The sequence below is a fragment of the Pungitius pungitius genome, chromosome 4, assembly GCF_949316345.1.
Source record: "Pungitius pungitius chromosome 4, fPunPun2.1, whole genome shotgun sequence".
In the NCBI taxonomy this organism is placed as follows: domain Eukaryota; kingdom Metazoa; phylum Chordata; class Actinopteri; order Perciformes; family Gasterosteidae; genus Pungitius; species Pungitius pungitius.
The window spans coordinates 24,092,740-24,160,484 of NC_084903.1; the positions used below are offsets into that span (position 1 = coordinate 24,092,740).

A 67,745-nucleotide genomic window follows, 5' to 3' on the forward strand; every position below is an offset into this window, starting at 1 on the left:
ACCGAACCGGTCTTAGTTTAGTCCTGATCCTTGTGAGACCTCCATTAGTAAACCACCAGCGACGAACTGCAGGCCCCCCGCCCTGACCTGAGTCATGAAGTCCTTTGAACGGCTAGTCCTGTCCCACCTAAAAACCCTCACAGACTCCCTCCTGGACCCCTACAGTTCGCCTACAGAATCCATAGACGCTGTCAACATGACTTTCCACTTCGTCCTCCAGCATCTGGACTCCCCAGGAACCTTCGCCAGGATCCTGTTTGTGGACTTCAGCTCTGTCTTCAACACCATCATCCCGTCTCTGCTGCAGGATGAGGTCCATCAGGACCAAGACCATATATTGTTCATTCTATATCCTCCTAGCCCATAGCCTTTTATTTTATACCTTGTCAAATTATTAATTTGTAAATGAAACATGCCATTTTCTTGCACTATGTTGTCTTGTTGTCCATTGTCTGATGTAATGCACCAACCGCCAAGTCAAATTCCTTGTATGTTGAACATATATTGGTAATAAATGTTTCCTGATTCCGGATTCCTGGTTCTGGATCCCTGAGAAAAGATGCACTATTTCTATAGTTCTTCTTAATGAGTCATCATTACCATTAGTGTGGATCTGGTGAAACCAGACGACATCATGCAGGTTCACTAGAGTCTCCTTCAGCTCAGACTCCAGCAGAGACCAGTCCACTGTGGACGGACCCAGATCCTCCAGCAGGACCAGTCCACTGTGGAGGTGACGGAGAACGAGCTCCTCAGACAGACACCTGTCTGAGGAGACAGGTGCCAAACCCTCTCTTGCATCATATTTGAGTGGCGAGAATCGATAAGAATGGGAGACTCCATTGGGTTCATTTGGTTGCAGAAATAAACATTTACTATTTCATTCAGAAAAGATAATTCACCTCATACCGTGATTATGAGTATAAACATAAATCATAAGATATCACGATGAAGAGAAAAGATAAGATAAGATGAGGTGCTGTAATCTCCTCATGACGTGGATGCTTAAGACTTATTGAAGAATGTTTCCAGTTGCTGGACATTCAAAGGAAAACGCACAAAAATGAATCAAATTACTCAAGTTTACGTTGAATATGGAGTTATGCTAAAAGTCCTAAATATGATGCTAAGCTGTGTCTCAGAATCAAGGTTTCTCGGTCCATTGTAATTTTCCAGTTGATTCCATAATCATGAACCTTTGATGATTGTAAAGCCTGGGATGGACGAGTTGTAACTAGTCCCTCTGATTGCGTATTTTACTCCTCGGAGGAGCGATCTGTCTCTGTCCTCCGACACGCCGATGCTCTGTTGGCTTTCTCCTCTGGTTCTTATTTTACTCTGCCGGCTGCATGCCGACAAACGGAGCCAGATAAGAGACGGGAACGCCAGCAGTCTGTTTCAGAATGATCCGAAGCCTGCGGGCGGATCCCCGGGCTCCTCTGAGTCCAATTACAGAGTGTGTTGAGTGAGCAGACAGACTGAGCAGCCGATCCAGTCTTCAGATCCAACCACCTCCTCTCATCCTCGCCCTGACGCACACACACACACAAACACACACACAGGGAAGATGAATCGTACGAGGGTAACGAGGCCTGCTGAGCCGCCGCATTGTTGTTCACTGTCGTTTTCTCTCGTATGGTTAGTGAACGAGGAAGAATGTATTTAAGGGAGAAAAATCACCTCTGTCTGCCTCTGCAGACTTTTTAGTTTGATTTGACGATGGCTGCAGGGTCTTCCGTTTGAGAGCCTGAATCAATTAACTCCCTCAAATTGAATGCCAAACTACATGCCGGAACGACCCACTTTCCGATCTGACGCCTTCTCGAGCTGTTACAAATCACTGCTGCTGAGAAAGAGGCTTCGTATCCCTCCGCCAGCCAGTCCCTGCAAGTTTAATTACACAGCACATTTTAAAAACCCAGTTCGCTAATTATTTGACAGAGATAAAATATCGTAAAGATCACCACTGAGGCTCAATAAAGCCTGATTAATAGATTAGAATGAATCCTGTTGCATTTGAAGTAAAATAAAACAGAGACGGGACAGACACCGGAGAACTGTGCAGAGGAATTCCTCCACGTGTCAAACTGAAGGGGGGTGAGTGGCATTCAGACCACTCCAAACACCGCTATGCTAAGCTAGCTGCTATGCTAAGCTAGCTGCTAGGCTACTTCCATCTCAACATCTAACGTTGCGCGGCACACAGCCGGCAGAGGAGCACCGCTGGGTCCCTAAAAGACGGGTGGGTGGCGGGGGATTCTCTATCTCTAAAATAACGCCTAGAGAAGTGTTGGTATTAACCTTCTCGAAGAGGAAGACAACAATTTTTGTCGAAAGCACAGTCAGCTCTGACCTTGGATATTGCTGTTTTATCTGCCGCAAGCAATGAGCTCTATTTCATTCGATGGTGAGAAGAGATAATGTGTCAACATGGAGTCACATGTTTGAACCTTTTGTTTCCTTCTCTTCAGCAACCTTCTCAGATGCCCTTCCATCCAGCAGGAGTCAGGACGTCCGTTACTAATCGCACACCCACGACCATAGAAGATGACAACAATTGCAACCCCATAAACTGATAATAATAATAATGATCTAACACCACTGCAAAACACTTCTCATGTGAAAGGTCTCTCTCTCTCTCTCCTCTATACTTCCGTCTCCATCGATCTCCTTCCTCCATCATCTTGCAGCTCAGCTGCCCATGTGTCTTTTCTGGTCCCTTGTGAAGCCGATCCCATTCGCACCCTGCAAGACAGAAACACCTCTCCAAAGTGTGCGTGCGGGTGTGAGACGGAGAAAAGTGAGTCAGGCGACGATCAGAACACGAGGGGCTCAAAGACACTGGTTGAAGGAAGTTTAGAGACAATCTTCTAAAGAGCAGCTGGTTTCCAGCAGAAAGATGGACTCCACTCACTGATATTCACCGGACCAAAACATGAAAGATTTCCCTTTCCTCAGCAAAGCTCCGTTCAAGATGAATCATGATTCAAAGGACGAGCTGAACACATAAAGAGTGGAGGTGATTTCCAGTGTTGGGAAAGTTCACTTTCTACATGAACTAGTTCAAAGTTCAGTTCACAAATTTTAAAATGTACTAGTTCAGTTCATAGTTCAAACTTCAAAATATCTGGCACCCCATTGAACAACATTAACCTGAAAGAACGCGCCGTTCACAGACACCAGAATGAACGAGTTTGCAGTAACGTTCATCGGGCATTAATACAGTACGTTCAGTTCACGTTCGCCCAAAATATGAACGAGTTCATGAACTATCGATCAATGAACGCGTTCAGGCACAACACTGGTGATGTCACACTTTGGTTTGTTGACTTCTGTTTGGAAACCTGGACTTTGTCTCTAAACGTCCCCTTTCTAGGGTTAACAAAGGATTCACTTCTGACCTTTTCTCTCAATATCCTCAATTAACTGTTCCTTAAGCAGAAGAAAGAAAAGTCAGATTGGGCGAAAAGGAAACGGAACAAGCAACCTATTAGCCAAAGTCAAAAGCGTCTTCAATGTACCTGCAGGGTTGCTGGCTCTCTTTTCAGACTCAGATGATCCTATTCTGTGATTTCCAATGCTCCTTTGAATATTAATGATACTCCTGCTGTGGTGCAGTAATGATGCAGCTTTTACAGTTGACATTACATTTCTTTTGATGTCCACTGCATGAGCCATTTCCAAAGAACCATATGTGAGATTTGGCCAGAATGTTATTCTGGAGCATTGAAAACATCTAAAACTTCCGTGACTAGGCGACCAGTCCTCTACTTGGACTAGTACCTCTACTCGTGATATGAGTCAATGTAACATGCATCCCCCCTACTGACCAGCAGGGGGCGACTCCTCTGCTCCCATAGACGTCTATGAGGAAATGACTCTACTTCTCTCTTGATTTATTCCCTCAGTAAACATTGTAAACATGAGTTTATGGTCTCAGTCTCTAGTTTCAAGTCTTCTTCAATGCAGCATGATGTTCATTTAGTGAATGATGGTCCATTTAGAGTCAAACAGACCATGAAGCAGGGGATGCTTAAGGGTTATAAAGACTGGTGTTAATCATCGTGATGTCAGTTACTCTAAGTTCTTAAAATATTTTGGCATTAATAATCATTAATAGATTTGTTTTAAACATTACTAGACCAAAGAGACATTGGAATCAGCTTTCACAGGTCCTGAAATCGTCTGTGGCTCCCATCAGAAAAACATCAGGTAGCTGGAACAGAAAAAGCTTTTGTCTGCTGTCCGGGGGCTACGGCTACAAAATACCCCATTAGTGCTGAGTCCTGACATGAATGAGTGTGTGTGTGTGTGTGTGTGTGTGTGTTGGTGCAGAGGATCAGTAGTTTGGTACATCATCCACCTTCACCGACGCATTCTCCCCTCTCCTCCTTTCTTTAACGTGCTGTTGCTAAGATACGAGCGGCTCATCTTTACTCCTCCACACACAACCAGCCCTCGTGTGTGTGTGTGTGTGTGTGTGTGTGTACGAAAGATGTTTCTCCCAACCTCCTGATTATCCTTGACACACACACACACATCTGTATACATCATACCTTCACAGTCACCTTAAATATTAGTTTGAAAGGAGTAGAGTGTTTTTCTGCTCGCCTGCCTCCCACTCGCCTGCAGACACATTCATGAAGACAAATTAAAGAAGAGCGTCAAAACTGACCTGAGAGCAGCTGAGACGCTTCAAACAAACAACATTTGCATCCCACGACTCTTGCCGTCTTACCCCAGGGTGCCATTAAAAATATTTTCTTTTGTGTGTGTGTGTGTTCTTGTGTGTTTGTAATGTTATACACAGGAGTAAGAACTCACCCGAGGCTTTGACAACGCGCTGGTGTTAAAGGCCTCATGGGACGAGGTGTGCTTATGAGTGACGAGGAGCATCACAAGGAGCACAGAGGTAATGTAACTTTGTATATTTGGTAAGGTACTGACGTATTACTCCGAGGTACTAAGACTTCAGTATTTAATTCTCTGCCGCAATCCACTATTCTCCGAGGTGAATAATGTACTTTTTCACCACTCAAAGACTGAGGTTTATTTTGAAAAGACACAAACTATGAAGTGAATTCTATGTGTCCAGCAGGGGGCGACTCCTATGCTCCCATAGACGTCTATGAGGAAATGACTCTACTTCTGTGTAGTGACCAACAGGGGGCGACTCCTCTGCTCCCATAGACGTCTATGAGGAAATGACTCTACTTCTGTGTAGTGACCAGCAGGGGGCGACTCCTCTGCTCCCATAGACGTCTATGAGGAAATGACTCTACTTCTCTCTTGATTTATTCCCTCAGTAAACATTGTAAACATGAGTTTATGGTCTCAGTCTCTAGTTTCAAGTCTTCTTCAATGCAGCATGATGTTCATTTAGTGAATGATGGTCCATTTAGAGTCAAACAGACCATAAAGAGGGGATGCTTAAGGGCGGGCTTACTTTTTTTTGTCTTTCAACTTGAAGCCCTTCACAGTGATTTCAAGAAAGTTCATTTTAATAATTTTAGTTGCCTCCTCTCAGCTCATAGCTCCACCCTTTAGAGTCACTTTACAAAAAACACGAAAGCAATGAATAAAATACTGAACTCGAGCCTTGAAAAGAACACTTCTTTCTATCAGAGCTACAGAGTACCTAAAGTGACCAATAATCAACAAACTGAACAAACCCTCTTACAGAGAACGCAGTGTGTTGTAATCAAAATTAATATAATGATAATAATAATAATAAGTTGGCCCAACTCTTTCGGATTCGAATAATCAATTAATGTTGCTCCATTGATCACAAGATCTCATTCTTCATTTAATATTCGTCAAGAGACTACAGTCTGTATATAGTCTATGTGAACCAGTCTCAGCTTAGTCCTGATCCTCTATGTGAACCAGCTGACCTGTGGACCTCCACATTGAAGAACTGATAAAGAGAGGAGACCATCATCTGGAACTCGGTGTACTGATGGATGGGCACTGCCTCCTTTTGGTTAAAGTACAAAATCACATCTGCTCATAAATAAGTCAGTGTCTCTTGGGTTAGTTTCAGGACGACTTACTTTACTTTTAACTCCTAAAGGTTTATTTTTGGTGTGTTGCAATTTTCACGAAAGCTAAAATGTGTGTTCAACCTCCGATAGTTGGTGCTATCTGTGCTTTTTTTACTGCAATCCGAAGAAGCCATTTACGGTTTTAATTGTTTTTTTCAATACATTAAATATCTTTATGGTTTTGTCCAGAAACATGAACAATCATCTCGTCTTGGTCTCTTGATTCTCTGTGAGCTTATTCAAGGAAACTAATAAAACCAGGAGGTGAGCAAATGATTTCAGTCAAACTACAATTAAGGAAAAGAAAGTGATTGTCTGACAAAAAGCCAATTCATATATTTTTATTTATGAATTATTTTGGATAATTGCAGGATAAAATGAAACAGGTAATGCTAAGTGGGAAGTAGAAAGCTAACGCTATAAAGTAACTCCACCAAGGTCACATGACTTCACGACTATAAGACTATAAAGGAACAGATGCATTTTTAAACAGAAAAGTTAAGCTTGTGTTAATCAGAATATATTTTAGACACTGAGAACTGAAGAGAATCTGAGACCAGGAACAGGAAGTGATGAACCGTTGACTCAGTCGTTGCTTCAGGACTCCGGAGGCCGACCCTAAACATCTGGTGGAGGAGCAGAACAGAAAAACGAGTTTGTGACCAGCACCCGACGTGTACTATGTCTGCCCCTTTGTTCAGTGTGGGCAGTAAGTCCTTCATGTGTAAACCAGGGACTCACTGCATTGGTAAAGGGCGTTGACGCGAGCGATGTCGTTTCTGCTCATCGCGCTGGCGCTTCCGAACTCCATGTCGGGGTCGGCCTTGGAGACGATGGTCGGCTCCCCGTTGCGAGAGAAGGCGTATCTTCGGGAGGACACGAACACAGTGTGTGAGACACAACCGCGCAACAGACTTTGTTGAGTGACAAACGAGGCGTTTGCGTCAGTAAAGGACGCGAGCGCCACTCGGCTCTTACTTGCTGTAGTGCATGACGGACTCAAAGTCGTAGGGAGTTCCCAAGTTGTTGGTCGGCTGCTTCTCAAAGTTCCGTTCTGTTCCTGCGCCGAGAAAAGTGTTGTTATTTAAACGCAGCTTTAGATCTTTGGTGAGAGTGGACTGAAATCCTTCTCCTGTGGTTGCACCAGGTTCTTGCGGAACCTGCGGATCCAGAGGGTTTTTGCCCGTGAATTCTAAAGTGATCTGAAGATGTTTTCAATCAGAGCAGGCGGCAGCGGACCTGGACGGATGTTTTCCTGCAGGATGGAGACGAAGTTGTCCCGGTCGGAGCGGACTTGCTCGTGGTGGAAGCCCAGAGCGTGGAGCACCTCGTGCTGCACCGTGTCCGTGAACAAACAACCGTTCCTCCTCAGCGAGATCTGCTGCCCTTGACTCTGACGGCCCAGGTAGGACCAACACCTGTGTGAAATAGTGTGAAATGAAATCATTGACATCAATAAAGCCAATGAACAAAGGGACCACCAACCGATTGGATGTAACGTGTTGGTGTCTCTTATGTTAGTGCAGCTGTGTGTGTGTGTGTGTGAGTGTGTGTTCCCACCCTGATCCAGAGAAGAAGCTGAGGTACTGTTGCTGAGTGCGCCTCCAGACAAAGCGGATGCAGGTGGTCCTGTGGAAGGTCAGCAGGCTTTGGATGATGATGTTTTGCTCGTTTCTGGCTGTGGAGACGAGCGGAGAAGCTGCTGAGAGGAGATCTCCCCCTGAGCACCACAGACTCCGGATCAGTTCACTCACTGTACTCGTTGGAGATGATGACGGGCACGTAGACGTAGCTTCCGCTCTTGGGCCACTTGCAGCCCGAGCTCACGCAGGGGTCCGCGTTCCTCTGCAGGTTGGGCACGATGTCGCCGTGCTCGAGGCGCGTGTCTGCAGAGCAACGAGTACACAAACACTCCTCAGAACATTCAACAGCAGGAAGTCCTGTTTTCTGCTTGACAGCCACGGAGCAAAGAGCTAAGGCTTCAGAGAACTGGTTCATTATCATCATAGTGCCATTACTATCTAATGAAGTACTTAAGTGGGGTAAATAAACGTTTAACATTGATGAATGAGGAAGTCATTCATCTTTGGTGAATGACTAGTTGTTGATCTTCATAACAATTTCTCATTGTGTTTCTGCATCAGGTTTTTCAAGCAGGATCTCACCGATGCCATCGTTGGCTCTGGCGATGGTTTCAGACACATCCATCTTTTCTATAAAACACACAGAGAAACAACCCATGACACCAGAAACCAGCTTTAGCTTCAAAAGTAGACACGAGACACCAACTTTTGGGTCAACCTGTGGGACGTTCTCCATTAGTGGACTCACCTATTGGGGCGTCGTCATCAGTGGCTCCCTGCAACACAAAGGCATTACAAATGACAACCAGGGCAAAATCACATCCAGCACGTTTACTGATTTCCCAGTGTGGACGGAGTGGTACGTACCGAAGGGGTCAACGAGAGGAAGAAGAGGAAAAGGAAGGCCGGAGTCATGATGCTGGTCTTCTCCATTTTAAACTCAGTCTGAAAATCAAGTGAAATAAAGAGCAGAGATTGGTGGTTAAAGGTGAAGTTTGGCGCGTAAAGGAGGATGAAGGACGTGCTTACCTGTTGATGCTCGATGCTGCGGGATCTCCGCTCCTCGCTCTTTATAGGCCGCTCGTGTGGGCGTGTTCCACCTTCCGAGCTGTCAATCCAATAGTTTGTGGTCCTGTTGAAGCAAACAAAATGTCCCGAACCCACAGGAATGTGGCCCGGCTGCATATTGAGCGCACATACCTACATAGGTGTGTACCTGGACACAATGTCTGGACACAATTCTTATTCAATTGTTTTTCTCTATTTTATTAGATATTTCTAAATTTATATTGAAAACATTGAAACTACCAACAGCAACATGGAATTATGTGGTAAACAAAAGTGTTGTTACGTGAGCTTTGGACTCCTTTCACTCAGCTTCCTGAGGTTGTCACCTGGAAAGGTTTTTAACTAAAAGGTGGGCCTTGTCAAGAGTTTATTTGTTGTATTTCTTAATGTGTTTGTGACATCAGTGGTGTTGTGCGGTGGTTGGTGCACAGTTCTATTTCTCCAGTTCTCCAGATTAAGGCAAGAAACACTGTACTAAGTAAAGGGAAAGGACTCATGACCCCCCAGGGCAGGAAGACCAAGACTTACCTGTGCTGCCGGGGAGAAGTTCGGGAAGCTTCAGTCGCTTGTTCATCACGTTGCACCAGGTGGAAATCTGCCTCCAAGAGGATCCAATGTGTGTAGTTTTGTATTTTAAATAACATTAACAATTAAGCAACAGTGTCTAAAATACACCGACAGCCCTCATGTAAATGCAAAGGAGCTGCAGACTGGGTCATTGTTCATGATGATGCTTGGTCATCCAGCTGTTATTCGTTCTTTTATTTTATAACCATTTGTTCAAACTTAAAGTACGAAGGCTTCATGTTATTTTTTCATCAGACACGCAAAGGCACCAGGATGTCATTCCATGGAACAATTAAAGGTTCAGGTTGATCAGGTGTGTGAAGCTGAAGGGTGTGTGTGTGTGTGTGTTTGTGTGTGTGTGTGTGTGCATATGTGAGTGTGTGTGCGTGTTTGTGTGTGTGTTTGTGTGTGCATGTGTGAGTGTGTGTGTGCATATGTGTTTGTGTGCGTGTGTGCCTGTGCGTGCGCATGCGCGTGTGTGTGCGTGCGTGCGTGTGTTTGTTTGTGTGTGTGTGTGTGCGTGTGTGTGCGTGTATGTGCGTGCGTGCGTGTGTGTGTGTGTCTGTGTGTGTCTGTGTGTGTGTGTGTGTGCATATGTGAGTGTGTGTGCGTGTTTGTGTGTGTGTGTGTGTGTGCATGTGTGAGTGTGTGTGTGTGTGTGCATATGTGTTTGTGTGCGTGTCTGCCTGTGCGTGCGCATGCGCGTGTGTGTGCGTGCGTGCGTGTGTTTGTTTGTGTGTGTGTGTGTGCGTGTGTGTGCGTGTATGTGCGTGCGTGCGTGTGTGTGTGTGTCTGTGTGTGTCTGTGTGTGTGTGTGTGTGAGACAGTTTCCTCCAAGTTGAAGTCCAGAGAAATAAAATAAAATACAGAAAATTATTATTCCAGAAATGTACGAGATTTTACAACAGAATAATAAAACAAACACACGTATAAACACACGTACAGAAGTAAAGTATCGTGTGAGAAGTAATGCTGACATCATTGTAAAATGAAATAGCAAAAAGAATGTATTTACTACTTACTGAGAACAAAGACAGAACCAGTTCTCTTTGTTGTAGTGTACATGACAAAGTAAATTACTGTGAGCTATTCTAGCCTTTGTGTGCCTGTCCGTAATGACGGCCTTTTATAATCCATCTCTTTGTTAGATTTTATTGGTTGTCATCTCATTGTTCTCATCACACACTTGACCTGGTACTTTCCACAGCTCCACTCACACCCCCTGAACTCCCTTCACCTCTGCCCTCAGCTGCCCCTGAGCACTAAGCCTCTGTAGCGCTTCAGTACATTACATTACATCACATGTCTTTTATCCAGAGCGACTTACAATAAGTGCATTTCCACATAGAGATACAAACTCAGAAGAACAAGTAACAAGAAAGTACAATTTTCATCAAATATGCAGTTTCAAAACATATTACAGAAAAGTGCCATTATAAGTACGAGTTAAGTGCTACCATTTGCTAGTGTTCAGTATTGTGTCTGAAGATATCAGTGGACTTCTGTGAAAGCTTTAGTCCGTCCCAGTTCGATCCTCCCGTTGATTCTACTACAGACTCTTTAGGAGTGGTCTTAAGAAAGAAGAGTGGTAACTAGAAGGAAGTTTGCTCTTCTGTATAACCCTCAAATCCACAACTTGACCAGGTGTTCCACTAATATAAAGGAATCTAGGCTTGTTTGGCGAGAAAGTCTTTAAGCATCGAAGATGGCTCTCCATAAAGGCTTAAAGCACAGACCAATAGCATTCGAGTTCAACCATCCCACGTGACACCACTCAACCAATCGAGTCTTTGAATTCCAGGCAGGACGATGATATCGTCTCCATACGGCAGACAGACGAGAGACGTGGCAGCAAATTACAAATAAAAAGACCTAATGAAGAAAAGAAAGACAGCGACGTTTGACAAAGCGATGAGTGAGACGGAGAAAGCGAGACAAAGGGATGACACAAGGTTCTGTGCTTGGACTGATTTCATCCACCCTGCGTTCTATAGGCAATGTTATCAGAAAACACTGCATACACAATCATTGTTATGCAGACGATACTCAATTGTATCTATAGATCAACTAAAACATTTCTAGATTCCTCTGTTGACTCCATGGAACCCGTCTCTGGATGGGAAGGTGTGTCGAGTGTCTGAGCGGTCCAAGAGTCGTAGAGGTTCGTCCTGTCCGACGTGTCTCCTGTTCAAAGGTAAGGCGCTAACAAAACCTTCTGCAGTTACAGAACTCTAGTATGTTGTTTCAGGCTGTTTCAACTACCACAACAGAACACAATGCTCTGCCTGTGTTTGGATATGACTCATGGGTCACAATACTCAAACTTCATTCATCCACTGTGTCGCTTTGTCAAAGCTTCTGCGCCACCTGGTGGTTTCATGCCTCTGTTCTCTTTGATGAAACCATTATTTAAAGTTATCACCAAATATCCGTCCAGCAGTTCTAGTGCCTTTAGATCTGCTTTTGGGATTAAGCACCTTATTCATGTGTCACAGCTTTTCATGTTATTTATGCGTTCTATCGTTTCTATCTAAACTACGTCTCTTGTGTCCTCATCCACTTGATCTTTTGATGTCTCACACAGCAATTAAACGATTTAGTTCTTCTCTTAACTCACGGAAACAATTTGAGCTTCGATCTAAAACTAAGCGCGCCCTGCTCCCTTCTGGCCGTCATGTGTATGGAACATGGTTTAAAGCAGGGTGAAGACTCGGAGGTCCAGTGAATATATACGCACACTAAAGAACAAAATGTATAGATATACTGTATGCATACACTAAAGTGTCTCCTCCTGGTTCATCCTCTTCACATCCAGATGTGAATCTGCTGCAGTAACCTGAAACCTCTCTGTCTTATCTCTCCCTCACATTCCAATACTTTCTATGTAGAAACATCTGGCTTTATGCCTCAAAGAGTGAATATAACACAGCATACATAGTTTGTCTTCATCTTATAACTAGTACACTTCAATTACAACATATAAGATCACAGTTCTTCATGTTTAACACAGTTTATGTGGCCTCACTCGGCTGTCTTGCAACTAGTTGCTCATCTAATACCTGACAGGAGAAAAAACTCCCAAAAATCCTCATTGGGGATAAAATTGGGATCCGTCCCCAGGTTTTAACATGGTGACAGGATGTTAATTAATGTCTGGCTTTTCAAAGGAAAAACTTTGGTCTGAGGCCAAACGCAGTGAATTTTTCCCTAAAGGCCATGCACATGTATTTGTTTATTTGTTTACAATGAGGCCATTTAAAGTGCTTCACATAAAGCCAATAAAACCTTCCAAACAAGGCACAAGGAAATTAAATTTAAAAAAGAATTGAGAGCATTGATTGAGACATTAAAAACAGACAATAAAACATGCATATGAATGAAATACACAGCAAAAAGCATCCACTCCATCCTTGTATAAAGCAGACCTGCAGGGTGGAGCAGATGAACTGAAGCTGCTCAAGCTGCAGCCTTCTGGTTGACTTTTTACAGATACATGTGAGCACATTGTTATAATAGACCCATCTACTTTACTCTAGTTTTTGAAATCCTGCTGAGACATAAATCCTTTAATCTTTGGTATAATATTTATGTAATAATAGGCTGGTTTTGCCGAGGTTGAGGTCTGAATCCATAACTACACCTACATTTCTGGCTTGGTTTGTGGTTTTTAACATCAGTAATTGAAGCTCAGCGATGACTTTCAATCATTTATCCTTGTTACCAAAACAATTAAATACAATATTGTTATTTTTGCTTTTAACTGAGAAAATTATAGCACATGTAGTTTTATTACTTGTTCAAAGCATTTACCCAACGCTTGCACGGGATTGGAGTCCCGTGGAGAGATAGTTAAGTAGATTTGTGTGTTATCTGCATAATTATTATAGCATCCTATTTATTTCCGTAAAGACAGCAAACTTCTCCTTGCTGTGATTTCAGTTCTTCTAACTCTGCTGGTATCGGACCTCTGCGTTGGATCCATGTCTTTGATCCATAACTTGCGTGTACAGTCACAATTTCTAACTACTGAGCCTGTGATAACCAATTTACAGACACACTACCGGTCAAACCTTTGGAAACATTTCTCATCGAAGAGAATGAGAAAATATGTCCAGACTTTTGACTGGTACTGTACTTATATACACATAACATCCATGTATATGTACACATAAATATATTGATTTTTTTAATGTTTCATGTGTGTCTTTTGTTATTGTTTTAGTTGTTGTTTAAGTCTGCTAAACGCTTCGTCTCCCATTGGAGACATAAAGCTTTACGCTGATCAGTACTTAATGTTCCTCGGTCTGGTAGCCAGTGTCCTACATAAAAAGACCCACTCATTCTACAATCTGTGACAGTTGAACTGAGGACGGTGTCCAGAGGTCGCGCATTCGTCCAAACCCAAACGCAGGGTAGAGGGCTCCGGTGAAACTGCAGCGGAAGGTGTGGAGGTGGGTGCGTTTGACCGAAGAGCCGAAGCAGGGGAGAAGGTAGAAGGACACGGTGCCGGCAGGCCAGTCCAGATACAAGGCCATTCTGTTAGAGTCAGACGGCGAGACAGACACTTCTTCTGGTTCTTTGTTGTGCCAGGCGGTGAAACTCTGAGCCGTGCAGAACAGGCTCCACGACTGATCGTTCCATCCGATGCAGCAGTCATCACCGTCTCCTCTCCGGTTGATTCCTCTGTATGTCACTCCAATATGAACCCTTCCTTTCCACTGGACCTCCCAGTAACAACGCCCAGTCAGACCTTCTCTACACAGCAGCTGTCTCCATCTGTCAAATCTCTCCGGATGATCGGCGCGCGGCTGTTTCTCTTTCACCAGCGTCGTTACTAGGTTGTTGTCAGACAGCGAGAGGTTTTGGCCTGCTGTGGTTGGGTCCAGTGAAAGTTCACAGAAATCTGATGGGACACAAAAAATGACTTTAAATTCACTGCCCTTTGAAGTCAGCGATAGATTAATAACTTTGGACGGAACCAGTCCTGATGCTCATGCTCTGTGTTGTATTTTTACTTTTGCCGTACAGAGATTAGAGGTCAATTTAAACCTCATCTTATTCTCGGCAACAAGGTGACCTTTGTCACAGGAGGCTCTAATCGACCAGGTCAGGGACACTAGATGAGTTTAACTTACACTTAAGAATTGATGGTTTCAGGCGACATTTTCCACAATGATCGATCCTGTGAAGAAGGTATATAATTATAAATGGCAGAGAAAGACAAACAGACATTAAGTTTGCGTTCACACCTGTAGGTTCTTTGGAAAACCAAACAGGAAGTTGTACTGACTGACAGGTGACCAGTTGATTGGACAGTTGGCTATTTCTTTTGGTCTGAGTCAGATCGACCCACAAAGGGTCACCACAAACAGATTCAGCTTGGAAACAGATCGAGATCAATCTTCATAGGCGGTCATGTTTTGGTAATTTGGGTCGAACAGCTGTCTAATTAACAATTCAGTCCAAATAAACCGTACCTACCAAGCAGTTTGGGTGTAAAAGCACTCTTACACATGCACACATATTCAACAGCCACACTGTATGTGAACAAATATAAAACCAATGCTACTTGAGAGTCTCTAGTTTCCAGGCGGGGTCCTCCAGCTTAGCAGCCAGCAGTGTCTTTCCTGGGCCTTCTGGGTGGTTGAAGCTCAGGTCCAGCTCTCTCAGATGGGAGGGGTTGGAGGTGAGAGCTGAAACTAGAGAAGTGAAGCCTTCCTCTGAGACCTGACAGCCCGAAAGGCTGAAAACACATCAAAAGCGTCATAATAGATTTACACCTTCATCAATCAATAGTTCTGACGTGCAACAATCTGGTTGGACATTTCATGCTTCCTCCTTTAGCATCATTTTGACTGGCTGCAATGGCTGGACTGGCTGGACGATGCTACGCTTTGGTTGGCCTTTGAGGACCGGACTTAGCTATCAGGAACCGGTTTCTTTTTCATCTGAAAGATTGTATTTAACCCATTCAAGCAAGACTGACCTTAGAATCTCCAGTCTACAATCTGGACTCCGGAGTCCATCCGACAGCAGCTTTACACCTGAATCCTGCAGGTCATTGTTACTCAGGTCCAGCTCTCTTAAGATACAGTTCTTAGTGAGAACAGAGGCCAGAGCTTCACAGCCTTTTGTCGAGAGGTTACAGCCACTTAGCCTAAAAAAGAAAAAGTAGTTTGATCTCTGCCACAGAAATGAGCCTTCTCAACACATGTTATGCTTCAATTTCCATGTACACCTACAGAGCTGTTCTGGATGCCTTGACCACGGGCAGAAGCTTCAGAAAACCCTCCTCTGAATCTGAGTATTTGTTCAGATCAAACACATCTAATTCCTTTTGTGAAGACAGTAAGATGAAGACGAGTGCTGACCACTGAGAGGGTGAGGGTTTGTCCCCAGACAGACGTCCTAATCTCAGGTACTTTTGGATCTCCTCCACTAAAGAACAGTCATCCAGCTCATTCAGACAGTGGAACAGATTGATGCTCTTCTCCAAAGGTGGATCGTCCTTGATCTTCTTCTTGATGTACTGCACTAGCAACTCTTTGACTTGTTGTTTACCTTTTGTCGATTTCATCAGATCTTGTAGGAGAGTCTGATTGGTCTCCAGTAGAAGGCCCAGAAGGAAACGGACAAACAAGTCCAAGTGTCCATTTGGACTCTCTAAAGCCTTGTCCACTGCCTTCTGGTAGAGACGTTTGAATGGCATGTTGCTATATAATGGTCGACGTACATCTCTCAGTGGATCGATGCCAGTGTTGACGAACGTCAGGAAGACATAAAGTGCTGCCAAAAACTCCTGAACGCTCAGATGGACAAAGCAGAACACCTTCTCCTGGGTCAGCCCAGCCCCATTGAAGATCTCTGTGAATATTCCAGAGTGTATGGAGGCAGCTTCTATGTCCACCCCACACTCTCTCAGGTCTGCTTCATAGAAGATGAGGTTTCCTTTCTCCAGCTGCTCAAAGGCCAGCTTTCCCAGGGAGAGAGTTGTCTTCTTGGTCTCTGTGTTCCAGACTGGACCGGTGCTACCCTGGTACTTTGCGTTACTTTGCTTTGTCTGAACCACCAGGAAGTGGATGTACATCTCAGTCAGATTCTTGGGCAGCTCGGCTCTCTCTCCGATTCTCAACACATTGTCAAGGACCGTAGCAGTGATCCAGCAGAAGACCGGGATGTGGCACATGACGTGGAGGCTTCGTGACGCCTCCACGTGGGAGATGATTCTGGCGGAGTGCTGGTCATCTTCAAATCTCCTTCTGAAGTACTCCGCCTTCTGTAGGTCGTTGAACCCTCTCACCTCCGTCACCCTATCAATGCATTCAGGAGGGATCTGTTTGGCTGCAGCAGGTCTGGTGGTTATCCAGAGGCGGGCAGAGGGAAGCAGTGTACCTCGTATGAGATTAGTCAGCAGTACTTGGACTGAAGCTGACTCTGTGAAGTCCGTCAGGATCTCGTTGTTGTGGAAGTCCAGAGGAGGTCGACATTCGTCCAGACCGTCAAATACGAACAAAACCTGAAAACTATCAAATCGGCAGATTCCTGCTTCTTTGGTTTCAGTAAAGAAGTGATGAAGAAGTTCCACCAAACTGTATTTTTTGTCTTTTAGCAAGTTCAGCTCTCGGAAGGAGAATGGGAAAACAAAGTGTAGGTTTTTGTTGGCTTTGTTTTCGGCCCAGTCCAGGATGTACTTCTGCGTCAGGACTGTTTTCCCAATGCCGGCCACGCCCTTTGTCACCAGAGTTCTGACTGGCTCATCTCTTAGGGGTAAAGGTTTAAATATGTCCTTCCATCCAATTGTTGTTTGTGAACCTGCCGTTTTCCGGGATGCTGCTTCTATCTGTCTGACCTCATGTTGATCTTCTACCTCTCCCTCTGGGATGTAGAGCTCGGTGTAGATCTGATTCAGAAGGGTTGGGTTTCCTGCTTTGGCAATTCCTTCAAACAAACACTGATACTTGTCCTTCAGTTTAGACTTGAGTTTACGTTGGCAAGTTGCAGCATTAGTTTCTGAGGAAGTAACAGGATTAATGGTCAACGGATGATGCAGTAATTATGTCAAAACCTGGTTCCACTAATCAAAAATTACCTTAATTTAGAATGATGATGCATATTGAAAACAATTATATTCAGGAATCCAATTCAGCATCATCAACCTCACATTTTCAGTGTGGGTTCAGATCTGGAGTTTATAGATTTAATAGAAAACGCCCATATAAGCTTCTTACTGCTCTGCAGGGAATCAGCCAGCTGCTTGGACTTCAAGGTCATGAGGAAGTTCAGTGCAAGTGTCAGAACTGCATCTCTGTTGCTGTTCCTCTGCTCTTCATCTTCACCACCCTTGACTTCATCGTCTTCGTTCAGCTCCTCTAAGAATTCTTGATTTTCTGTCTCCAGAACTTTCTTTAACTTATTGAGCTGGTTCTTCACAAAAGTCAAAATATTTTCTTCAAGAAGCTGGAAAAGTAAAGATCAGCAATTAAAAGGTTTTCACAATGATGGAAACTGACATCACATTCGCCATAAATCAAGTCATTAACATGTAGATACACTTCAGGGCCCCAAGTTTCTTTGGTAGCAGTCAAATAACCACAAAATATAGTTCATATTAGTCTTTGGTCCTTTTGTACCTTTGAACGACAGCTGTCTTTATACGCTGTTTTAAAAACTAAAATACATGTAGTATACCTAGCATAGTCGTGCTAACACAAGCTAATGATGTGCTAACGTACTGTGCTAATGTTAACTCTCTCCCGATGGAATTACTTTACATATATTCTTCCAATCTCTCTGGTTGATGAGCATGATTACACAAAGTTTAACTAGACGAGCTTCAAATCCACTAAACCAGGCTGGACAGGAAGAACTTGGAGAACCGTCCATGAGTCTTTGAGGAAGTCACGCTACGATCGGTGAAGAACAAAAACTGGGCCAAAAGTGACAAAGTAATTATTTTAATAATTTAATTGATTAAATAATCACCATCTCCAAGGTGATGACACATCAAGCTTTACTTCACAACTTGATCCTTAGGCCAAAGTGGGCAAAATAACATTACTAAATAAATATAAATGTTTTCTATTTTTGGAACTGATTGCTTTAAAAAGACCAGCCGTTGATCACATGTTAGATCACTGCTCATGACGTCATGTGATCTAATTTAACAAAACAAAGACAGCTTTGAACAAAATACAAACACACTATTTAAAGCCGACTTATTCATTATCACTAGTCATTTAGAGATCAGAGCAAACAACTCAGAATGTTTGAAAGTAAAATGTGCTGTTGTTCATTTCCGTACCATGAAATTGGAGTCCAGGTCACGTTTATTGAGAACCTCTGACACCTCCCCGTGAGGTCTGTAGATGATGATCATGAGGTTATTTCCCACAGTTAAGTACACACACACACACACACACACACACACAACCTTCATTCCTATAAGCGTCACAAACCTGAATAACCTGAACTTTGAATTGTTTGATGCAATGAATGTCGGTAAGTCTAACATCCTGGTACTTTCCAGTAAGTGATGAAAACAAAAGCATGTTGCATCCTGTAACAGAACTCTACACAGCTTCGTTGTGTCGAATGAATCTTTCCTTCTCTATATGAGTCTGTTACAACGTTGACTGTTTTTCATTGTTGTTGCTAGCGGTCTCGTACTTATTGTACTGTGGAATAGAATCATCAATAGTATCAGTATCAATAGAAATAGAAACTTTTAAACTCTTTTTTGTCATTATAAGGCTATGATTAAACATGCAAATGAGGCATTTTGTAACAGTAACTTTTGTTAAATTGAGGAGAAATCTCATGACGCAAACGGACAAAGTAGTAAAATAAATGACTGACTCTTCATTTTGGGGGTGTTCTGCGGATGTGGGAAGTTTCTCCGGTTTTCATTCTCACCTGGGCTCCTCGACGGTTTCTTCGGGCTCGGGGTCGATGGGTTCATTAAACGATGGGCCGCTCCTCATGGACACACAGTCGGGTCCAGGTGAGTCCTGCTTCACCGGGCTTCAACACAAACATCCGTACTCCAGGTCATTTACTCAACTTCAGAGGAATTCTCATTCTTATTTCAAGTCACACAACACCCAAAACGAATCCTCACATTTGATGCTCAGACCCTCCTCCCTGCTTGAAATCAGTGTGCTCCCACATGGACTGTTGTCTCCTCCGTGCGGCAAAACTGGCTTTCGATAGATCTGCTGCCTCCAGCTTCCTGAGGCTTCAACACAAACATCCGTACTCCAGGTTGTTTACTCAACTTCAGAGAAAGGCTCATTCTTAATTCAAGTCACCCGAAAAGAATCCTCACATTTGATGCTCAAACCCTCCTCCACGCTTGAAATCAGTGTGCTCCCACATGGACTGTTTTCTCCTGCTGGTTCCCAATAGATCTGCTGCCTCCGGCTTCCTGGGGCTTCGACACAATAAAGACACTAGACATTCAGACAGAAAGTCTCTGTTGCCTCCGTCCCTCGGATGTTTGAGCGTCACCGTGCAGGATGATAAATGTGCCCAAATGATCACTATAATGTGCAGGTAGGAAGCCTACCTTTGCTCCACAGTCGGCTCTTCGCCCTTGAAATGAACAGGTTCCCTGATTGGTCCATCCTGCTCCACTTGGCTTCAACACGACAAAGAGACAACAGGTTGATTTGGGGGGGTCTGAGGAGACGAAGACTCCGTCTGAGGACAGCTGGTCTCACCTCTTGTCTTTGGTCGGGCTGCCGTGATGCTCAGAGGCCCGGACGCCGTCTTCCTTCGCCTCGCACTCGTTCATGTTGTAGTTTGTGCTCCTTTACGGACACGAGGCGGCTGAACTAAAGTACAGGCATAAAAAGCAGTCGTCATTCTCCGTCCGTCCCCGAGAGTTTGACTTCTCATCACAGCCTCTTTCCTTTAGTCTCAACTCAGGCAAACCGGTTTGCAGATTAAATGAGGACAACACAACAATGTAGACACCCACATATGCCTTGACTATAATTAGCAAATCAAGTCCTCACACTCACTCAGACAAACAATAAACCTTGTAGAAAGAGAAAAAACAACAACAACAACAGACGGTTTAAAACAAAAATCTGTATGTATGTATATCTGTATGGATGGATTTGAATAGACATGCATACATATATTGTGTGTATATCTGCATGTATATACAGTATATGTATATAATATATATATATATATACTGTATATATATATACTGTATATACTGTACTGTATATACTGTATACTGTATATACTGTTTACTGTATATATATCCATTTATATTTATATAAATACGTGTGTTTTAGTAAAACGTGCACACGCCTTTGCACGCAGACGCGTCCGCGCGCACGAGCCGATGACAGGTCAGGTGACGGTCACGTGTCCCGGTCAGCTGATGCTAACGCTAAGCAGCCCGGACGGACGGTTCAGCAGCAGGGACGGATCTGACGGTCAGCCAGGATGCCTTTCTCCGAGCTATACTTCAACGTTGATAACGGCTACCTGGAGGGGCTGGTCAGGGGGTTTAAAGCCGGAATCTTGTCCCAGGCGGATTATCTAAACCTCGTTCAGTGTGAGACTCTGGAAGGTGAGGAAAGTCAGATGTCTGCTAACGGCTAATAGCTAGCCGCGCAGGGCTAGTTCGGGCTAAGCGAAGCTGTCAGCCTGAAAGCTAGTTAGCTCGTTTTAATGTTGCTTTAATCTCCAGTCGACATTGCGCTTGTCATCATAGTCGCGGCGCGCTGGGCGTCGAGCTTCACGTCGACAGTAGGCGATTACATTTCACATCGAATGCGAGATCAGTTTATTTCAAGCCTGATATCATATACATCCTAGCTAGCTAGGCAGCTAGCATTATGCTAACACAAGCTACGCAATTGTAACAGTGGGCTTTTTTCAGAGGAAGTGAAATTAACGTCTGAAGAGATTTTTTCACTGTTCCGATAAATGTCGCAGTTTATTCCAGATGTGAGGCTTAACTTGAGCTGGCTCTATAGCACTGAAGCTAACGCCGTTTACTGTCGCTGCTGAACATTTTATGGTTGATTCAGTACATTGGTACAGATGTTCTAAAGGTTAACGTTATTATATTATATCAATGCATTATAATTATCGACGCTTTAAGTAACAGCATCACTCCATGTTACTGCGAAATAGAATTGCCAATAACATTTACTAGTTTGATATATTTTAACATATATAACACATATATAGAACATGCATGATGAAAAAATGGTGAACTGGACAGTAGAGAAGATTAAACTGTGCTACAGGTGGGATTAAACCGGAAGTGAAGAGCTCATGAGTTCAGTCACGTGGCCTGCCGGAGTTTTTCCTGCTCATTCCTTAACTGTGGTGAAAGGTGACATCATTCATTTGGTGAAGTTGTAACACCAGCGAGACCTCTTTTGCAGACCTGAAGCTGCACCTGCAGAGCACCGACTACGGCAGCTTCCTGGCCAATGAGGCGTCTCCGCTCACCGTGTCCGTCATCGACGACAAGCTCAAGGAGAAGATGGTGGTGGAGTTTCGCCACATGAGGAACCAGTCGTATGAGCCCCTGGCCAGCTTCATGGACTTCATCACGTAAGGGTTTATGGTGTATCTCGTTACATTTGGGAAATTTTACATTGAAAATGCAATTTAAAAATACCGAATAACACAAGAAATATACAACAATAATAAAGAATACGGTTTACATTTGAACCAATACACTTTGGTACGTTAAAGCCATCTCTGGAACATAAATCATGAAAGAATATGAAACAAAAAATGCTGGATAAAAGCCTTTTATACACAAATGTCTCCTCTTAGTGTTGTAATGCCAACTCATGTCCCCCCCCCCCACAGGTACAGCTACATGATCGATAACGTCATCCTGCTGATCACCGGCACCCTGCACCAGCGGGCCATCTCCGAGCTGGTGCCCAAGTGTCACCCGCTGGGCAGCTTCGAGCAGATGGAGGCGGTCAACATCGCCCAGACCCCCGCCGAGCTCTACAACGCCATCCTGGTGGACACGCCCCTCGGTGTGTACCCCCCCGGTCCTCCTGCTGTCTATCAAGGACTTTGATGCTTTTATCAAGCATTTAGCAAATAAAGCTGTAACCAACTGAAGTAAGCAAATCAATAAGGTTATGAATCATGTGACCGTTAGCGCTGTCTGAGCTAGCGTTAGCCGCGCTAGAATTCTTGGGTTTGTTTAATAGCTGTTTTTCAGATTGAAGTTTTGGGACTGAATCTTAACTTCTCACAAAGAACTCAATATTTTATTTTTCCTTTGTTGTATTTTTAAATTTTTTTCTCAGAAGGCAATTTTAAATATTGACTGGTTTTCTTTTCCTCTTTTATAGCTGCGTTCTTCCAGGACTGCATCTCTGAGCAGGACTTGGACGAGATGAACATCGAAATAATCCGTAACACACTGTATAAGGTAAGACATACTACAGTTTAAATCAATAATGACTGACTAATGAAGACACACAAAATATACAGAAGATTAAAATAGAGATAATATCAATTGTAATGTTGTGTAAAAACAACAATTTAAACTGACCCACATTTCTCTTCTATTTTGACTAAGCAATGACTTTGTTCCTGTATTTATTGCACTAAACACTGTTCTTTATCAGTAAAGTGATATTTTGAACCATCTCCTCTCAGGCTTACCTGGAGGCTTTCTACAAGTTCTGCTCCAACCTCGGAGGAACCACGGCCGACACCATGTGTCCTATTCTGGAGGTGAGTGACATGAATGGATGCATCGACGCAGCGCTGCTGGTGGGGGGGGGGGGGCGATCAATGCAACACCATCACATGACCTCACTGACCTCACTGATTAACGGGCGGCGGGTGGGAAATGTTCCAAGTAGGCCAATCGAATCTATTTCAGCAAACCTTCAGATTTAATACAAAACCTCTTTATTATTCAGGCGGCCAGGCTCCATGTGGGGGGGGGGGGGGGGGGGTCCAGTGAAGTTCCAGCTCTTTTTGCTTTTATTATTGGATTTGTAATAAAACAACGTCCTTCCCCGCTGCAGTTCGAGGCGGACAGGCGGGCCTTCATCATCACCATCAACTCGTTCGGCACGGAGCTGTCCAAGGAGGACCGCGCCAAGCTCTTCCCCCACTGCGGCAAGCTTTACCCAGAAGGCCTCGCTCAGCTGGCGCGGGCGGACGACTACGATCAGGTCAAGATCGTCGCCGACTTCTACCCGGTGAGTTCCGCCTTTTGTGTCTCTGAGCAGCTCCGCTGAGGACGTGTCTGACCCCTGACCCCTGACCCCTTGGCCTCAGGAGTACAAGCTGCTGTTTGAAGGAGCCGGCAGTAACCCAGGAGACAAAACGCTGGAGGACCGTTTCTTTGAGCATGAGGTGAGAAATACAGACGCCACTTAGTTTACAAAGGCCGACGTTTGGAGTTTTTCTACTCACCTTCCTCCTTCCTCCTCCTCCTCCTCCTCCTCGTCGCAGGTGAAGCTGAACAAGCTGGCCTTCCTCAACCAGTTCCACTTCAGCGTGTTCTACGCCTACGTCAAGCTGAAGGAGCAGGAGTGCAGGAACATCGTGTGGATCGCCGAGTGCATCGCCCAGCGGCACCGCGCCAAGATCGACAACTACATCCCCATCTTTTGAGGCTCCGCGCTCCTGCCTCCTCATTTCATCGGTGTCTTTGAGCGGCGTCTCGGTCTCCCTTCGATGTTCCACCGTCTGATGCTAAATCGTTTGCAGTCTTTCGCTGGCTGGTGTAAATCGTTTCTTCTTTTCTGCTGCAGCGAGAGTTTCGTTCGGTCTCGTTGTCGCTAGCGACACGAAACACGAAACCCGAAACCCACGGAACGCGCTTACACTCGACTCAGAGCGGACACCTTCTTCTTCTTAAAGATTAAGAAACTTAACATATCGCAGAAATGAAACATTCCGCTGCTCATCACCAGTATTTATTTCTGTTGTAGTGCTTCCTTTTGTCAGCATGTCTGGTCATAACTGTGCCCCCCCCCCCCCCCCCTCGCCCCCCCCTCGCCCCCATCTGCGGGCTTAACTAGATTGTTGTTAGATATCCATAAAAGCAGCAGCTGAGCTGTAAATGAACGTGCTGGAATGAGGTGAAATCTTGTGAGTATACGACTGGCTTCATGTTTAAACTATACAAAGATATATAGATATTTAAAGATGACTATGATTTTGTTTACTGTAAAGAGAAAAAAAAGGTTGTTTCTGTTTCTTACTTGTGGATTGTGTTCTGTAAATGTGATGAAGCAATAAATGGACTCCGCTGCTCTTAAGCAGGTGTGGAAGAACTAAGGCTGTGACTTGTGAGCGATGCAGAGAGGTCAGAGGTCAACGATGATCAAAAACCTTCCCACACACACACACAGTTACATAATCTACAATCAAAATGATTGACACCACTGAGCCTTTTAATTTCAATATTTGATAAATAAGCTTGTCAAGTACTCGACAAGTTCAAATTGGGACCCAATTACAGCTTTAAATTAAAGTTAAAAATATAAGTAAATGTTCACAGAAGTTTTGCCTCAAGGATGTGATGTCAAAGGTCACAGTGACCTCACAAAACGGGTCAATAATCAATCTGCTAAACTGATTGGTTATTTCATCGGGGCCCTGTTCCGTTTAGCTTCATCTTCCTCGGAGCTCGTTCAGGTGGATTGACTCCTCCCCCCCCTCCCAGCGGAGCGACTCAGGCTGAACTCCATCAGCTCTGATTGAGTCCAATCAGGCTGCTCCAGCTGTGTGTGTGTGTGTGTGGAGAGGGGGGGTGTGTTCCAGTGAAGCCAGAGCGAGAGCTTCCCTGAGGAACCCCGTCCAGCGATGAGCTTCCAGCTGAGGACCGAGGCGCGTCTCTGCCAGCTGCACTGCTGCGTGGGCCTGACGGACTGGGACATGGACAAGGAGCTGAAGCTGGCCACCACCACCGACCAGTTCCACCACGGTGAGTTACCAAGCAGCACGGGGGGGGTCACGGTGTGTAGAGTGTTCTTACCCCTCCGCCGCCGCCGCCGCCAGACGACAAGCTGATGGACCAATACGTGGTCCAGAGGCCCTGTGCCAGACCCCCCAGGAGGAAGGATGAATTCATCTGGTACGACAAGACGTCAGGTGAGCTGACCGAGCAGCGACCTCCACCACAGCGACAGGAAGTGGGTTTTTAGCCAACTGTCCCATGAGGGTCGACGTCTTTAAGCAGCCGCGTGCTTCTCGTCCCTCAGACTCCTTCGTGAAGCCCAACCTGTGGCTGCTGGTGAACCCCAGCATCGCCTGTCCCATCCGCCACCGGGAGCCCCTCCCCCCCCCGCAGGGGGTCCCGGGCCCCGTGCGGGAAGCGTCCGCGGCTCCGCTGGGGGGCCCCCGGCCCGGCCTCCACGAGGACCACATGGTACCGTGTTCTCTGCAAACGCCACATTTTAATGAAATGTTGGGAAGGTGCGACGGGCCTCATTTCACACCACGTGCGTCTTATTATGCAACAACACGCCCCCTTTAGCTCTGCTTAGCCAGTTAGCCCAAAGTATCTGCAAATCAGACCAAAGCAGTGGAGCTCAGATGTGATCTGTAACGTCCTTTTGTGAATTGCACGCTATTGAGAGAATTAAAGCGTAGTTTGCGTGATGATGTCATCCCCTCGTCTTTTTAAAATGACCTGGCGCTCTCTGCAGGATGTGAGCTCGAAATGGAGGCTTTTAGCGACTCTTTGTAGTTTTTTTTTGTTTGGTCTCCACTTGGTTTACATCTTCTGCGCTTTGTTCACGATACTTCAGGACATCAACGTGGGGAAGAAATGACGTGTTTGGTTAATTGTTTCCTAACTCGAGAGGCTTTTTGTAGGCAGGTATTGTTACGATCGTTACCTGCTGGGATCTCTCTGGTCACAAAATCTACTGTTCACCCCCGATGACTTCATGAATGTGTCAATCACTGTGCTGCGTGACGTTCAATCCCAAAGAACCTGGTGTGTCCAGCTGTTGTTATTGTGTGGCTCTGAATGCCGTTTACATATCAATACTGTGTGTAAAGGAGATCTAATCCTTGTGCTGGCTTCATTCTCAAAGTGTCACATGATCCACTGATCTGAACACAGGATGCATAACACTCTTTGACCATCAGATCAAAGATGAAGACGTCTCCAATCGACCAGCGACGAACCGGCGAAAGGGAAGAACCCCGACGTCGCAGGTGAGTTAAAGACCACGGGAACAGATTTTTATATTCTCTTTGTCCTGGTTTGAAGTGAACCCAACACTAAATATTATTTGACAAGGACACTACCACTGTAGTCCACGGGGGGGCGCTACGATCAACACATGGACGGTTCACGTCGGGCCTTTGATTGTTGCTCATTTCGTCCATGTGATTCCAAGTAACGATGCATCTGTGGTCCAGGACACTAAGACCCTGAAGCCGGGATGCTGGCCCCGCCCACCTGTGAACTACTGCATCCTCATCGCCTTGGCGCTGAAGAGCAGCCACACGGGGGGGCTCAAGGTGCAGCAGATTTACAACTTCACCAGGTCAGACTTTGGTTTTAAAACACAAGTTCCTGTAAAAGAAGGTCCCCTAGTAGCCGATACCCCCCCCCCCCCCCCCACCACAGGGAGCACTTCCCCTTCTTCCAGACGGCTCCGGACGGCTGGAAGAACACCATCCGGCACAACCTGTGCTTCAACAGCAGCTTCCGCAAGACCTGCAACCAGCTGTGCCGGGACGGCAAGAGGAAGTCGTGCTTCTGGCACCTGACGCTGGACGGCCAGCGGCGGCTGAGGGACGACGTCGGCGCGCTGACGGGGGAGTCGTCGCGGCAGCTGGAGAGGAGCATGTCCCGCCCAGGTGGGCGTGGCCACGTGGTAGACTGGGGTTTAAAAAAAAAAAATGAGTCAAACTGAGGAAAGGTTTGATTTAGTTACAATGAGCTGCGTGTTCTGTAAAATGTTCAACACTAAAAATACTGTTTTCTTCTCGTTTCAGATGTGATTCAGAGTTTATTCGCCATGTGACTGCAGGTTGAAAAGAGTTGATGCGTAATTAAACTTTTTTGTTGCGCTGGATATTATTTCTATTTTGTTAAATGTTTTGATTTACTCCATTCAATGTTTAAAAATCCATAAATAAATACGTTGTATGTTTAAGAAGGCGTCTGTCCTGTTTAATGTTTTATTTACTTCCGTATTGAAGCTGATGTTTTATAAACTATGAGGTAACAGTCAACATCATTTTAAACCTTTTTTTTAAAGAAATATTCCATTTGTTGAGCTCAAACACTGAAGACGTGTGACTAGTTTTACATCTTGGATTATTGGATAAAATGAGGTTTATTAGTGGACCTTTGGTCGCATCGATTAACTCGTTAAACGTGTGATGGTCAACGTTTAAAGGAACGCTGACTGTTTTAAACATTCTGCGCTCTTTCACACAAATAAAAAGACTTCCTGATATTTGGGTCATTCTGGTGTTTAAATCACGTTCGCTTTGAGGACTTTGTTAGTGGAACTTTGTGAATCCGAACACTGTGACCTTGACTTTGACTTTGACTTTATTTTTTCGCCTTCTCTGACGCAAAACTCCTGCACCTCTCGTCTGGATGTAAATCTCTGCCTCATTTGCCTCAAAAGTCAAATAGCAGCCGCAGCAGTGGGTGGATTTACGTGTTTCCTACTCAAATGAGTGAAATGAGTCAAATGAGCGGTCTGACCCCTGGAGCCCGGAGGGCAGATGTTGGTGTCCACTCACTGAGCAGCAAGAGACCAGCAGCGGATCAGGTAACTGACGAAGAGGACGAGGAGGACACATTATTTTGTCTGATCCTCGTTTTGGGTCAAAGAATATTCACACATCTGCTTCAGTATTTCCTCTCTTCACCAGCTTTTAATGACATTTCTGGTCCAGCAGGAAGCTGTTTGTACGACAGAATCCTCAAGATGAAGATCTGCGTCTGTGGAGCCTTCCTCCTCCTCCTCTTCCTCTGCGCTACAGTGGCTGGACTGGGATCAGTGGTGGTTAAACATTATGAGTACGTAAAGCACCATTACACCTGGGATGAAGCTCAGAAGCACTGCAGAAGGTGGGTTTGACTTTTGCAGACTGATCATAAAACGTAGTCTCAACATACAGTATTTGATGATCCTGTTTATTTAGGTCCGGTAGTTAAAGCGAGATTCCTCAAATAATAAAAAAACTCAATCAGGGAAAAATGATTGTGGTAAGTTTATTTAAGGGTAACGAGTGCAGTGAACGATGGGGCAGAATCATGAGACGTTTGGAGCAATGATGTTTTCTGACGGAGCACTTTTCATATTAAAACATTTGATTTAGTGAGTTCACCGACTTGGGGACCATCTTTAAGAAGTCCGATGAAGAAACAAATTTGGAATCTTACGCTGCGTGGGTCCGCCTGTACAAAATAAACGGTAACTGGGTGTGGTTTGATGGACAAACAATGTCATCCAATGACGACCGCTGGGAACCAAACGCAACGCACCCTTCAGACAGCTGTGCAGTCGTCTATTACGGCAGCAACAAGTAAGTTCTTACTACTTTTGATACATCAACTCTACATCAAACTGACCATTTGAACCAGCTGGTTTTGCTGTTGGAGTTGGAGGAGAAAGTAGCTCAGTGCACCTGAGAGGGAGAGTTTGGATGTTTTCACCTGCAGCATCGATAACAACTTCAGACCTTTGACTCCTTTCACTCTTCTCACAATCCGGTGTTTAAAGTACAAGGAAGTCGCTTCGGTGTTTTTTTTGTTCAGTGTTGAAACATAGAAATGCAACATCTTTGAAAGTGTTGTTTCACAAATGGCCCTACAGGTAAGAGGAATAATATGCTTAATGTGAACTGTCCCTCTAATTAACGCCACTGGAGGGAAGAAGTTTGGTTTTACATTTTTGTCTCAATATTCCGAGTGCACTTTGAAAGATTTTAGCCCAACCTTTCCCTTATTTTTGGTATAATTGCATGTTTCCTAATTTGAAGCTACAAACAGTAGGGCACCAGGGTTGGGCTAAATTCTTATTTTTAATAAATGCATTGTTATTTTGAATATGAGTTAAATAATCACCGCAAAAGACTGGTACTAAAATGTCTTATCGTTATGCATCCGATTCTTCTTAATTTGCAGTTATTATCTCTTGAAAGGTTAACTGGCAGCAAATGTGACAGATACGCCTTCTTCTACTGTTACGTGGGGCATTCCGGTGGCTGGTACACCTTCGTACCAGAGTCAAAGACTAGGAGTGAAGCCGAGGCGTACTGCAACACAAAGCACGACCATCTGGCATCTTTTGACAGAGGCCAACTTTTGGGGTCAGAGGTCAAGGAGCAGGACTTCCCCGTCTGGACCGGACTTCGCCGAGAGGGTAAACACAACACCAGCTCTTATGCATTCAGTCCAGAAACTCATTCATTGGTGAGTTCCTGTCATTCAAGTCTCCAAACACCAGCTTTAAAACATTTACATTCAAGTTTAAGTTTCCAACCTTTTACCAATAAACCAATTCTGCAGAAGGAGGTACTGAAAATGTGTGCTGGTCTTTCTGTAAAAACATAAATCGAGGAGATGCATTTGACGAAGAGGCCTCCTGGTCTGGTGCCTTACTCCTCGGCCTTTTGAAACCTGAAGAAGTAAGTAAAAACAAATCAACCATTTATGGCTGTTTCTTTCAGGGGGGGCGTGGAAGTGGAGCTACGGCTTGTCAGAGTACAGAAATTGGCCCTCAGTCGAGCCAGGAGACCAGGATGTCTGCGTCGCCATCTCCTCCAAGGACAAGAAGATGTCCGCCAAGAGCTGCTCAGCCCGGTTTCCCTTCGTCTGCCTGAGCACCAACCTGCTCCTGGTGAAGGAGAACAAGACGTGGGAGGAGGCGCTGGACCACTGCCGAGCCCTCGGCGCCGTCGACAAAGGGCAGTACGACCTGGTGAGCGTGCAGCCGGACGACGACTTCGTGACCACCGTGATGCAGCAGGCCGACACCGAGGAGGTGGGTTCAGCATCACGCGGCTCCCCAACACGTCCCCCGTTGACCCCAATGAGACAATTATTTATTGTGGTTAAATATACAAATGTGGCTTTGTCTTCTTAAACGTGTCCACATATTGCACACATCCATTGTACAGAAATCGGAGCGTTGGATGAAGCCAGGTTTCATTTTTGCTGAAGAAAATAAACTGTTTTCAAATGTATGAAAAGGAGCAGGAGCTTTTCAATATGCAAATAGTTGAGTGGCCAAAGGTCACCGTCGCCTCTGAAAGCGAGTTCTCTTTTTCCTTTGGTCATAGCTCATGATAGAGATCCTGTGTCCTCAGTGCTCACCGCCCAAAGACTACCATGCACTCTACCATGCACTCTACCATGCACTCTACCATGCACTCTACCATACACACACCATGCACTCTACCATGCACTCTACCATGCACTCTACCATACACACACCATGCACTCTACCATGCACTCTACCATGCACTCTACCATGCACTCTACCATGCACTCTACCATACACACACCATGCACTCTACCATGCACTCTACCATGCACTCTACCATACACACACCATGCACTCTACCATGCACTCTACCATACACACACCATGCACTCTACCATACACACACCATGCACTCTACCATACACACACCATGCACTCTACCATGCACTCTACCATGCACTCTACCATGCACTCTACCATACACACACCATGCACTCTACCATACACACACCATGCACTCTACCATGCACTCTACCATGCACTCTACCATGCACTCTACCATTCACACACCATGCACTCTACCATGCACTCTACCATGCACTCTACCATTCACACACCATGCACTCTACCATACACACACCATGCACTCTACCATACACACACCATGCACTCTACCATGCACTCTACCATACACACACCATGCACTCTACCATGCACTCTACCATTCACACACCATGCACTCTACCATACACACACCATGCACTCTACCATTCACACACCATGCACTCTACCATACACACACCATGCACTCTACCATACACACACCATGCACTCTACCATACACACACCATGCACTCTACCATGCACTCTACCATGCACTCTACCATGCACTCTACCATGCACTCTACCATGCACTCTACCATTCACACACCATGCACTCTACCATGCACTCTACCATACACACACCATGCACTCTACCATGCACTCTACCATGCACTCTACCATGCACTCTACCATGCACTCTACCATTCACACACCATGCACTCTACCATGCACTCTACCATGCACTCTACCATGCACTCTACCATACACACACCATGCGCACAAAAGCAGTTCTTCTGGGCTTTTGGAATGTATTCCAGTCCCATTGACAGTTTTTAGACGTGTTTTATACCTTAGTGGTTTCCTCTCCCCAGGTGTGGGTGGGCCTCCGGTTCCTGGCCGGTTCCTGGCTGTGGGTGAACGGGGCGACCCTTCTGTACCCCGACTTGCCGTTGTGCCCCCCCCTGCTGCAGCGCTGCGGAGCGCTGCCCAAGAGCAGCGGTGACTTTGTGCTGGCAGACTGTCTCGAGAGAAGAAACTTCTTGTGCTACCGCAAACAGTGAGATGAAGGGTGTGCATATGCTAATAGCAACATGCTAATGTCTCTTTAGGGAAAAGCTTTAACCAAGTTTAGTCAAACTTAATCACGCGCTTTTAGATGTTTTCTGTAAACTTTTAAGAGTGAAAGTCACATTAAAAAAGCAACTTAACTGAGTGTCTTTGTGTATCATTAAAAGAGCAAAGTACCACATTTTGAACACAACACACACAAATACTTGTACACACAAGGGAAAACTACATATTTACAAACTAATTACCGAATAACTGATGCTTATAATTACTTTAGAAAACGAGCATTGAATGAAATGAGTTACTGGTGTTTTAACGAAGGTCAAAGGAACCAGTAACGCTTACAGAGGTTTGCTGATCAGATCAGGGACGTGATCTTTCTAAACGGAGTATTAGGAGGACTGAAGCGTGACGGGGAGAGGAAGTGGAGCTGACTCATCCTGGCCCGACCTTTGGAAACGATGATGTCACAGCTCACTCTGCCCTTCTCCTCCATCTGAGGACTGAGGAGGTCACCAGAGACCAGGATCCACGGCCCGCGGGACCCCCTGGCGCTGATGGACCTCCCGAAATGCAACCTGTTGTTGTGTGTGTGTGTGTGTGTGTGTGTGTGTGTGTCACTGGGGACTAAAATAACAATTACAACACAGGTACAGAAGTCCTTTAGAGTTTGCATTAATCCATTGTTAAGAAGAAGACTTCAATGGAATGAATGAGACAAAGAGATCAGGGTTTTTTTACAGTCTTATTTAAAGATTATTCTGGATGATGGAATAATGTTCTGGGATTATTACTGAAAATATAATCAATAAAAGCTCATTGATTATTGTTCATTAAGCTCCGATCTGTCGGTCGATATTTACTCTCTGGTAAAAAGTGTTCAAATCCGCCGAAGCAGTGGGAGCGCGTTATGTGCTGTGGGAGTGTTGCCGTGGCGACCGTTTTGTGGAGTGTTTGTGAGTGTTTCAAGCTCTCCAAGGATTGTAAGGGGGGAGAAAAGAGAGAGAAACAGAGCGGCTGGCTGGAAATGCCTGTGTGACCTAATGCACATCTGTGTGTGTGTGTGTGTGCGTGTGTGTGTGTGTGTGTGTTTAACTGATGGTGAGAGTTTGTGTAAAGAGGAAAGTTGTGCCTCCGTGTGTTCAGGACTGAACTTTTATCAGAGTCTGAATAAAACCAACAAACAAAGAGGAGCAGCTCCTCTTCTGACCTCCATGTTTTATTCAGAAGCTGCTGAACGGAGATCGGATCCATCCGCCTGCTGCCTTCAGAACTTCACTTTGTCTGCTGCTTTAAACTCGGCTCAAACAAAAAATAACTAAGTCAACTTGACCTTTGACATTGAGCTTGTTGGAGAGAGATAAACCGCCGATGATCACTGGGCTGTAAACTTAATTAATCAGCTTTCAGGGAACAAAGCTCCTCGGAATAATTTCTGAATCCCCTGGAGACTTTTTTATATTTTAGTATATAAATATAAATCAAGGTCCCTGTACGATGAAATGAAGATACGATATTTAGTATAAATAAAGCAGTATTAAAGGTGTCTGGTGTGTTATAAAGGGACTGTATACAAACACTCGCCCTCCACGTGAATAAGAAACAACACACATCAATATTATAATGTCACTGATCCACTGTGATCATCTTACTGCCTCCAGCCCCACGGGGGAGTCACATGACCCCCGTTAGGGAGCAAGAAGAGAGGGGGGGTCAGAATCCCTCAATGAAAACCACATGGAGGGAGGAGAGAGAGAAAGAGAGAAGGCAGAGCAACTGTAGGAAAGCCTTCAGAACCAGGACCAGGAGATCAGGACCAGGAGAACAGGACCAGGAGGTCAGGACCAGGAGATCGGGATCAGGACCAGGAGATCAGGACCAGGAGATCAGGACCAGGAGATCAGGACCAGGAGAACAGGACCAGGAGGTCAGGACCAGAAGATCGGGAACAGGACCAGGAGATCAGGACCAGGAGAACAGGACCAGGAGGTCAGGACCAGGAGAACGGGATCAGGACCAGGAGATCGGGACCAGCCTGCTCCAGCATGTCTGAGTCCATGAGGAGGAAGAGCTCCAGCAGACAGCTGCTGCAGAACCTCATCAGGTGAGAGAACCACCTGCAGGGAGACCAGTCTGTTAGTTATTACTTTTCTCTTCATCTCCTGCAGTCATTTGACACATGTAGCTAGTGTTCTTTATTCTTTAATTCATTAATTCTCTACCAGATCGACGTTAAAATGTGGTTGTGTAAGATTTTAATTGAACAGTTTTATCATTACAAAAAGTGTATATATATATATTAGGGCCGGACCTTTAGTGTGTTAATTACGATTAATTAATTACAATGTGAATTAAGATTAATTAATTACACCAAAAATAACACATCAAACATTTTTTACGCATTTTTACACGTATTTTTTGCACCGCGGAACGTTTCTCACTGGATGAGTTTCGGAGGACCGATTATACTGGAGCACCAACTGGCGTTCATGACTTCAGACAACAACAAACCACAGTGAACATGAACGAAGAAGCTGACGAGACCGTGTCGGGTGGCCCCGTAAATGGGAAATCTTATTGTAATAAACACACGGATGGAAGCGTCGATAAGAGCGTGGTTGTGTGCAAGCTGTGCAACAAGGAATTCACATCGAGCCTCAAGTATCACCTCAACGCACAACAATAAGCAGCTAGCGTGGACGTACAAGGACCCACACCCAACCCACACTGCACCAGATGACTGGTTTAAGGACCAGGGTAACTAAGTCCACGTCTGAAAAAATAACCAATGTACTTGTAAGTATTGGTCTACTTAAAAAAACCTAGTTTACAGAAGGTCTACTTACCTATATAGGCTACCTGAATTTCTGAAAGTACTATATTTCTAAATATGCTATCTCTACACTTGTCTGCTGGAATTGGTTGAACAAAAATAAAAATCCATGTGAAAAAAATTACTTCTCACTGTTCTCAGGTCAAATATTTATGCAATTAAAATGCGATTAATTTCGATTAATTATTTACAAAGCTTCTAATTAATTAGATTAATATTTTTAATCGAGTCCTGGCCCTAATATATATATATTTATATATAAAAAAAATCTTCATCCATCCGTCTAAAATGCAGAATTTGAAACCACTGTTTAAATAACTGCAATAAGAATGTCCTCCACAGGTCTTCTCACTGTGAAGGTTTTTACATTGACTTAATAATATGTGACCATATGACAGACCGGATATCTCGTCATGATTAAAACACAAACACAGACCCCACGAGGTGTCAATATGTCAACAATGTTTACTGGGTTTGTTCTGGAAGAACTGAGGCCAGTGAGGATATACGTATTACATTATATATATGGATGCTACCATTTGAACAGTGTGTGTGTGTGTGTGTGTGTGTGTGTGTGTACATCGATGCTCTCGTCTGCCAGAAGGAGCATCCCACACATTGTCATCACCTTACTGGTGACTCGCTGTCAGCCAGGGTTGCTTTTGAATGAAATAAAATGTATCCATCAGTAAGCAAGGATCGCTAATTAGCATTAGCATTAGTTCTCACGTCGACGTGACCAATGGGAGGCGATCTACTCGTACCGACCTCAGGTCAGAGAGAGGGAGTAGTACTAGTAGCAGTAGTGGTAGTAGTCATATAAGTAGTAGTAGTGGTAGTAGTATTAGTTGTGGTTGTGATAGTAGTGGTAGTAGTAGTAGTCTTAGTAGTGGTAATAGCATCAGGGGTAATAGTAACAGTAGTCTCCTCAGTCCTCATCCTTCTGGATCTTTCTGCAGCATTTGACACAGTAAACCACCAGATCCTGATCTCCTCCCTTCAAGAACTTGGTGTCACAGGTTCTGCTCTCTCTCTTCTCTCATCCTACCTTGATGGACGCACCATCCTTGGAGAGGATCAGTGTTGGAACCTTGTCCTCTTGCTACTGGAGTTCCTCAGGGCTTCTACCTGGGTCCCCTCCTCTTCTCTATCTACATCAACTCTCTCGGCTCCGTCATTCACTCGCATGGTTTCTTCTCCCACAGCTACGCTGATGAGACCCAACTAATTCCACACACTGTAGACCTTAAACTGGACTTATAATGGCGGGGGTTAGTAGTCATTCTGGTGCTCTCTGCTGCGAGCTCAGACGCACATATTCGCCACATATTCATGTCAATGTGTGAAATAATAACAAAAAAAAAAAGCAACTATTTCTGTTTCATCCATCCGATGACCTTTAACACTCAAAGTGATGATCCAATGCACACTGGGTTCAGCCTGCAGGGGCTTTGTTGTCTTTGGGTACCTGTACAGTGTTTGTCTCATTCGCCCTGACTCCAGACGCTCATTCCTCTCTTTTCTTCTTTTCTCCTCTCGGTGGAACATTGCTGTGCGACTCGACACTAAACTCTGACTTCAATGGCTTCTTTTACAGCAGCAACTTCCTTAATGGCCATGACATCATCTGGCTGACCCCCCCCCCCCCCCCCCCTCCTCCTCCTTCTGCTTTACTGCACACACAAACGAAATGCAGTTCCCCCAGGCCTCCATTGCCTCATTGTGTAATAGTGGAAAAACTGATGTGTATCAGACAGCCCCCCCCCCCGCCTTCTGCCCCCCGCTTTGTTTCACAATAAATATCCCGACAGACTCTGGAGGCACAGACCGTCCTGCAGGGGCGATATGTTTTATTACAAGCTCTAACTTGCGTGCAGAAGGAACCATGTCTCATTTCTTTCATTTTATCCTGAGCTTGCACTGGTAACCTAGGTTACCTGTAGGTTACCTAGGTTACCTGTAAAAGTTGGATCCCACGTCATAGTGAGACGTAAACAGATGCTTCGTAGTTATTGGCTGGAGCTTTTTAAATGCGCAGTATGGTGCTCTTTGAGGATTTTGCAGTCAATGACCTCATCGGAGCGCCGTACCTCGTCCCGGTCGATCCGGTTGCTCCCGATCCCAAATCACATCGATGTGAAGTTGAAGGACGTGACTGCTGAGCATCTCCAGTGACGTCCTCAGCAGCAGCCTCATTGGCTCCAGACGCTCAGTCTGAGATGTCTTCTCTTTTCAGCCAAAGGTTTGAGGAGCTGACTGGTCGACATGTTGGATCGATTATTCATGTTTCTGGGTCGCTGCCTTTGCACCAAAAGCTAATGGCTTCCATGCTTTATGTTTGTTCTTCTTGAGAACCAAGAAGGTTTTTGGTTTTCTTCCCCGATGCTGCTGCAGTCCTTGTTGTGTGCAAAGTTTAGAATCTGCCCTGGAAGCAGACCCAAAGGTCACCCTGACATGATGGTGACCCCTCGTTGGGCACTGCAGTCCGTTGGGGGTGTCGGAGGTGATAGAGAACCATGTGAACGTCACGTGTTCAACCACACCACCAAAATATGATCGGGAGGTGCTCTCCGGACATGTTTGACTTCAGGCTCATTATTTTCCAAAGTTCTTGGTATTCAGATTGCCTCCAGACCTCCATGAGTTTAATGAAGTTCTGGCTGCTCTCCATGACGGTTTCTCTCTCTCTTTCTTCTCCTCTTCCTCCTCCTCCATCACTCCGCCTCCTCCCTCCTTCTGAAATGAAGTAGAACAGCAGAGCAGCTGGCCAGAGCTCCAGATGTGCTTGGACAATAAGAAGAGGGGATTTTGGCCCCTCTCACTGGAAACATGAGAGCTCAATGAGCTCAGAGGAGAACAGCTACTTGTTCCCCTTTGGTTGATTTAAAGTCTACGTAAAGAAATGACTCACTGGTCAACTTTTCAACATACTTTTTATCATCATCATCCTCTTGAATGAATGGACAGGTTCTGCCTTCAATCCTTCCATTCATTTCTCATATTGGACATAATGATGCTTGATTAAATGCAGAAACCTCTTCTTTCACACGCCTTTCTCCACAAGCCTTTGTGCACTTTTAGTCCCACCGGTTCCACAGTGGCTCCATGGCCGGAACAGTTCCAACATCTGGTGGAAAGACTGCTGAAGATGAAGAGGAGGCCGTTCTGGCAGCAGATGAGTGCTCCCCATTGTTGCAGTGACATGTTCAACGATCACAAGAGGTGTCGGACACTTTCAGCCTCGCAGTGTATCCGGAGGAGGAGGAGGAGGGAAAGATGACTTCATCCTCGTTATCACACTGAACATCTCTTTGGATAACTGGCATCAAATCGATGCGAGTGGATTCATTTAACTACTAATTTAGTTCATATGTCTGGCTGCCCGGACTGAGATGTTTAATCTCTCGTCAGGAAAAAAAGCTCCCAAAAACGTCAGGACTGATTGGGAGAAATTACACACAACACCAATATTTCTATTTGACGTCGTTTGGGTTCATCGGTGTCCAGCTGGTCCCACATGTATCCTCCACATGAAACCACAGAGGTGGGAGCGGAGGTTCGACAGAGACAGAGAAGGAGAATATAAACACCACCGTGAGAAGCTTTAACAGCGAGGCGTCGCATGCAGGCCTCTGCTGTCCCTTTGGGGGTTTTAAGCTAACAGCCGGTTGGCCTCCATGTTGGTTGCAGCGTGACGGCGGAGCGCAGCCAGGAGGACGCCGAGGAGGTGGAGCGGGAGAGGAGGAGGAGAGCCAGGGAGACGCAGAGAGGAGAGGGGGGGCCCTCCCGGCGGGAGCCCCCCCAGCACGACGAGCTCAGAGCACACGGCGCACAGTGAGTAGCACTCGGGGGTTTCTATCCTCAACTTCTCAACTTACGCTCTTATTTTGATGCATGTTGTCTTTTCAAAATAAACTTCCGCCTTCACAGGAAACATTCTGATGTACACAAGTTATGTGATGAAGAAATTTGCATTTACGTCTGTCTCACTTCTTGTGACCCATCCTCCTGCACCTCCTCCTCCATGACTGTGTGTATTTCTCTCCAAATGACCTTATAATTGGTGATAATGCGTCTGCATTATTCCATTGCTTTATTCGAGCTGTGAATGCAGCAGGAGACCAGCCTAAGCGGTTTATCATTCACCAACCAAAGTGATAGAGACATGTGATTTACTTTGAGTAAGTTTCCATCTTCCACGTCCTCGAGTCCTTTTCTCTAGAGCTCAGCAGGCCGATGTGTTTGTGTTGAAACTTGCCCCCGATGTTTCCAGCTGAGCGTTAATCACCTCATGGGAACGAGTCCGGTGAGGCCGCAGGAGAGCGAGCCGCTGCACGGTTTAGTGTTCGCTCAGTCAGGGAGGTGTCGTCTCTCCGGGGGGGGGGGGGGGGGTACGTGCTCTCAGCACTGTGAGGTCACACGAGGCTCAACACGGACTCTCAAACATTGTTACTGTGTCTGATGAATCCCCTGAATTTAATGAAAGTAAAACCCATTCATAAACAGTTGAATGTCTCTTATGCAATGGTTAGTGCTGATGATCTGATTGGACCTCAGCGCTTCTCTGTTCATTGTTTCCATGGACACCGCCTCTGTTGCCATGAATCTCGAAGCGGCACGTCTGCCACCTGTGTCAACGCCATGTGTCATGTGGGAAACCTTTTGGTGAAGCCCGGTTTGCCTGCAGGGCCAGGAGACGAACCATGTTCGGATGAATGAGAACCTTTTCAACCCTCAGTAAACATTGTAAACATGAGTTTATGGTCTCAGTCTCTAGTTTCAAGTCTTCTTCAATGCAGCATGATGTTCATTTAGTGAACGATGGTCCATGGTCAAACAGAACATAAAGCAGGTGATGCTTTAGGGCGGGGCCTAAAGCTGATTGACACATTGCAATGGGACTTCTTCTTGTTTCCTTCTGATAACTTTAACACTTTCAAAGTCTGTTTCCACATCATTAAAGTTAATTGTCTCTGAGTTTTTAAGTACCTACTGAGAATGAGAGCGAAAGTACCTTCAATCGTCTGAACCATTTAAATGTTGTACGTTTCTTCAAAACCAAACTTGCAACCATTCGGGTGGCTTCACATTCCCTTGGTTCTCTTCAGGTTGGACGAGGAGCTGAAGCCCAGGTGCAACCTGGTCCAGGAGGAGGACGAGGGCTTCAGCGACTGGAGCCACAAGTTGGAGAACCGCGGTGAGCAGGAGGTGCAAGATGTCTCCAGGAGACCTTCAACCAGGCGCAAACCAGAGCCCGGAGAGGAGAAACAGCAGAAGGGTGAAGAAGAGGAGGAGAAAGAAGTGAAGGAGGGATGCGAGCCAGAGAGGAGCAGTCGGTCCAAGGAAGCTTCCTCAAGACCTCCACAGAAGGTGAAGCATCCAACAGATTAAAGCAGAACAATAGCAGGCTTTAGCTGGAGAAACAATTCACATCCTAGTGGTTAGCATTATAGCTGCTCTTCACTATGAGCACATTAGCATGTTAGCATCCTGCTGCTGTGTCATCAAGATGCAAATATTCAATCTGAAGAGCACCTTTCTCTATACAACAGAAGAACTTAAAAACGTATAAATTATTACAACCAATGAGCCTCATTGATGCTCCAACAAGGACATCTGAACTACGTCCACTTCCGTCACCCGCTTTGCTCTCGCTTGGTTTCCAGATGACCTGCGCCAGAGAGGAGGTCAGGATGTCCTACAGCTCCACGGTCTTCGTGTCCCAGGACGCCCGGCTGCAGCACACCGACAGGACGTCCTACCTGGTGGCGGGAACCATGAGGCCTCGGTGCGCCGCCCCGTTGACTCGACATGAAGTCAGCACAAACGAAAGAACCGTTAATCAGTTAAAACATCTCCTCCACAGCAGAGGCGCCTGCAGGGTGGACGGGGAGGTGGAGCAGGAGGAGCAGAAGGAGGAGGTGCAGGCTGCTCTGCAGAGGGAGTCAGCAGAAACCCAACGGAGCTCCAGAGATGAAGAAGATCATGAAGATGAACTGAGCTTCAGGCGTGAAGAGGAGGAATGCCTCTATCTGCGAGGGGAGGAGGAGAAGGAGGAGCACAGGATGTTAGACAAGGTTTGCTTTTAAATAATTCTTCTAACACTACTACTTACCAGCACCTGACATGGTTGTTTTCAGATGTTCATGGTCCCCAGAGGATGAAACTTCTCCTCAGTCACATCACGATATGTTGATAGACACCAGATACAAGAGAATGGGATACTGATGATATTTAACATGGAATCAGAATCCTCCGGCTGAGCTGAGCAGCCTTTCTGATCTCCTGATGAACCATTAGAAGACATCGAACGGTGCAGAATGAGTAACATCTCAAAACTATTTACTAGTTTCATTTAACAGTTATTATATCGCTGGTTCACATTTGTTGAATTTTATTTTCTTCACTGCAGTCCTGAAATGCTTCAATTCTGATGTAATGTGCTGTAGAAAGTTTATTCTATAATAATAATTGTATTGTTTATTTCTGAAGGCCGAACTCAGGACCAACGTTCCATTTTGCCTCCTTCACATTGTGTGGTTTAAGACATTTAATCAAATGCTTCTATGAAGACTCATAGGTTTTCAGCTTGGAAGTAATAAAAGGTGAAGAATGCAGCTCTGGCTCTGAGCGATGACGTCACCTTCGGTAACACATTCCTGCTTCCAGCTCCACGCCGTCGCTGCGGTTTTATTGGTGTTTGGCCTCCAGATGACGATCTGAGCAGCGTGAGCTCGTTTATTAAAGAGAAGCAACGCGCTCATCAGAAGCCTGATCTCTGTCGTAGAGCTGGATGAAGAGCAGGAGGGGGGAGGAGGCCCGCAGGAGGAGCGAGGAGGCGAGGAGTGAGGAGACCAGAAAGAGTGAGGAGGCCAGCAGGCGGAGCGAGGAGGCGAGGAGTGAGGAGGCCCGCAGGAGGAGCGAGGAGGCGAGGAGTGAGGAGACCAGAAAGAGTGAGGAGGCCAGCAGGCGGAGCGAGGAGGCGAGGAGTGAGGAGGCCCGCAGGAGGAGTGAGGAGGCGAGGAGTGAGGAGACCAGAAAGAGTGAGGAGGCCAGCAGGAGGAGCGAGGAGGCGAGGAGTGAGGAGGCCCGCAGGAGAAGTGAGGAGGCGAGGAGTGAGGAGCCCTGCAGGAGGAGTGATGAGACCAGAAAGAGTGAGGAGGCCAGCAGGAGGAGCGAGGAGGCGAGGAGTGAGGAGGCCAGCAGGAGATCTGCAGCCTCCCTTTGCTGCAGCAGTGATGGCGAGGAGTCGTTAAACTACGGCCCCATGAGCCCCACGTTTAAGGTATCTCATCAATCCAAAGGGGGGGGGGGTCTCCTGAGGGAGGGGGGGGGATGCCTGTCTGCTTCTGTCACACGTCTCCTTCTCCAAGTTAAAGGAGTAACTGCCCCAAGGCGGCCTTTAACAGCCTTTAGGCTCCTCCCCTCTTGGTCAATCTGGGTTGACACATAGGCACTGACCTCACTCTGCCGAACCAGATGTTCACAAATTCACTGTAAATGTTTTTGTTAAAAAATGCTTGTTTTTCTTCAAAAGACTGAATCTAGTCTAAATCCAGTACACTTGCGTGTATTTTAAACACAAACTACACACATGTGATAATGTTGGAGGTGGAACATGAACACGACTCTTCCTGTTGTCCTCGTGCACTTTGCTCTCAACAAGATCATTTAACGCCTGTGTTTAAAGTGTACTTATACTGTATACGAATATGTATGTATATATATATATATATATATATATATACGTATACACTATACATATAGTTTAGTATAAAATGGCGCTCTGCCTTTCCTGCTTCCTTTCATCTTCACTTGAAGTTCTCCTCTGAATCGGCCTGGTCCTCTCCGGTTATGATGCAGATGTTACATTTAACTGCAGAAAAACACCAGCTTCTTCCCATTTCTTACGAAACCCGGGGGGAGTGATGATGTCACAGATTTAGATGAGTCACCGTTGTGGCGTCATGCTAACCGCGGTGTGTCTCCCTGTCGCTCCCCCAGAAACTCCTGATCCAGTTCTACCCGGTAAGCCCTGACGTGAGATCAGTGTCGCTCGGTGTGGGCGGACTGTGCAGTGACCTGTGTCTCTTTGCAGGACGAGGTGAACAGCAGGGTCTCAACAGACGGTAAATGCTCGGTGAGTGAGGTCAGGGGTCAAATGTCAGCTGCTGCTGCTGCTGCATTACGACGAAAGAAGAAGTCTCTGTATTTCCGTTATTTAGAGTTGCAGCAGTTGATCGATTAGCCGTCAATTGTTGGATGGAAATTATTATTATAAATATCTAAAGAAAGAGAAGTCTTATTTACTTGATCCCATGTTTCTATATTTCTGGTATATTTGACCCTTTCTGACATTAAAAGCTAGCATGATGCTGACATGGCGCTAGCATGGCGCTAACATGACCCTAGCATGATGCTAACATGACGCTATAGCATTGCACTAGTAATAACAGGACCAAACAGCTGGCTAAAACAGCCAGAGAAAATCTGCCTGTCTTTAGCTCGCTAGCTAGCCGTTGTGGCTAGCCTTCACTAACGTAACCGACTCACAGGCATCTGCGGGCAGTCTAGGCCACACTCTTTAAAATTACTGCGGAATTTTCTAGTTAATGTAATTATTGTTCCAATGTTTCATTCATATTTCAACCTGGCATCACACTTTTTAAATCCTGTTTAAATTGTGGAATATTATTATTATTATTATAAATGGTTATAATAATAAAAATACTTGCAACCAAGTAAACAGCGTTTTCCCCCAATCTTGGATGGATGATGCAGCAGATGATGCTCACATGACGGATTACAGAGTCGGCTGAAGAGCTTAATTTTCTCTCTTCATGCTTGTGGTCTTTTCTCAAACCATGAAGGGAAGAAGCTGTTTCTAACCTGAGAATGTCTTCATTCTTCTCCTCAGATCATGGAGAGGACCGAGTCTCTGAGGAAAAGGTCCGTGAGGGGGAAAGACAAAGAGGAGCTCAGATGAAAACAACCTGCTTGGATGAAGCTCGTGTCACTCGTTCATTATTCTAACAGACATGTGCGTTTCTCCATTCTTCTGAAGCACCAGTCACATCAAGAAGACTCCGTCACCGGTTGCCGTCTCGAAGATTGACAAGAAGCTGGAGCTATACGCACAAGCCCTCGAGGTAAAAAGCCCCTCTTCTTCTTCTCTTCTTTCTGTCCTTTGGTAAACGAGCAAGAACCTCGCGGCGTTTCAGCCCAAACGTCCTGATCCCCACTTAGGTCTCCTCAAAGGACGGCCGGCCGGGGGGTCAGGCGCCGACGGACCTGACGAGTCCCGCCGAGCCCGTCTCCTCCAGGAAGAGCCTGTTTGAGGCCGGAGACACCTGGAGACACGACGCCCCCCCGGGCGCCCCATCGAAGGTCAACCATGGGTCAACGGATCGCCGTCTACCTCGGCTCCCACAAGCAGGAGTCATGCTGATTTATCTTCTTCTCTTCTCCGGCTCAGGATGCAGACGGATTGAAAGTGGGTGTGGCTAATCTCATTAACCAGTGGGTGAGAGGAAGCGAAGGCGGGAGCAGGTGCAGCTCGCCATGCAGACCAGCGGTAAGGCCTGCACACCACGCGTTCCTCTCGTTCCTCCTTCCTCTCTGTTTCCTGCTACCACGGCAAGCGTCTCTTCACCTGCTGTAAAACATCTGAGCCTCCTTCTGGCTGCATTCACAATAATACTTAAAGCCAAGGACGCATTTCACACATCTACAGCCGCAAAATGCTGTTCCTTTATCTCGTGAAGGAGTGAATGATGAGGGTGAACGAGGACACGCTGAAGTCACATGATTTATCGTCTGAGTTTCAGGAGAACTCCTCCGGCAAAAGGTCCAAGTTCGTGGTGACGGGTCACGGAAAGTACGAGAAGGTTCCTGTGGAGGACTGCAGAGAGGAGGCCCCCTGCCCGCCAGGTGAGACCATTCACTCGTTCACTCATTCATTGATGCATCCATTCATTCATTGATTTGTTTGTTCACGCATTCATTGATTCATCCATTCATTGATTCATCCATTCATTTACTCATGCATTGATTCATTCATGCATTGATCAATTTACTCATTCATTTACTTGTTCACTCATTCATTAATTGATTCATTCATTTACTCATGCATTGATTGATTCATTGATTCATTCACTCATTTATTGATTTCTGGTCTGTGTTTAAATGTTTAAATATCTTTCTTTTTTTAATTAAACAAAGTCAGTAGTTAAAACTTCCTCAGAGATTTTAATTTGATTGTTTTTCTGCAGCTCGTTCTAACTTCACTTTGAACTTGATATCATTATCTTTATTAGTCTGAGGAAAAGTTAAGAATATATGAGGTCTTCATCTTGAACAATATTCATCAATAAGTTTACAGTTTAGTTCTTAATACTTTCTATTCAAAATGTGTTCATTCAGTAGGAGAGAAGTGTTTTATTGGTGCTTAACTCTTGATGAAGTTTCAATGGGAAATACAGAACAACACAAAACATTTGAGTTCTTTTGAAACATTTTTTTAAGGATCCAATCCTGATATAAAGAAGCGAGAAATACAAGACAAGAACTTCACGTTCACCTTCATGCCTCGTTGAGAATTACAAATACAGACAAAAAGATTTAAAACAACAACATGCAAACATCTTCTACGGCAGCACCAAGATTCTCCAAAGCTGTGAAACATCACACGGCCATGAGCTTCTCATCCAGCTATCGATCCATCTCCAGGTAGTCCTCCTACTGCAGGCCCCTTAATCATCTACTCACAACTCTTTGGTCTACATCCTGGTTACAATCTAAACTCAGTGACTGTTCAGGAGTTCAGGCTGATACACCTCGAGCCAACAAAACACCAACTAAGGTTGATTTTTCCATCTGTTTGGAAATGTTTATCAAATCATCATTGTTGGAAAATAATGGATCTCCATCTCTCACAGTTGACCATCAAAGAATACATGTCAGCTGAAAGTTTTAACAGTCCATCCTCACACAACACTGGTGGCACAAAAAGAATCCTATTTTGGGATGGCCCGGCTCAGATGTCCTCACAATAACTCCCAAACAAGCCAAAGTTCTCACTGTGACAATGCCCACATGCTAAAGTACAAAAAGAAACGCTTATCATGTGTTAGCTCGCTAACATTTTGTAATTAAGTAGAGCACGGTCCACATTGCCCAGCCTTCAGAGGTACCAGCCCGTGTGCCCAGACCTCTGCTTCTTCCTTTCCATTCATCCACACTTCCAGAACCCTAAATCCGCTGCGACTGGACCTTCACCTTTCACCCCAGCTCTGTTTTTCCTTCTTCAAAAACCTATCTGCCCTGTTCTTCCAGGAATGTAAAAGCCCTATCGATTACAGATATTACAAACGTAGCGGTAAACACTAAAAGCCTCTTTAGAAAAATAGAAAAAAGGTAGAACGTGTCAAATGAATTGTCTCTCTGTCGTAGTATCTAGAGTCCTGGCATTCAAAGCTACATTCAGACTATCGTCTAAAGAAAGAAGGAGAATCTAACAAAGTCGTTGCTCAGCAATGTTCCTCCCTTTCGTTGCCTTGTTTAGCAGCTAAGTAATTGATTTATATCTCCTAAATAACCAAAACTGATAAAAATATCAGAAATATACTATTATACTAAAGTACTTGTCCGAGCATGTAATCAATAACACTAATCTACCTCCTCACTGCAGGACTGATTTCTAAAATCAATTTGATTATTAAAAAAATCAACAAGGTCAAGCACCCCTTACTATTTGAGATTCTCAATCCGCCTATTGTCACTAATTTATCAATCACAAATATACTTATTCTTAATTTAAAGTTAAATATTTGTAGTTTTCTTTGAACCAAATCCTTTCGCCTTCCTGTTGAAGTCCTTGTGTTCGTCTTCCTGCGATCTGCGTTTGATCAGCCCCTTCTCGAACACCGCAGATATCTTCGAGAGCGGCTTCTCCGCCGCCTCTTTTAGCTTCCTGGCATCAAACCGGGGGCTGTACAACAATATCGGCAGGCGACTGACAAAAGAAGGAACCTCCCCTTGATTATCTTTAGGTTCCTTTTTCTTATCCGGTTCTTTCTTGTTGGTGTTGATCTGGTGCATGATTCGGTCTTTGGTGGAGAACATCTGAAAGAGGAGGACGTCCCACATCTTGAACCCCTTGGGACCCTCTTTGTCGTTCAGCACTTCCTGAGAAGCACATTGGTCTGCCGATGCCTCATCGCCGCCTCGATCCGTTCTCACGTTGCCGCAGGCGGAATGGACCTGAAGTCCGGCTTTGGGCTCCGGAAACGACAGTTCGTCCGGCTCGACGACCATGTGTTTCTTGAGCCGGGTCCATCCGCTGAGCTTCCCCTTGAGGCCTTTCGGCTTCTGGGCCGCTTTGCGCTCAGTGGACGGCCGGCACGTCTCCGCCGCCACGGCTTTCTCTTCAGCAGTCGAAGATGCAGTTGATGTCGCTGACTTCCTGGAGGGTTCGAACGCCGGGGCCGCCGTCAGCGGGGCCGTTGGTTCGTTCCTCTGAACGTCCTTGCCTTTGAGTCCAGTTTTTGGCTGAGATGGCGGTGACGGCCCTCTGTTTGGGGATGGAGGTTTGACTGAGACTGAGGCCTGAGGCAGAGGGGCAGGAGTGACAGAGTCAGTCACAGCGGCGCATTCTATGGACGGTTTCATGACAGTGTCTATTGCTGGCTTTGAGGGGAAAACCTCCTCTACAGGTAGCTCTGTCCAAGTCTGAACGTTATTGGTGCGCAGGCTAATCTGGACTGGATCAGGTGAAGACTTTAAGGAATCTGTTTTTATAATTGAGGGTTCTGCCTCTACAGGTCTTGACACTTCCTGCCTAGTGGGATGTTCTCCTTTTAGGGAAGGTTTACTGGTTATAACAGGATCATCTAATTGGATGGGAGTGCTAGTTTCAGCGTTCATTAAGGAGACTTTTCCCTCCTTACTGGAATCTGTTCCTACATTTGTTTTTATCTTTTTCCTTTGGAAAGGTATTTCTACTTCTGCACTGTTAGTCAAGAACGAAGAGTCTTTGACAAGAGTTGACTTTAAGATATGCTCTGGGATCGACTCTATGGGGCTAATTGGTGTTTTATTTTGAAGAAGTGGAATGGGATTATTTGTCTGCTCTTTAAGAGAAGCTTTATTGTCTGCAGTATTGTTTAAAGGGACCGGATTCTGAGGAGACTGGGGTAAACTTGGAGAATAGCTCTGAGTCAGTGTATTACGCAGTCTTGCCCCTGGTAGAGAGGAGGCTCGTGTTGAGCTCCAGGGTTGAGTTACTCCCGGAGGGATGAGTGGGCCTTTAGTATCTCTTGTAGCGTAAACAATAGGTTGAATGTCTGTGGTAGTGTGGTTGTTTAAATGAGTGCGTTTGACGGTATGTAGAGTGTGAGTATTAGTTTCTATAGATTTGTTGGTTTCACTGATAGATTGTTTCACTCCAGTCTGAGTTGTTAGAGTTTTATCTCCAGACAACATGCTTTGACTTGCAATTCTTTGTTGTTCTACACTGTGAGCCTTGACATAACCAGAAGAAGAGGACATGTTTGCCTGTGTTTCAGACATTATAAAATGTTTAGCCCTTGTAGCGAGACTTGCAACAGATTCATCCACTACAATTGGCTTAACTAAAGGGAATTGTTCTTTTACGGTGGATTTAGTTTTACTTTGTGAGGCAGATGTCTCAGATGATCTGCGCTTAGCAGGAACGTTGGCGATCTGTCTATCATCTGCTTTTGAGTTTGTGTAGATTCTTGTTTGAGCAACACTGCCACAAACAGATAGTGCACTGATGAGTGTATTTGCAGCCGGTAGACTCTCGGTTCTGTCTAATCCCAGCTGAGGGCTTTTTGGTGCAACGTGATCAAATAATGGTTGAATGCTCACTTCTTGGTCTGTCATCGAAGGCATAATGGATTCTGTATTAGGCTTGCTGTGGATGTGAATATTGATGCTTGAATTGGATTTGTTGGACTGTGCAATTTCCGCGACGTGTCCAACGTGTTGAGCTGTCTCTGAACCTTCTGGTTGTCCAGATGAGGCCGAGTCGGTGTACGACTTGCCGACGGCTATCAATCTTGCAGACAGTTGGTCTTCACGGCTAGGAGTGTTCAGCTCTGTGCTTCCTTTTAAAAGACAAAGAGCTGGTCTTGTTTTGAAAATACCTCTTGTTTGACTTTTATCAGCTGTCATTTCTGCACTGGGGCACTCTTTTGGTGCTTTTGGAATCAATAAATCTACTCTTGCATTGGTGAGTTGGGATTCTGTGTGTCCTGCTGGGTTGCTCACTCTGGAAGTGTTGATATTATCGCAAGTGGGGAGTTTCACTTCTGCATTAACTTTGCTTGACCGTTTTGCGCCTTTAGCGGGGACGCTATGGCTGCTTCCAAAGACTTGTGTGGCCTCTGCCTTAGTTCTTATTAAGTTTTTGTAGAAATGTGTTCCATTCACACTTTTCTCTTGGCCATCAGATAATATGCTACTCAGTGTGTTTTGAAGTACGTTCTCAATAGTTTTGGTGAGCTTTTGGGAGCCTTTTGTGGACACAGGGCAGGTCATATATGGAGGGAATTTATTGCCTGAAAAGTTGGGTGACTTGCTTCTAGTATCTAAACCATCAGGTATTTTGGTTTCTGTGGCAGATTTGCCCACTAAGTTACAATCAACAGCTGGTGTTTGTGGTGCACTTGATTCTTGAAAAGCTGTGAAAGTGAAACTTTGTCCCGGAAATTGTGTCCTGTGTCCTACAGTTTGACTATTGCTGGGAATTGTAGTTTCAGTGTGAAGCTGTTGCATAAATGTTGTGCTTTGGAGAGCAGCAGAGGCTGTGCTAAGACTACAATGTGCAGAACATACAGATGCTGTGACAGGCTTGTGTTGCAAAACAGATCCTGTGTTAGCAATTAAGGATTCTTTGGAGAACATATTTAAGAAATGGGGCTCAGGGTTTGTTTTGTAAAGATTTAATTCGGAGTTACGAGACACATAAGATAAAATGTTTTCTGTGTTTGTTCTATTTAGTTGAGTATCTTCTTTACTTTGTTCATTTAACATCCCTTCAGAAGTCACTTTCCTGGGCGGTGGGGATTCAGAAACCAGTTTGATAGCTTGCTGGATTTCTGAAAGGGACGCTTCATTTCTTGTGGCATCCCACAATAATTTGGGCTCGTAATCTGTGGCAGAAGACGGAACAACCATCTTTTTACTGTTAACTAGGTCTTTAACTGGCTTGGCAGCGTGTTGGACATTGAGACTATTGGTTGTTGATGGACTGACTCCACCAGGGGTTTGGAAATATTGAACCAGAGATATTTGTGGTTTTCCTGACTGTTTAGTGGCACTTGTGACTTTGGATTTTTCTTTTGTAATTGTTTTTTCAAGATTAAAACCATTCTCTATCTCTTCTAAACTATGCTGATTTTTAACATTTGGTTTTACTTTTACTGAGGCTGAGGTATTTAAGTGACCATTGCTATCATTCAGGCATGAAGTCGTATTTTGCGCTGCCTCTATAGAAAATAGTGCCACACTTTGTGTTTTTGCCTCACCTGCTTTAGTCATTGGTATTGGATCCTCAGAGTATGAGGCTTTTGATGTGGATACATCACTTGTGGATTGCTGCATTATGTTCTCTGACAAGCCACGGGGAAGTTCTGGTTTTATTGTTTCCACGCTAGATGATTTGACTGATTGCATTCCAATACTTTGAGCTGCAGACTGAGTTTCCTCAAAAACATCTTTGTTACGAGTGACGAAACGCTCAAGCTCAAGATCCCTTTGACGCTGGACGAGGCCAGTACCAGGAAGCTCCACTGGGGACAGACGATCTTGATGTCCATTGAGTTCTTGTGTTCCATCAGACCGTGGCACGTTTAAAGCTATGCCGGTTTGGTTTGAAGAGGTTCCGTTAACCCTGGGGGGGGCAGGGCTGTGATGGGAAGCTTTAGTCCTTATCCCTCCGTAGGCAGCATATTCAGATGGAGTGAGCCCATAATATGTTGATCGTGATTTGGGTTTTGAGGTGGCTAACGACATTTGATTCTCCAATAGTGACAATAAAGACTTGCGTGCATCGACCACCGGGGGGCAATGAGGGGACAGGAGGGGGCTCACAGGTGCTTGAATGGAAATCACCGCCGTAGCGTCCAGATCTGAATTATTTGCTACAGTGGAAAGAAATGATGGGACTTTTGGCAAAGACGAAGCCTCAGTTTCAGAAACCTGAATGACTGGTTCTATTAGTTCTGGTTTTACCGCATCAGTGTCAAGTGCAGTCACACTTGATGCTAAGTTTAGATTTATCGTACTCTTTTTTGTCTCAATCTCTTCATAACCGCTGACTTGTTTGATAGCAGTGATGTGATGGACATCTGTTCTTTTCAGTTCCTCTTGTGCAGCTGGCAGCTTACTAACAAAACTGGTTTGAATCGTTGATTTCTGTCTTGGGCTTTCGTTTGTATTTGTAGGAGCTTGTGGCTCTTGGGAGGCCTTGAAAGCAGCAAATAAAAGTGGGTTAGGTTTGGATATTTCAATGAACGGCGTGGACACTCGAGCTGGTGCTGAAGAGGGAGTCTTAGGTCTTCCACGTTGGGACGTTGGCGCATTCCATTTCTGATCAGCTTTCACTACTGAAACAGCTGTTTTCTTCCTGTACTCGTCAGGTAGTGATGCAGACGTTAGGTCCTGGATGGAAGGAGGTTTAGAGATCTCATAAAATGTTGCCTTTGACGTATAAACCCGGTTTTGTAGGGCGTCAGGCCTCGTCTCTTTAAAAGGTTCAACAAGGGATATTTTTGAGGCGGTTATCTCAGGAGACATCTGGCTTGGGACAAAGTTGGCATCACTGGCGGGTCTGGCAGTCCAGGGCGCCGTCCGGCTTCGGGCGTTGCCCTTCAAACTGTCATCTGCTGCCCTCTTGCTGGGAACAAAGGGTTGTGTTTGAGAGTTTGGAACTAATAGCAGCGCTGGAAGAGGAGGTAGGTCAGAAACCTGAGAGGGGGCCATTCCTGGGCCACAGTTGGGGGCGGCCGGGGATAGGGTAAGGCTGTGTGTTGATATTTTAGTGCTGGACTGCAACACAGCTTCTAAAGGGACTGTTGGCTCATGGGAATTTGGTGTCATGTTGGAGTTGAAAGCAGAGGGAAGAGTCGGTGCTGGAAGCCGCTCAGGTGGCGATGGGGGTGCCAAAACTGAAGGTGGCAGCCTGAAAGGAGTCACGTCATCGAACAGAAAAGAGGAGCACTCGTACAGCGGAGCCACCTGCTCTTCACAAGTCCTACCCTGAGCTACGTAGGACAGTGGTGGGAAGCCGCCCGATGGGCCGTAGGGGCTGCGCCGAGGATGAGGGAACGCAGATTCAGGGCGATCGTACAGGGATTCAAAGGGGAAACTGAACACAGATGGGTCCGCAGCGTAGACAGAATCCGGGGTCCTCGGCGGGCTGGACTGGTCGCTGTGCTCCAGGTCCGTGCTCGCCTCGTTTACGGGCGACAAGCAGGAACGAAAGGGGACGGGTGTCTGAGAGAGGCTGCCTTTCTTCTTGGCTCTCTTCTTCTTCAGTTTCTGAAGCCTGGCGTTGTCTTTGCCCGGTTTGGGCAGTAAGGGCGGAGGATACTGCTGGGAAAGGTCCGGCACCAGCCCGTTAACATAGCCGACATCCATCAGCATTTTCAGACCCCTGCAAGACAGACGAGATACATCAGTCCCGTCACCTCCAGTTATGTAATAACAGCAAAGCAGACACTAAATAGAAGTATTCATCACAGGAGGGCTGCGATGTGAATGTCGGTTTCACGCTTATAATAACATTTATGGTAAAACCCTCCTCAAGAAAGACGTAAACTGAGCCACGGTCCAACAAATGTTTCCTGAAGAGTTTACACATCATGTTGCCTGGGAATCAGAATATAAAGACGTCAGAGCAGATATTTGACGTCTTCAGATATCTCAGCAGCTGGTCATAGAATCCCGGTTAGGATTACTATGGATATAACAGATAATTAACTCTGGTCATTTATTGTTTTTATATAACATCATGTAATATTTTTCTCCTTTTCAGGTGGACATTTCTACGAGGATCTGTGAAGCACATGCTGGACTCTGAAGGTTGAAGATTGTTGATTATGAACACGTCAATGCTGCAGAAACCTCCACTCCTCACTTGATCACTCTCTGCATTTCAAGCTTTATTTTGGAAATTAAATCCTCTTGTGAAACATATCACATTTCTAAAAGTAGTGAAAAGACTTATTCTTATTCTTTTCAGTTCTTCATTTTCTCATGTGGACAATAACCTCAGCAGTGGTAAATCTTTTCTTAATGAGATAATGATTAAAGATTTTGTCTTGATGTGTCAGAGAGTTTCTCTCCAGACAAGCAGCCCACCTCAGCAAACTGTGAGCCCTGGTGACGACGGGCTCGTTAGAGGTGTTAAAACTCTTAATTGGGTCCTGAAGATGCTGCATGGCTACAAGCAGCGTCGCTGTTGGAAATAGAAAGGCATGTAAAGTGGCAAAGCTGCTTCAAAACGATGACAAACTACTTATGAAAATAGTCTCTCAAGGAGACAGTCGGATTTAAAAATGACCTCTGCAGGAAGTAAAAGGAGAGCCGAAGGAGGATGACTGACAGGTAGAGGAGGGGGATCAGGCTCACAACCTGAGACGCAGTAAATTGGGCACAATCGATTCCTGTCATAACATAACAAGTAAAACTAAAACATGGAGGTCAAAGGTCAGAAGCATAATTAACTAACATGCCTTCATTCTTCTTACTATTATATTTGTTACTCCAAATCAAAAGGGAACAACAATAATTCTAATCACAACCAAAACAACAAATAAGTCAAAGATTTAACAAAAACTAATAAAATCATTGTCAATAGAACTACAATAAGACAGAGACCCATAAATACAGTGTAAAGCAGCTGATGAAGAGAACAGAAACGTCTGATGACACCACAACCAGTTCCACGGCCTAACTTTAGCCCGAGGGGGGGGTGGGGGTGGGGGGGGTCAGAGCAAACGCAGGCCAACTGACACCGAGCACCTGCTGCCCGCCGTCCAGCCCTCAGACCGCTCCGCTGGAAATTGATCCCCCGGCCCGGATCCCCCCCGAGCCGCGCCGCCTGAGCGCTGATGCTCGTGTTTCACCTTTCCATTTTAATATTTCCTATTAGTCACATTTGCGCCAGTCGGTTCTGAGAGGAGACGGATTATTGCACCCAGTGTCGTATTATTCTGCCAGTTGGACAATATTTATTTAAGTATAGAAGCTGCAACACAAAGTATGATTTGAGACCTATGGCTGCTGACTTCAAATTCACGGTTTATGGACGGTTTTAAGCAAATATTTAACACGAATCGCTGCCGTGAGTCTCAGTGACACACCAGAAGCCCCCCCCCCCTTTAAGGCCCTGCGTTGGATACCTGGCAGGCTTCCACTGGATCTCAAAAGAGGAACGTATAAGATTGGTTGTGTGATAAACTTGTGCCGTGACCTGAAAGGACTCCGTTTTAACAAAATGGAGTTGGAGCTCTCCATTAATCGGCGGCCTGCGTCATTGCGAAAGTGAGCGACCTCCTACCTGGGGGGGAGACAGGTGTGGGCCGGCGGCGAGCTACGAGCAACGAGAAGTGGACGCGAGGGTCAAGGACAGAACGCCAAGGAGCGAGCTGGAGTTCGCTCATGGGGTTCCTCCTCTCACGCCTTTCACACCTCAGACCGTGCACGGGCGCATCAATCACAAGCAGGTTAGCACCCCCCCACAGCCCCCCCCCCCCCCCCCCCCGAGCCAACTGGTCGATCAACTGGCACACTCTCAGTCCCACTGGTTTACCTTCGGCGGGGGGCTGCTCCCTGCTTGTTAATCCCGGCTCAGAGTGCCGCGGGGCCACTTCCCCCCCCGGAATCAACCGAAGCCTCGGGGAGTGAGACACCGTGCCGCTCCAAAAATAAAACCGTGTTTGTGTGTGTGTTGCAGGGGGGGGGGGTTCCAGGCCACCTGAGGTGGGGGCGGTGCAGCCTCTACAGGCGGGTGGAGGGCACCTCCACCTGAGAGGGAACATCCAGGTCCAGAGGGAAAGATCCAGCATGTGGGGGGAAACAAGCCTTTTTCCTGACTGTGGGGGCTGGGGGGCGTTCACTGGGACGCAGGTGTTGTCAAACACACCCTTTAGTTTAGTGGAAGTTCTCTGTGGTGGTTCAGAGGTTCATAAAGCTCCACTTATAAAATGTTGTCTGAGGTCCCAAAGCATTTTTCCCATAGACGTCTATGAGGAAATGACTCTACTTCTGTATAGTGACCAGCAGGGGGCGACTCCTCTGCTCCCATAGACGTCTATGAGGAAATGACTCTACTTCTGTGTAGTGACCAGCAGGGGGCGACTCCTCTGCTCCCATAGACGTCTATGAGGAAATGACTCTACTTCTGTGTAGTGACCAGCAGGGGGCGACTCCTCTGCTCCCATAGACGTCTATGAGGAAATGACTACTTCTGTGTAGTGACCAGCAGGGGGCGACTCCTCTGCTCCCATAGACGTCTATGAGGGAATGACTCTACTTCTGTGTAGTGACCAGCAGGGGGCGACTCCTCTGCTCCCATAGACGTCTATGAGGAAATGACTCTACTTCTGTGTAGTAACCAGCAGGGGGCGACTCCTCTGCTCTCATAGACGTCTATGAGGAAATGACTCTACTTCTGTGTAGTGACCAGCAGGGGGCGACTCCTCTGCTCCCATAGACGTCTATGAGGAAATGACTCTACTTCTGTGTAGTGACCAGCAGGGGGCGACTCCTCTGCTCCCATAGACGTCTATGAGGAAATGACTCTACTTCTCTCTTGATTTATTCCCTCAGTAAACATTGTAAACATGAGTTCATGGTCTCAGTCTCTAGTTTCAAGTCTTCTTCAATGCAGCATGATGTTCATTTAGTGAACGATGGTCCATGTAGAGTCAAACAGACCATAAAGCAGGTGATGCTTTAGGCTTAAATTTATCGACAGGTCGCTGTCTTTACAGTGAAATTTAAGTCATATTCGTTCACTGGTTGCAACAGAAACAAGATGAAATGCTGAAATTGAGTCAAAAGTCGAGTCAGAAACTTATATAATGTCAATGGTAATTCTTTTGGGGATCCCATAATCTTTGCAGCACACTTTGGAGCCACATGAGTGTTGTTTTGTTCTGATAATTGATGGGAAAGACTATCGTACATGTTGTCCTACTGACCAGAGGACGTTACTCAACATGTGTACATCTGGTCTTGTGATATTCACAAAACAAAGATATGATTTATTAAATGTACACTTCTCTTGTAGATTTATGGTCTGACATTTTCATCTACTTTAATAAATAAACTGTAAAATGATTGTACTTAAAACCTGTTCTTACTCTATTAATCAAAATATGTTTTAAAGTACTTTTCTTTAATACAATCAAAATCTTATTTTGATGGATCATGACCTCTAAATAAAACCAGCTGAAAGAGAAGAGAGAGGAGCCCCCTCCAGCTCACAGAGCTGTCACTGGGCTTCCTATGAGCAAACAATTAGCCACATTAGCATCCATCAGAGGTCGTGTTTAGGTGCAATATTGTCTCTCCTTTTAGCTCCGTGGTGGCGTGAGGCTGCAGATAGATCAGCTAACTAGTTTCCTTTTTGGTCTCGGTGGATGTTTGATGATGGTCCTTCATCATGTCGTTACTGCCTCCAACACTATCGTCATATCTGTCGGTTTTAAATAGAGCTTTAACAAATCTCTATTTAAATCAAATTGTTTTACACTTGACTTCTTTCTTTACAGCGCTTGTGGTACTGAGTCCATTAGTTTGAGATATTACCTCACAGCTATGACCTCTGCCCCTCTGCATTCTGGAGGTTGCTTTATGGCGTTCCTTTTGGCTACGCTTGTTGTTCTTGTCATTCCTCACAGCACATTTGCTTTGCACCTTTGGACGGGGGCTTAGCTGCGAAGGCCACACTCTAAATCCACCACAAGTTTCTCAGAAGAAATAGCGGATCCATAAATATCGTGCTTACCACAGAATGATGTAATTCCTTTATTCCTGAGCTGCTATTATTAACCAATCGCTGTGTAACGGCACACTGACTGATCGACTGCTTGATGAAGTGTGAGACACACACACACACACACACACTTTCCCTCCATTGTCTGGATGCCAAGCTGATGTGTACCCCCCCCCCCCTAAATCCCCCCCCCCCCCCCCACCACTCAGCCTTCTATCACTGTAAATTTAGCAACAGAAGCTTCTCAGCTGCTCCTTTCCAAAACCCGAGCCCTCCTCTTCCATCCGCAGTATTTCACCCATCTCCTTCTCCAGGGTCATGCCCGACCCCCCCTCCCACCCCCCCCCCCCCCGGTCCCCCCGCCCCCCATTAACATACACAGCACACTGTCATCCCACAGCCAATAAGGGCCTGATGAGCTCCAGTATCAGTATAACAGAAGGTCTTGTTCTCTTAGTGGACTCCGACAGACCGTCATCCCCGGCGCCCGAGGAGCTTCTCCTTCTCTCGGAGGTGAGTCCACCCCCCCAAACACCCCCCCCCCCCCACCCATCCATCCATCATCACTCATCCCTCGACCCGTCACCTCCCGACCAGAACCATTCTGCCTCCGTTCCTTCTCCCACTGTCGCTTGTCTCCTGTCTTTGTGGAGAGAAGAGTCTCTAACATGTGTAGCTTGTGCTTGGGAGGATAAACAGTCACTCGGGGGGGTCGGGGGTCGGCGAGGGGGAGGGGGGGCGGGGGGGGGTCTGGTTTCCTTCAGTCACTTCATGTAATAGAATCATGTGTTTATAGACCTTTCCAACAAAAACGCTGTGAAACTATTGAAGTGATGGAAGGCGTGTCATTTACTGCCAAATGCTGTGTGACATGAGGGCAGTTTGCACCTCCTCTTTATGGAGGTGGAGGTGGAGGTGGAGGTGGAGGGGGAGGGGGAGGTGTTCAGCTGTCAAACTGTCGACTGCAGCTGTGAATGCTTTGAACCCGTCCATGTTTTTCATTCTCATTTCACCGTCACGTCTTCAACTCTTTTAGCTTCTAAACACTTTTAGCTGTTTTTGTCGTCCAGCGGAATGATGAAGACGAGGCTCAGAGACCTGAGGTCCAACGTGGAGGAGGGGCTTATATTCATCACGCTGTTGGGACACATCTGCACACATCTGCAGGAGCAGCTTGAATTGGGCCTCGCTCTTCTCCTTCATATTTGTTCATATAACAGAACCGGACTGCGACCTCTCGTTAAACGCTGCCCCCCCCATCCACCCCCCCACGAGTACGAGCCTTTGGCTTTGTGATGTTTATTCTTTGTAAAAGAATTATTTCAGCACAACCATCCTATAAATTAAAAATAAATCGATTCCTCCACTCCGGCACATCGCGGCTTTTCGCCCCCGAGCGACTTGGCGCCGGGCGAACAATGCGGGTCGATCAAAGAGCCGGGCCCTGGGGGCGGCGCCGCCTGCCGATTGGCTGTCGCAGGACGGACCGCCCGACGCGGCCCAGGGATTAAAAGCAGCTATTTGGACTCCGTTCCTCAGCTGAAGGGTAGAAACCCGATCCAGAGCTAATCCCCGAGTCCCTGCAGCTGTGCTCAGCGCTACGTGTGAAGGAGTCATCCAAAGACACTTCCACCACATATAGATATATATATATATGTATATATAATATATATAATATACACAACGCGCCGGACTCGGATCGATGCTGGAGTTTGGCCACCTGTAAAGCTGGCCGTGAACCCCGTGAAAGAGGTCAAAGTTCAACCCAAATCCAGACAGTTTTGAAGGGCTGAAATACGTTTAAAGGTTATAAAAAGTTGCTCAGTTGAAGGGAACATCTTGTTGAACCAGGCTAACTGCTTCCTGTGGTTATGCTAAGCTAGGCTACATCTACTAAAATGCATTTTTAAATGAGGATGAATGTGTTTTTTAATGGTCTTGGTTCTCTCCCTCAGGAGTGAAGTCTGCTTTCAACATGTCCGACACCGAGGAACTGTGCGTATTTTATTAGTTTCAGTTGTGTTTAAAAATAACCAACTGCCTTTACAAAGTCAGCTGGACCTTCGTGTTTGATTGATTTGTGAATATCTTTCTTATTTCAGGGATCAGCTGGAGGGTAAGTAACTGATGTATTATATGAATATTATATTATTATATGAATATGTCTTGTGTATGTACACACATACATGGATACACATAACAATAAAAACACACACTCACACTTTTTAATCATTCTAGGCTTTTGTTATATTGACATTAATATTTACATGTGTTGTATGCATTTGGAAATTGTAAAAGTATGTCACATAAAAATAAAAATGTTTTCATAGACTTCACACACCTTTTTTCCTGTTTTTCTCCTTTTGGCTTGTTTCTCTTCTGCTTCCCGCCTTGTGCAGAGGAGGAAGGTAAAGACGAGCCAATCGGTTTCCATCTTTAAAACATGTTTCTCCACTGCACTAATGTGACAGCTGCCTGATTTCACCATTAATTTGAAGTGTTTCGACGGCTCAGGAAGCACGAACATTGATTGATTGACTGAATTCACGGGGATTTCTTGTAACTTTAACCGTTACTGATTTGAAGCCCATCGGGCTCTTCTTTGAACACGCGTGCTTCGCTGCGTTGGCGCGTCGGAGAAAAAACACGTCCTTCTTCAATGACTCGTCTTGACGAAGCTCAGGACTTCGCTGACTAACACACAGCCGTCGCTCAAACACGTCAAACTCAAAGGTGACTTGTTTTTCTCTGAGTGACGTCTTGAATCACGCGGGTCGAGAAAACGAAGCTTCTGGGCATGTGACGCGTTTCGCGCTGTGATCGACGGCGTCGCCGGCCTCATTCACGCAGACATCTTGGAACGCAGGAGGTGGAAAACCTGCCGCACAAATTCAGGAGGTTTTCCACCTCGACGGTTCAACGTGTCTTCTGTGTGAAAGGTCAGCTGACTTCCTCTCATCATCATCATCATCATGTGTTTCTCTCTGTTAACTAAAGTAACTCTTTGTAATGTCGGTGGTCTCCATTAACGGCCTTCTCCCCCCCTCCCCCGGTGGTTTTGGTGCATGCCGCGTGCCCCGTAGCCCAGGAGGAGGTAGTAGAAGTAGAAGTAGCACCTGAGGCCGAGGCCCAGGTGGAAGAGCCTGAGGTAGAGGCCGAAGCGGAGGCCGAGCCGGAGGAGTACCGCGAGGAGGAAGGTACGTGGAACACAAACATTTCACTTGTTCTCTGAACGTTCCAACAAGGCGGCGAGAAGGTCCGAAGCGAAGAGAAGAAGCCAGCATGTGGTCTTTTTGTCGGGGGGGGGGGGGGGGGGGGGGCGCTGGGCTCTGTAAACTGTCCTCAGTCATCACGCCGCTGACACAACAAACAAAAACCTTTTGTGCTGTTGCCAGGGTTACGGCCCGCAGTCAGATGTGTTCTTGGAGATGTGCATTTGAAAGGGAGAAGAAGAAAACGTGGTTATTTTACATGACGTGTCCCCTCTAATCTGTCTCCCTCTGTCCACCCTCATGTCTCACTCTGGCAAACGCAGACAGGATTATGGGTAATCTCAGTCATGTAAAAGCTTTGTTCTTCTCCCTCCTCTTTCTGTCCATGGGTCGAGGAAGAGTGGGAGTGGCATTAATCCGCCTGTCCACGTCCTCTGTGGAGATGTTGATGCTTTAAGTTCCTTTGTGATCGCGGGCCGAGTCCCTGCAGAAGTCCCGCCTCCTGAACTCACCTCGTCCACCCGGCTGCTCGGAGCCAATTAAATCACTTTATCCAGTGTGAGAGAAAAGAAAAAAACACCAAAGTGTTCTTAATGATGTCATCAGTACCATCGGGACAGATGACATCATGCAGGTTCACCAGAACCTGCTTCAGCTCAGACTCCAGCAGAGACCAGTCCACTATGGACAGACCCAGGTCCTCCAGCAGAGACCAGTCCACTATGGACAGACCCAGGTCCTCCAGCAGAGACCAGTCCGCTATGGACAGACCCAGATCCTCCAGCAGAGACCAGTCCACTATGGACAGACCCAGATCCTCCAGCAGAGACCAGTCCACTATGGACAGACCCAGATCCTCCAGCAGAGACCAGTCCACTATGGACAGACCCAGGTCCTCCAGCAGAGACCAGTCCACTATAGACAGACCCAGGTCCTCCAGCAGAGATCAGTCCACTATGGACAGACCCAGATCCTCCAGCAGAGACCAGTCCGCTATGGACAGACCCAAGTCCTCCAGCAGAGACCAGTCCACTATGGACAGACCCAGATCCTCCAGCAGAGACCAGTCCACTATGGACAGACCCAGGTCCTCCAGCAGAGACCAGTCCACCTGTAACCAGCGTAGTTCAGCGGTTCGGTGGGAACATATAGTGAGGGATCTAGTCCTCGTCCTCACGTGATGTTTCCAAACAGACAGAAAACTACACAAACCAAAGGCTGTTTTCTGGTAAATGACCTTGTTGCTAAAAACGTTAAATCAAACCTCAGCACACGGGACTTCTGCAATGGTTCTGCTTTCATTCCTCACCGCTAAGATGTGAACTCTCTGACCCGATGACCTTTGTTCTGCTCTTGCTTTGGACGCTTTGCTGCATGCAGACGGCTATGAAGAGGAAGGTACGTCCACCATGTCCTCCGCACCTTCTCCACCACACCAGTAATGCACAGCTTTGTCTCTGAAGGGACCAGTCGCAGGGATTCAGTCACGCTGAGTCGCGTGTGTTTTTACGGGTTCCTCACGTCTGCTTCTTCTCTGCTTCTTCTCTTCTTTGCATTGGTTGTGTCCTTCCAGGGGACGAGGGAGATCCAGATGGTAGTTTGTATTTCCTGCGTTTTTCTCCCTGTGTTGGCTGCTGTTTTGATTTGCTCTTCAGTGTGAGGGTCCCGTAAAAAAAAAAAAAAAAAAAGAAACATACATCTAATATCAAACTTTGCTCTTTGTTAAAATGTGTGTTTTTATTCATTTATTTATTCACCGACAATTAACAGTAGTTTACCGTCAACCTCCTTGTTGTGAGAAGTGTGCGATGAGGAGACTCCTCAGTGGTTTACGTGATGATTTATTACCCAACATATTGATCACATTATTGGTTTGATTCACACACTAATGAGCAACCGATTAACACACAATAGGTAGAACACAGATAACACTGTGTGCTCACAGCAATTAAGACACAAACACAACGGAGCCGTTGGTCTACACAACGTGGACCCCCCCCCCCCCCCCCCCCCCCCGCCCCCCCCTCTGCCCTCCTCGTATTCTTGCTTCTGACGAGTTCTCTCTCCTCTCCTTCTGTTCCTGTTTTAACTGAACAAGAGGAGAAGCCCAAGTTCAAGTGAGTCCATTTACTCTCTTTTGTTTTCACGTTGTTAAAGCTCCGCTGTGGAATGTTCCAGTTGATCTATTGTTAGAGATGAATGTCGTATTTAAAGCTGTGAAGTCAGCCCCTTTGCAGGAGAGCAGGCTGTGACCTCTGGTTCCTAAAGGGGAAGCCAAAGCGTCATCTGTTAAAGCAGCATTATCTGTAGTGACCACACGGGGGCGACTCCTCAGGAAATGACTCTACTTCTTCTTGATTTATTCCCTCAGTAAACATTGTAAACATGAGTTTATGGTCTCAGTCTCTAGTTTCAAGTCTTCTTCAATGCAGCATGATGTTCATTTAGTGAATGATGGTCCATTAAACAGACCATAAAGCAGGTGATGCTTTAGGGCGGGGCTACACGCTCATTGACAGGTCTCTAACAGACCATAAAGCAGGGGGTGCTTTAGGGCGGGGCTTACTGCGATTGACAGGTCTCTACCAGAGACGTATGTACCGCGTCTCTAACGTGCTCCACATTAAATATAGTTACAAATTGGCTGTTTACTTGGAACCGAACTCGAGGCTTCAAGTTACCAGTTATAGATCCAACATTATCATCCTCCAACAGACCGTCTGCTCCGAAGATCCCAGACGGGGACAAAGTGGACTTTGATGTAAGTCAGCGTGTTTTTATTTATTGATTTTATTGTTGTGTGAGTTGTCTTGGTCCCAAATCTCCCTCCTCAAACCTCCAACCCTTACATTTACTAACCAGTACTGCACTTAAGAACAAATCTGAGGTACTTTTACTTTAATGACACTTTCTTCTTTGCCCTTTATTACATACTTCAAAGAGGGTCTGCAAAATGAAGAAAGTTATTGGCAACTCTTTTCGTCATTTAGTGATACTGCTTGTTTTTAATAAGGTTTGGACTGGTTAGTGACAGCCGTCTCCTGTCCGTCCCTCTCAGGACATCCAGAAGAAGCGTCAGAACAAAGACCTGGCGGAGCTGCAGTCGCTCATCGACGCGCACTTTGAGCACAGGAAGAAGGAGGAGGAGGAGCTCCTGGGCCTGAAGGACAGGATCGTGAGTCAACACACACACACACACACATATATATATGTGTGTGTGTGTGTGTGTATGATGGACTCTGCGTCTGCAGGAGAAACGGCGCTCTGAGCGAGCCGAGCAGCAGAGGGTCCGAGCTGAGAAGGACAAAGAGCGGCAGGCCAGGAGAGAGGTATTCACATCCTTCCTTCAATCCTTCAATCCTGTCGGATTTATCCAGTTAGTTACTTTAAGGTTTCAGATCGCCACCTTGTTGTTGTTTTACACCTTTATGTTTGACCTTTCACATCTAACCTTACCTCATCTCATCTTATAGTAGATCTTTAATCGTATCCTCATTGTTTCCTCATTGTATCCTCATTGTATCCTCATTGTATCCTCATTGTTTCCTCATTGTTTCCTCATTGTTTCCTCATTGTTTCCTCATTGTATCCTCATTGTTTCCTCATTGTATCCTCATTTCCTCATTGTTTACCCCTCATGTCCTTGTTTCCTCCTCATGTACTCATCCTTTCCTCACCCTTTCCTCCTCGTATCCTCATTGTGTGCTCCCTACCCGCGAGGTATCCCAGCTCAGTTACTCCTTGAGGAACTCTTTGGAAATCCAGTGGAATCCTGACGTGTTTGAACTGTCCTCATAGGCGGAGCGGCAGAGGAAGGAGGAGGCCGACGCCCACTGGAAGGCGGAGGCAGAAGCCAAGAAGAAGATAGCGCTGAGCAGCATGGGGTCCGGCTACAGCAGCCACCTGCAGAAGGTCGACTCTTCAACTCGTTCCTCTGGGTTGTTCCTGAGATTCCAAACCAGGGGACAACGTGCTTTAAAAGGATCCGTTTTTGTTTCTAGATCGAGACGAAAAGAGGGAAGAAGCAGACGGAAAGAGAGAAGAAGAAGAAGATCATGTCGGAGAGATGCAAACCCCTGAACGTCGAGGGCTTCACTGAGGACAACTTGAGGTACTGAACGAGGTCAAAAGATGAAAATGGACAGATAAACAGATAAATAGAGGAATAGAAATAGATCAGGAATCAGGAACATGTATTGCCAAATTATGTTGGACATACGAGATGAATAGATACGTTTATTCACTAATTAAATAGGAGCAGTCAGTGAGGAGTCTGCAGGCAGTCAAAATATAGGATATTATAATACGTGTATGTTTCTCATAATGTCCCATCAACGTGGGTGTGATGTCTGTAAAACACTGACACTCTTATTCATCTATTAGAGATTAGAGGTGTTTAACTTGCTGGTTGCGGTGTGCAGGGAGAAGGCGAAGGAGCTGTGGGAGTGGCTTCACAACCTGGAGGCCATTAAATACGACTACTGCGAGAAGCTCACGCGCCAGAGATACGAGGTCAGTGAGGAAGCCGTCTCCCAGGATGCATTGTGGGAAAAGGGCCTCCAGCAGCATAAATCAATTCATTTCAACACATTTAAAATATTTAGTCTTTAAATTGAGGTTTGGATTTTATATTTGCAGATTCGCAGTAGTTTCAGTCTGTTGTAGTTGGGGTGCATTGTGTGAAGCTGCACATAGAAACACCGTAATCTGTAGATAGAATGAAAATCAGTAAGTTCTAGATTGAACTTCTGGGGTCACCCGGAGGTGAGAAAGTGTCTTTGTCTTCCAGGTCGTCTCCCTGAGGAACCGCATCGACGAGCTGCAGAAACAGTGAGTAAAGATTAGATCAAATGGACAAAGTCTGCGTGATGAACTTCACTGTTTTCTAATATCATCAATCATCAATATTAGGATATTTTACTTTGCTTAAAGTCAGTGTAGAGCATGAAAAAATACAATGGAGAAATAATCTAAATTTCAGAATGTTACATCTTCTATATCCTGATGATATCCTTTAATGCTTAAAAATATAATAGTATCTAGTAATAATAATACATATATGATTGAACAAGCTGTCAAATAGATTTTTTGTCTATGTATAAATATACGAAAGTACACTACTGTTTTTATTATTAGAGTAATTTCACCACTAATAACTGTAATTTATTTAATGGCATTTGTTTTTTTAAACTTTTTTTTATCAGTCTTAATGTCAACTTAACCCTTTTGTTTAAAAGATGACTTTAGGAAGAGTTCATTCGTAGTAAAATAATCAGTGTGGACACTAGAAGGCGATGGAGCTCCAACAAACACCTCCAGCATTCTTTATTTTCTCATGTCTTGTTTTCTTATGTGTCTGATTCATCTAATATACCTTTAAGAAACGTATATATTATCCCAAACCGCCCTGCGCACCTGACGCTGTTTTCTGCACGTTGCGCTTTGCAGCAGCAAGAAGGGAGCGGCAGCGCGCCGCCGGAAGTGAGCGGCTGCTGAGCGACGGTCTGCCCGGAGAAGAGGTGCCTCGCCTCGGACACAGCGGCCGCTCAGAGCCGGTCTGCACCCGGAGCTCCGGAGCGGAGTTCTGTCTGGATCAATTCTGCTCTAATAAATACACTTTAAAATGTCCTCACTGTGTTTGTGTAAAACAAATAAAAAATATTCAGACAATAAAATCAAATAATGTTGATCACCCAGCCTCCACGTCGAAGTTTGTCTCAATCGATCTGCTTGATCAATTAATTTGCTTCTAATTAAATAGTAGGTTCGTGCTGCCTTTTTTTCGGACCAGCCCTCATACGGAAAAATATTATATGAAATTCAGTTATATATTCGGTTAAATATTGTATACAACATACATGTATACCAATCCCCCCTCCCAAGCCAGAACTCACCCCCTGTTGGTATGAAAGTGTTTGCATGACTTCATCAGGTATTGTTGAATTTTGCCAGAATCAAGCAATTAATCGAGATTTGTAAGACTTTAAATACCATTTTGATAATTATCAACGTACCTTTATCATCAATAATGTTACAATAATGGAGTTCCATCACATTGACAAACTTTAGGGTTTCGGTCTCTCAGTTAGTGATCGAGGCTCCATTGATAACATTTGAGAGGACATTGAAAGATTCTTGTGAATACAAACATTATTAGGGCCTGAGCCAACTGAAAGTGGGGCAAAGCCCTATTGTGTTTCAAAGAATTATTATTATTATTTCAGCACTTCAATCGCACTTTTGAGGACTTTATCATATTCAAAAACACTTGTTTTTTGCTTGTTTTTTTCAATTTTCACCGTATTTTGGTTTTACGAACAAACGAACGAACTCCGAGAGTATAAATCCAATCAATTTCAAAATCAGGCAAGTTGATCCTGACACCCTTGGGTAAAATCAAGAGTTTTCGCAAAACTACCTGGGCGTGAGCTTGCGTCCAGTTTGGTCCGTTTTGGACGATTTCCTGGAAAATGTTATAACTCCAAGGAACATTGATATTCCTGGCTAGAAATGTTTATCCATGATGCTAGTGTAGGCCTATAAGTATTCCCATGCAGTGATTTTCAAAAAAGTATAGCGCCACCTATTGGATTAGGTCAATGCAAAATTTCCACAGTTAGATGTCTATCTCCTAGCCCTTTAAAATGATCCACTTCAAATCGGTGAATTTAAGCCTTAAGACTGTGATGATAGGTCACAGTCAATATTGGGAGTTTTTGAAAAACTTTGTTGCCGTGACGACACCACCTTCAATCAAAGTCCAAGCCTTAAACCTTGGCAAACTCAAAAACTCTTGAAAAGCTCTGTGTGTGTCTTTTACAGACCTGATGTGGAGTTTTGGTGCAAAAGTTGTAAATTGCCTCCATAGCGCCCCCTTGAAGTTTTTCGACGAAGCAGCGCCGGCACCCTGTGTGACCTACAAGTATGGTGATTTTTGAACAAATGTATTACAGGGAGACTTTAAAAAGTCTCTGGGGACCATGCTGTTAAACAAACAGGAAGTCAGTTATAATTTTTTTGGTGTGAATATTCCCTCTATTTTTGCACTTCACATTTATTGCATCAAAACTATATTGACCAAAAATGTTATCAAATTGACTATGAAAACTCTTAGTCATAATATTATATCAACCTAAAGAATTCAACAATAACCTTTAAGAACGATAAGCTAAATAACTGCAAATAAATAGTCCCCACAGATGGAACCCTCTGCCCTGACGAAATGGAGGTGATCCAAACTATTTTAGTGACGTTTTGATTGCACAAGAGAGCCAATGGCCTAAAGGTTAGCTCCAAGTCTACCATGTTGTGGACCCGGGTTTGAATCCTGTTCTCCAGTCCAGTCTTACACATTTAGCTAGCGTGGATACTGTAAACATGCTAACAAAGCCTCGTTTCTAACAGCTGTTTGAGGGACAACTAGCGGAGCCAACGATTTAGCAGTCTGATGGAGACTGACAAGCTGCTGAGCTAAAATGAACTTAACGAACTCTTTATTCTCTGACCGCTGCCCCCCCCCGACATGAAGGAGAGGCGAAGGCCCGTTCATCGCTGCTCGCAGCTTTAATTTTCATTAAAATTCCATTCACTCATAAATAATAGAATATAGAAACTTATGACAGAACAATCACAGTGTGTGTGTGTGTGTGTGTTTGTGTGTGTGGTGTACAGCTCTTATTTACAGGTTTACAAAATGGTCCTCATGCAGTTATCAGTTCTGCACTAGAAAAAAGTCAAAAAATATCCTTTTATCCCTGACGGGATGGTTGGAACGTAGCAGCAGCCCTCCGTAGTTGGAGCC

General features: G+C 45.4%; 9 protein-coding genes across 15 annotated transcripts in view; 5 read left to right on the forward strand and 4 right to left on the reverse strand.

Moving 5' to 3' along the window:
* Window positions 1-6,410: 6,410 nt before the first annotated feature.
* Window positions 6,411-8,581, reverse strand: LOC119198768 (high choriolytic enzyme 1-like). The gene is made up of 9 exons (XM_037456253.2): window positions 8,495-8,581; window positions 8,376-8,403; window positions 8,210-8,257; window positions 7,799-7,930; window positions 7,605-7,722; window positions 7,284-7,462; window positions 7,023-7,104; window positions 6,786-6,910; window positions 6,411-6,670 (listed from the first exon to the last, which is right to left on the reverse strand). The coding sequence occupies exons 1-9, from the start codon at window positions 8,558-8,560 to the stop codon at window positions 6,663-6,665; spliced, it is 786 nt and encodes a 261-aa protein (XP_037312150.2). The 5' UTR covers window positions 8,561-8,581; the 3' UTR covers window positions 6,411-6,662.
* A 3,340-nt stretch (window positions 8,582-11,921) lies between these two features.
* LOC119198759 (NACHT, LRR and PYD domains-containing protein 12-like) lies at window positions 11,922-18,618 on the reverse strand. Its single transcript, XM_037456242.2, has 7 exons — window positions 18,564-18,618; window positions 17,491-17,719; window positions 15,505-17,272; window positions 15,249-15,419; window positions 14,832-15,005; window positions 14,398-14,444; window positions 11,922-14,165 (listed from the first exon to the last, which is right to left on the reverse strand). The coding sequence occupies exons 1-7, from the start codon at window positions 18,564-18,566 to the stop codon at window positions 13,600-13,602; spliced, it is 2,958 nt and encodes a 985-aa protein (XP_037312139.2). The 5' UTR covers window positions 18,567-18,618; the 3' UTR covers window positions 11,922-13,599.
* A 2,012-nt stretch (window positions 18,619-20,630) lies between these two features.
* LOC119197726 (V-type proton ATPase subunit d 1) lies at window positions 20,631-24,566 on the forward strand. Its single transcript, XM_037454281.2, has 8 exons — window positions 20,631-20,849; window positions 21,676-21,847; window positions 22,112-22,290; window positions 22,615-22,694; window positions 22,925-23,002; window positions 23,302-23,478; window positions 23,558-23,635; window positions 23,735-24,566. Exons 1-8 carry the CDS (start codon window positions 20,723-20,725, stop codon window positions 23,894-23,896), a joined length of 1,053 nt encoding a protein of 350 aa, XP_037310178.1. The 5' UTR covers window positions 20,631-20,722; the 3' UTR covers window positions 23,897-24,566.
* A 438-nt stretch (window positions 24,567-25,004) lies between these two features.
* On the forward strand, window positions 25,005-27,600 carry foxr1 (forkhead box R1). 2 transcript variants are annotated; one of them, XM_037481395.2, is made up of 7 exons: window positions 25,005-25,214; window positions 25,289-25,381; window positions 25,492-25,705; window positions 26,387-26,455; window positions 26,641-26,790; window positions 26,874-27,106; window positions 27,245-27,600. In XM_037481395.2, exons 1-7 carry the CDS (start codon window positions 25,094-25,096, stop codon window positions 27,271-27,273), a joined length of 909 nt encoding a protein of 302 aa, XP_037337292.2. In that variant the 5' UTR covers window positions 25,005-25,093; the 3' UTR covers window positions 27,274-27,600. The 2 variants fall into 2 exon arrangements, with proteins under 2 accessions (XP_037337292.2, XP_037337297.2); XM_037481400.2 differs by having other exon boundaries at window positions 25,013-25,214; window positions 25,492-25,658; window positions 26,663-26,790.
* LOC119224432 (putative C-type lectin domain family 20 member A) lies at window positions 27,597-32,009 on the forward strand. The gene is made up of 6 exons (XM_037481383.2): window positions 27,597-28,035; window positions 28,166-28,337; window positions 28,589-28,795; window positions 29,414-29,634; window positions 29,942-30,255; window positions 31,674-32,009. Exons 2-6 carry the CDS (start codon window positions 28,195-28,197, stop codon window positions 31,860-31,862), a joined length of 1,074 nt encoding a protein of 357 aa, XP_037337280.2. The 5' UTR covers window positions 27,597-28,035; window positions 28,166-28,194; the 3' UTR covers window positions 31,863-32,009.
* Window positions 32,010-33,618: 1,609 nt separating this feature from the next.
* LOC119195986 (caldesmon-like) lies at window positions 33,619-53,053 on the forward strand. 4 transcript variants are annotated; one of them, XM_062561926.1, is made up of 14 exons: window positions 33,619-33,973; window positions 38,393-38,536; window positions 39,811-40,072; window positions 40,369-40,490; window positions 40,569-40,779; window positions 41,490-41,987; window positions 42,707-42,730; window positions 42,801-42,842; window positions 43,620-43,651; window positions 43,767-43,851; window positions 43,961-44,089; window positions 44,178-44,276; window positions 44,530-44,632; window positions 52,764-53,053. In XM_062561926.1, exons 1-14 carry the CDS (start codon window positions 33,915-33,917, stop codon window positions 52,787-52,789), a joined length of 1,836 nt encoding a protein of 611 aa, XP_062417910.1. In that variant the 5' UTR covers window positions 33,619-33,914; the 3' UTR covers window positions 52,790-53,053. The 4 variants fall into 4 exon arrangements, with proteins under 4 accessions (XP_062417910.1, XP_062417911.1, XP_062417909.1 ...); XM_062561925.1 differs by having other exon boundaries at window positions 33,620-33,973; window positions 40,572-40,779; window positions 43,949-44,089; XM_037451347.2 differs by having other exon boundaries at window positions 33,621-33,973; window positions 43,949-44,089.
* LOC119196414 (mucin-2-like) lies at window positions 45,120-54,783 on the reverse strand. 3 transcript variants are annotated; one of them, XM_062561924.1, is made up of 3 exons: window positions 53,090-53,220; window positions 50,254-52,382; window positions 46,986-47,308 (listed from the first exon to the last, which is right to left on the reverse strand). In XM_062561924.1, exons 1-3 carry the CDS (start codon window positions 53,167-53,169, stop codon window positions 47,130-47,132), a joined length of 2,388 nt encoding a protein of 795 aa, XP_062417908.1. In that variant the 5' UTR covers window positions 53,170-53,220; the 3' UTR covers window positions 46,986-47,129. The 3 variants fall into 3 exon arrangements, with proteins under 3 accessions (XP_037307984.2, XP_062417907.1, XP_062417908.1); XM_037452087.2 differs by lacking the exon at window positions 53,090-53,220 and adding an exon at window positions 54,543-54,783 and having other exon boundaries at window positions 45,120-52,382; XM_062561923.1 differs by having other exon boundaries at window positions 45,120-52,382; window positions 53,090-53,207.
* Window positions 54,784-59,757: 4,974 nt separating this feature from the next.
* On the forward strand, window positions 59,758-65,648 carry LOC119196424 (troponin T, fast skeletal muscle isoforms-like; the record flags this gene model as incomplete). Its single annotated transcript, XM_037452112.2, has 12 exons — window positions 59,758-59,929; window positions 61,325-61,342; window positions 61,518-61,538; window positions 62,043-62,061; window positions 62,660-62,705; window positions 63,003-63,119; window positions 63,196-63,273; window positions 63,743-63,856; window positions 63,946-64,055; window positions 64,366-64,456; window positions 64,734-64,774; window positions 65,393-65,648. Coding segments are annotated over 12 exons (864 nt in total), but the record flags the coding sequence as incomplete, so codon positions are not given.
* A 1,842-nt stretch (window positions 65,649-67,490) lies between these two features.
* Window positions 67,491-67,745, reverse strand: part of LOC119224363 (myoblast determination protein 1 homolog) — a 2,526-nt gene continuing 2,271 nt past the window's right edge. The window contains exon 3 of the mRNA XM_037481291.2: window positions 67,491-67,745. This exon is cut by the window's right edge and continues 213 nt beyond it. The gene's annotated coding sequence lies outside the window, so the exon portion shown is untranslated.

Coding starts and splice junctions, on each gene's coding strand:
- LOC119198768 (XM_037456253.2), bottom strand. CDS start 8,560: ATGGAGAAGACCAGCATCATGACTCCGGCCTTCCTTTTCCTCTTCTTC. Junction 8,404..8,494: donor TCCTCTCGTTGACCCCTTCG/GTACGTACCACT, acceptor TTTGTGTTGCAG/GGAGCCACTGATGACGACGC. Junction 7,931..8,209: donor CAGAGCCAACGATGGCATCG/GTGAGATCCTGC, acceptor GTTGCTCTGCAG/ACACGCGCCTCGAGCACGGC.
- LOC119198759 (XM_037456242.2), bottom strand. Junction 17,273..17,490: donor GGCTGATTCCCTGCAGAGCA/GTAAGAAGCTTA, acceptor TTACTTCCTCAG/AAACTAATGCTGCAACTTGC. Junction 14,445..14,831: donor TGGAAACTAGAGACTCTCAA/GTAGCATTGGTT, acceptor CCTTCTTCACAG/GATCGATCATTGTGGAAAAT.
- LOC119197726 (XM_037454281.2), top strand. CDS start 20,723: ATGCCTTTCTCCGAGCTATACTTCAACGTTGATAACGGCTACCTGGAG. Junction 22,291..22,614: donor CCTGGTGGACACGCCCCTCG/GTGTGTACCCCC, acceptor CCTCTTTTATAG/CTGCGTTCTTCCAGGACTGC. Junction 22,695..22,924: donor TCCGTAACACACTGTATAAG/GTAAGACATACT, acceptor ATCTCCTCTCAG/GCTTACCTGGAGGCTTTCTA.
- foxr1 (XM_037481395.2), top strand. CDS start 25,094: ATGAGCTTCCAGCTGAGGACCGAGGCGCGTCTCTGCCAGCTGCACTGC. Junction 25,215..25,288: donor CACCGACCAGTTCCACCACG/GTGAGTTACCAA, acceptor CGCCGCCGCCAG/ACGACAAGCTGATGGACCAA. Junction 25,706..26,386: donor TTTAATGAAATGTTGGGAAG/GTGCGACGGGCC, acceptor TTTGACCATCAG/ATCAAAGATGAAGACGTCTC.
- LOC119224432 (XM_037481383.2), top strand. CDS start 28,195: ATGAAGATCTGCGTCTGTGGAGCCTTCCTCCTCCTCCTCTTCCTCTGC. Junction 28,796..29,413: donor GTCTATTACGGCAGCAACAA/GTAAGTTCTTAC, acceptor ATCTCTTGAAAG/GTTAACTGGCAGCAAATGTG. Junction 29,635..29,941: donor GACCGGACTTCGCCGAGAGG/GTAAACACAACA, acceptor TGTTTCTTTCAG/GGGGGGCGTGGAAGTGGAGC.
- LOC119195986 (XM_037451347.2), top strand. CDS start 33,915: ATGTCTGAGTCCATGAGGAGGAAGAGCTCCAGCAGACAGCTGCTGCAG. Junction 40,073..40,368: donor CCTCAAGACCTCCACAGAAG/GTGAAGCATCCA, acceptor CTTGGTTTCCAG/ATGACCTGCGCCAGAGAGGA. Junction 43,852..43,948: donor TATACGCACAAGCCCTCGAG/GTAAAAAGCCCC, acceptor ATCCCCACTTAG/GTCTCCTCAAAGGACGGCCG.
- LOC119196414 (XM_062561923.1), bottom strand. CDS start 53,169: ATGCAGCATCTTCAGGACCCAATTAAGAGTTTTAACACCTCTAACGAG. Junction 52,383..53,089: donor AGGGCTCACAGTTTGCTGAG/GTGGGCTGCTTG, acceptor TCTGTCTTGCAG/GGGTCTGAAAATGCTGATGG.